General features: G+C 36.3%; 2 protein-coding genes and 1 long non-coding RNA gene across 3 annotated transcripts; 1 reads left to right on the top strand and 2 right to left on the bottom strand.

The window, feature by feature from the left end:
- Positions 1–16,565: 16,565 nt before the first annotated feature.
- Positions 16,566–18,724, bottom strand: LOC134848000 (uncharacterized). The gene is made up of 3 exons (XR_010162883.1): positions 17,760–18,724; positions 17,182–17,297; positions 16,566–16,865 (listed from the first exon to the last, which is right to left on the bottom strand). It is a non-coding gene; the product is annotated as an uncharacterized LOC134848000 (long non-coding RNA).
- A 15,911-nt stretch (positions 18,725–34,635) lies between these two features.
- On the top strand, positions 34,636–45,354 carry LOC134848788 (glycine receptor subunit alphaZ1-like). Its single transcript, XM_063866299.1, has 10 exons — positions 34,636–34,863; positions 39,117–39,298; positions 39,489–39,615; positions 39,789–39,908; positions 40,380–40,500; positions 41,224–41,390; positions 41,887–41,973; positions 44,015–44,241; positions 44,506–44,655; positions 45,028–45,354. Exons 1-10 carry the CDS (start codon positions 34,747–34,749, stop codon positions 45,293–45,295), a joined length of 1,566 nt encoding a protein of 521 aa, XP_063722369.1. The 5' UTR covers positions 34,636–34,746; the 3' UTR covers positions 45,296–45,354.
- Positions 45,355–49,189: 3,835 nt separating this feature from the next.
- LOC134848438 (uncharacterized) lies at positions 49,190–60,256 on the bottom strand. The gene is made up of 2 exons (XM_063865897.1): positions 60,068–60,256; positions 49,190–50,180 (listed from the first exon to the last, which is right to left on the bottom strand). The coding sequence occupies exons 1-2, from the start codon at positions 60,162–60,164 to the stop codon at positions 49,348–49,350; spliced, it is 930 nt and encodes a 309-aa protein (XP_063721967.1). The 5' UTR covers positions 60,165–60,256; the 3' UTR covers positions 49,190–49,347.
- Between the last annotated feature and the right edge of the window lie 11,833 nt (positions 60,257–72,089).

Here is a 72,089-nt window from a genome sequence, read left to right as displayed (position 1 = left end):
TTGAGAAGTTAAAAGCGGAAATCGTAAATATCACAGAAAACAGTCACTTTGATATAAAAGAGAAGACAAGACTGAAAACAGATGCTTCACATAACGGACTAGGTGCGACCCTAGAACAACTACAGAGCGACCAGTGGAAAACAATCGCGTTCGCATCTAGATTTTTGAGTAAGCATGAAATTAAGTATTCTACCAATGAATTAGAGTTGCTGGCAGTCGTATGGGCAACCGAACACTTTAGAAACTACCTGTATGGAACTGAATTTCAAATAGTAACAGACCATAAAGCATTACTATCAGCACACTGAGCAAACAATGGGAATAAATTTACCATTCAATTTTAAACTATCGCATTTACCGGGAAAGGATACAGATCTTTTATCTTGACTTCCTTCGGGTAAAGCCCTCCCAATTTCTCACTATGACGATGAATTTGTAGTCGCTTCAACCGACAAAATTCAGAAAATTCTATTGAATAAACAACATTCTAAAAATGTTACTGTAAATACTGTAGATAGACCAGCGGTCGCTGTAAATACTTATTTTCGAGTTATTACAATCCCGTCGGGAGACGACGTGATTGGTCAGAATCGGTTAAACAGTTCTTTAGTTTTATTTAATCTCAAAATTATTGCTGCTATCATATCTTGAATCGCTTGGTCGATAAAAATTTGTCATAACAATCATACTCGGACAGAAAAATGTACTTCAAACTGTCAACCTGTTGATAACTCGAAACTCAATTTTAAAAGTATTAACTTTTACGGACAAAGTCCTGTTACATTTTATATTAGAAAACAGACAATTTTTACCATTCTCCAAAAAACGGCAAAATTCCCAATGGATAAAGTTAATGAACCCCTACTGATCATCCCCGAAGAACATAACATCGCTCTCAAATTCAGAGATGATCGACTTTCATCCGACCACGCGGACCTCGTAAGAAGATCCGACTCGCCCTGCAAACCACTGTTCAAAGAAACTGCTGCTTATTATGACCAGGGAAGAAAAAGTGATGTGGGACTTGATCGAGACGATAAAGACGAATCGACCAATGGGCATACACGGAGCTTACATGAAAATCTACGCCAAAGATCTACACGTGAAGGACGATTTGCTTTTCCTCGATAACAAATTAGTCGTTCCAGCTACCATCAGGGGAACCTTCAATTCAATGCTCTATGAGACTCATCCAGGACAGTTTGGGATGAAGTCACTTGCCGAATACTTGTGGTGGCCGCACTTTTATCGAGAAATTTAGCACCACGGGAGAACGTGTAGTCAATGCTTAAAAGCTGGTAAGAACATAAAAATTTTACTAGGTAATCATTATATTTCGAAACTTCCGACGTTGACATTCGCGAATGAAGAAATCAATCTGGACTTTGCGGGACCGTTAGACACGTTCTGGGGTAACAATAAATACATCCTTCTTTGCATTGACCGCTATACAAAGTTCCCTTTGGCCAAAATCGTTAACAACACCTCTACGAAAAATGTAATTTCCTTCTTAAACGATTACTGTCATCTTGACAGGTTCCCAAGAAAAATCAGAGTCGACCATGGGTAATGCTTTTTATCACTTGATTTCAAAAACTTCTGCAAAAAATTCAACATTGAAATTTTTTACTGCACAGTCGGCAATCACAGATGCAATGGGCTAGTGGAAAGATTAGTTTACACGATTAAATCGAAATTACTAGCAATGTCTTTCGAATTACCCAAGCCTTCACTAAACGAGTCGATTAAAAAATTTGTTTGGATTTTGAGAATCTCGAAGCAATCCGCTATCGGCTTAGCTTCATTTGAAAAACATTTTAATAGAGCAGCGAACACTAGGTGGAAAAACCTTATGTCCGATATTGACCATTTAGATAAAGGGAAAGCGATCATGTCCAAAGATCGGGCTACTAACTGGGAACTCCACGACGGGGCAGAAGATGGATATCTGGACGAGGATAAGGACAGCTTCTCAGGCCCAGAAGACAACCTGCCACAAGCGAGGACGGTCACTACAAATACAAACCCGGACGACAACAAACAAGCTTCAGAACCTCTTGCAAAAAGAAAAGCAGTCATGGGAGGTAATTTATATAGAAAGGTCTCTAACAGGAAAAATAGGGATCCATATTTTAATCTAGTTAAGAAAGATATTATTGACTCTTCAGAACACACCATAACCCTTAACAACGGTCACGATTTACGCAAATCAGATCTGGCCATCAAAGGAAAAATACTTCCTAGGCCTAAAAAATAATAGTGAATCAGACACCCACCGGGCATAAACTTCATACTCATTCGAGTTTAGCTGGAAAAAGGAAACTCTTACAAGCGAAGAAAGCAGTATCGACACCCTCTGGGCATTCGGGACAAGGCACCTCGGGAGCAATCACTAACAGAGCATGGACTGGTGCACCGACTGTGAGCGTGGCCACTCAAGATTCCTCTCAAATTTCTTCAGGTTCTTCATCCTCATTAAACCTAAACTCGTGGGACGGGATAATTGATGATTACTTCGACGATGTAACCAATAATAATATACCTCAGAGCCATCATTCGGAATCTAACCAGGACTTAAGTGTTACAGGTACCGTCGACTCCCCACACTCGAGCTCAGAAAGGCCAGTTAACACCGACCTCCGGGAGATCGTTAACATCCCCGACCCAGCCGAAGCAGAAGGGTCTCAAGACAACCCTATACTGTCAGACAAAACTCCGGATTCTACGGTCAACCCGACGATACATTTACGACAATCTAGACCACGCAGGAATGTGGGACCTCCACAATTTTACGGAAATCGCCGCTTTATCGACGTGGACCTGGAAAAAGATGACACAGGGGCGTCACCCTCATTATTTACAACCTCCCCGGCATTCCTAGGGCAACTTTTACGGTCTCATCACCGTCTGATTTATTGACATCACTAGCGGATGCCCCTCCCTGACAAACGCTTATTGCGGAAACGACATTAACCTGGTCATCAAAGAATTCTCTCCCGCAAGTCAGACCAGCAATTTCATCAATGAAGACCTTCTTCAACGAAAATTCCTCGGGCTCACACTCAGCTTATCAGATCACGAAGGTAGACAACTGCAGCGAAATTTCCTCGGCTATCGATTCGGAAATGAGGGCTAACTGGATGATTTCGACAACCAATTTAACTAACTCACGTATTAAATAAACTGAGAAAAATACAAACTTTACCCATACTTTAGCTTCTGGTGTTAATATTTATCTGTAGATACAATTGTACATGTTAATGTACATGTTGTGGATTACCGTTAGCTTAGTTTTAATTTAGTTAGTTGCTGTATTTTGTAAATTTGTAATTCTGTATATTCACCCTGTACATTGTACATTCTCTCTCATTTGTGGATACTATTTTGCTTCTGTATGTTCACCTTCATGGCGCAGTTTGTAAAATCTTGTCCATTCTCGAAGGGGAGAAAAAGAGTGTATATAGAGTTATGTAGTTAGTATGCAGTTTTATTTTTTTTCCCAGTGGGAAATGTTGTGATTTGTTTTAGTGTCTTAAATGACCTTCGGTATTTAATTAATACCTGCTAACCAATTTAGTTACGACCATTGGTCGATATGATAAAAGTTCAGTTGTCCTTTTAACGTTCTTAATTCACATACTTCATTTTTAATAGTTTTAGTCTTTTAAGTTTATGTACAGTACTTTTAGATAGGTATACAGAATTCGATTAGTTTATTATGGACACCCGCTGGGACCCTTCCAGGAAATCCAGGAAATTCGAAATTTTCGTTAATTATTTAGCTGCCTCAGAGTCCTTTTTATGATTAAAAAACAGTTTCAGAAAAACTCTTTACAAGCAAAAATGTAATTTTTGGCGTATAACCTAGTCTAAAATTCAAATGTTCACTCAAGAACCAAAAATCAAAGTTATTGTCTTGTGTGGAGCCATAATTAGTTGTTTTGTTGCCTTCAAACAGTAACATAAGACTAACTATGACAGAAAAACGTGTAAAAATTTTAAAAAAATTACCTTTGTTACCAGGGGCGGATTCAGGGGGGTCTCCTTTTTGTACCATTTTGAAATATCCTTTTTCGGTGGCGGATCCTAGAAATTTTCTAAAGGAGCCTTTAGCGCCAATATACGCAGATTTTAAAAAATCGCGCAGAAATATTGGCCGAAACAGAGATTTTTTAGTGCTTTGGGAGAGCTCAAAAAATCAGTTTGGCCGAGAAAATTTGGCGCAGAAAATTTGGCCGAAACAGAGGTTTTTTGAGCTGATTTTTTGAAACAGCTCAAAAAATCAATTTGATTGACCTAAAAAAAGGCCGGCAATTTTTTCGAATAAAATATGAAAATCCCTCCCCCTGAAGAAAATCCTAAATCCGCCCCTGTTTGTCACAATAAAACTGTGAAAATTTCAAATCTTACTTTCAATGGTGAATCTATTAATGCAGTTTTTCTGCAAGGTTCTGCCAAATATTATATGGGCTTTCATATATAAGAATTGCATTTGGTTTGTTTAGTTTTCGGACAGGTTCTAAAGCACTTGCTATTTTAAGAAGTCAACAAAAAAGTAAGTCTAGGTCTAGACCTTTAGTTTGCTCCAGGAAATCCAGGACAATCCATGCAAGACTTTGACATAGTTTTCCCCCTAACCCGTAACCCGTGAATATTTACGCTGGAGCTCAGTGATTGATTCTAACTAACTGCGGAAACCAATTACACTTTTCGGAACCCACTAATAATTAGAAAGTTGCTGAAAAATTCTCTCGTCTTGGACAACTAATGAGCCGACAAAATTACGTCACAAGAAGTTGATTGTGCGTTTTCTTTTTTTCCAGGATCCTACTTGCACCAAAAGGTGTGTGTTTTATAGTTTGGTCTCCTAAAAACGTGTAACTCATTTCAGCAGATTTTTAGTGAGAGTAGATTTCTGAACAACTATATTTAATGAGAATAACTTTTTGAACAAGACTTACCAAAATTTGGTCACTTAAAAATTTAAGGAAAAAGAAAACGCAGGAAAAACTAGTTTCAGTGATTGAATCAAAATTGTCTTCATTGCAATATGGGTTCAGTGAATAGAAAAAGAACTTGCTTCTCAGGGTGAACAATAATGTTTTTGCAGGTTCCGTCCGAGTTGATCAGCGCTTCTCTGCAAGTAGCTTCTATTTCTGACAATTTTTCCTTTTTGAAACGGTTTAAAAACGTTTCGCAAATTCTCCGCCTCTAATCTTGGCCTGATTTGGTCAACAGTTCAAAGCTTTCTTCGCACCTTATAACATTCCTTGGGTCCCAGTGAAAACCTTCCCGACTGGTCGTAACATTCGGGCATTTTTGAAGTGCTAGTGAAAGCTGTCCATACTTTCTGCCCAAATCTTTGACCAAAGCTAGAGAGAAAGGCACTACTGTATCCATAGCTCTTCCTTCGATAAACTCAAATAAAGCTACGTAATGAACATGCTCGTCATTGATTTCGGAGTTTTTGCAGATCAATTTAGTTGTAATTACGTGTTTTCCATTTTTCGTCGGCAAAACTTTTTGTATCAAAGACGGAATTTCTTCATATAATTTTGCATCAGATTTATTTGCTCGTGAAATATTTCAGCGGCATACGGTGGGTTTGTGCATGGGGCAATTTTTAGAAGATAATTTTGGTTCTGGTTAAAAATTGATGTGGAAGTTTTAACGCAATATTTGATTGTATCAAATCCACTAAGACGTTTCAAAGATTCTACTTCGATTTTGTAATTTTTCTGCAAAATTTCAATCGCCTCATTCTCTTCGACAATACCAGGAAAAAATTTGGTAAGTTTTGTCATCTTCATGAATATTCTGTTTGGTTTTTTAAGAAAGCTACACGTTATGAATCAAAAGCGAATACAATAATCAAGCAATGAGCAGATTTTCATCAATAGAATAGTCAAACGAGTACTGCGACCAATGTATTATATTTTAACATACACATTATATTTTAAAAAAGTCATACGTGAAGTGATTTAATGTTTTTTTTAGGATTTATGTTTTGTAACTTGAGTTTTAAAATCCAATGTAAAATGATTAAACAATGGGTGGTCGTTTAGTTTGTCGTTTTTGTTCTTGGTCTACTTTAGGCAACCCGAATTGAGTTTGTTGATCGAAAAATGATATACTATTGCTCATTTCTCGGTAATGTTAGCCGGGTACTACCTGATGCTAAACTGCTCCGACTCTAAACTATTATGAGCCTAATTTCAGTACTTTCGGTTCATAATTATTTTAAATACTGATTATTATAAAACAATTTAAATGAATTCTTTAGTCTTGGTGTGTTAATTTTCATTTTTTCCGAAACTTCAAAAAAGTTAAACTTAACTCCAGACATTTTTTTCTGGTTTCAATTTGATACATTTTTTCTAATGCAGCTGCTCAATCAACACCAATGCAATCATCGGTTTTATATCAGAATTAAAAAGGAATGGTGTTTCTAAAACCATTGCCATCTATGATCAGCCCTCTTCCAATCGGCCATGATTCACTTCTAGTTTGGAATTGGCCGTTTTTATCGACTCACGGTTGGGCAATGTCTTACAATTGATCAAATTATGTTCCAAACTTTTCTAACTGTTCTGCCTTACAAGTTGGTGCGTTTCCTAAAACTCCGTTTTATACGTATACTTTTTCCCGATTCTAACTGACCACATTTTCCTGTGATACAAGTTAAAACTTGATAAAACAAAATTTTGGACAAAAGCGTTAGCAAAACGATTTGCAGTTTTATAAAAAAAAATATCCTAATTTGAGCTCGCAGCAGCTTTTAAACTTTCTAACAACAAATATAATCAAATTTTACCGGAAGAAATTTTGAATCTTTTGTAAAATGGCGCCAACAAATGTTTTCCAATCAAGCTTGCAAAAGGTCTGAAAAACAGCAATTGGGGAATTTCTCGAATCAATTGAAACTTTTTTGCCAAACAAGAAAAATAGTTTTTGGGAAATTTCTCGAATCAATTGAAAATTTTTTGCCAAACAAGAAAAATACTTTTTGCACCCTCCTTGGTATATCTAAAGCTTTAAAGCTTCTGATAATGTGAACCATGTAACCTTGTTTCAAAAAAGCTCAATTTAGGGATTGAGAGGTAAAACGTTTTCGATTCGTAAATCATATCTCGAGAACCGTTACCAATTTGTTCAAAATAAATGAAACAAAGAGTACTCAACATAAAATTCAATGCGGGGTCCCTCAGGGATCAGTTCTAAGTCCACTTCTATTTCTACTTTACATCACTGATCTCCCCGAGATTACAAAAAATTCCAAACTAGAATAGATTATCGGTTGAAAAACTGATGTGACTCTGTAAAAGCTACCTACAACCTATTTATCAATATGGAATATTGCTTGTTGGCTGCACCCCAGATACAATTCTAAATAAGCTACAGAAACAACAAAAACATTTATGAGTAATCACCAGGAAAAATAAGGTCGATGAAGTAAGATCGACGAGACGAAAATTCAAAAATTATTCATTCTATGAGCTACATATATACGAAGTCTTAAAAATACTAACAAAAGTTATATGAAAACAATATGCAAGTAAAAATGCAAAAAATTTCATAACATCAAAAGAAATAAGTAAGCATCTTTTAAGTGGCACACGGATTAGAACATTACAAACGCGATCTGTAATGAATAAATTGAACTTAAAAATAGTTGTGAGAGTTAGAATTCTTTCAATAAGATTGTCAAAATAGACTATAAAATGCTGTTAAAGATAAATCAATGCCCAGCAACTAAATTAGACAGTTTTGTTCATAAACTCAGAGACTTTTATCTAAATGATACTGATTTCTGTGCAAAAGTTTTTTGGTTAAAACTGGGTTGATTTTTTTGACGAGTTACTAGTTTGTTTTATATTAAGAAATTGTTAAAAAAATCCTTGGTCTATATGGCTAAGCTCTACATCAACAATAACGGTTTATATGAAATTTTAGGTTTCAAATGGATAAAAATTTGGATTCTGATTCTCCAAGTTGCTCTCAAATTGCACCTGCAAACACGCTTCACCCTTACGGTGACCCTTCGAATCGGCGCTAGCAAAGTTGTGCTTTCATAATAAAAAATTTTTGTAGTGTGCCTGATTCGTAAACGAATTTTTTATAAATATTATAATAGAAAAAACGGAAAAACCAAAAAAGCGGAAAAAATTGTAAAACATGGTAAAAGAGGATGAAATGTAGAAAACGAAAAACTCCACTGAATTTTTCCACTGAAATCATCAGAAAATGCGGCCATTGGAAAATTCTGCTTATGATACGAATAATTCTGAGCAGATTTTTGGATGGCATCTTTTTGTTGACAAAATTCTCAACAACCAAAAACAAAAAAAGCAAAAAAAAGCGAAAAAAGATTGCATAGATATTATAGTAAATTAGTCCAATCACACAAGCGAATTGCCTTAACAAATAATTTTTTGATTGTTTATAGCTAACGTCATGATCATAGAAAGTTATCAGTCTAAGTAAAAAAAACTCAATCAATCACTCTTATGACACTTCTTTCGTCTCAAGAAAAAATCTTGCATTATCCATCATACATTCACTCGGCAAAATGTTACCACAGTATCAGCTCATACATGTACGCATGGTAAAATCAATCATATGACAGTTAAGTGCATCACACTAATATGATACCTCAGTAGTGACTATGTATGAAATCGTAACTAACCTAACTCAAAAACATTAGTATGAAACACAAAATTCAAGGTCAATTTTCGATTACTTTGCCTGCAAATGAAATCTCTCCATCCCCGGGTCGACGTTTGCAATTTATGTTTCGACTGAGGCGGGTCGAACACATGTCAGAGTTGGATCAAAATTCCATACTCCAGAAGGCCCAAATGGAACTCAATGTCAATTTGGTCAAAATACAAGGTTGATCACTAAGTCGCCGAAGTCGAACAAACAAAAACTTACCAGGAATTTGATTTTTTTTTGGATTTTCTACTCGCAAATTTGTATACCAGCTGCAATTAGCAAACTAATCCAGTATATAAGTTAATATAATTGTGCAGCTAGCTGGAACAGCATGTTTGCAGATCAAATACAGGACCTATACATGTCAGTCAGAATTGTCCCAACACCAAATATCAGCATTCTTTTATCATTGAAAAAACCGCCACAAAAAATATCTTTTCCTGGGTTGTCGCTTTTGTTGTTCTTTTTCTCTTTGGTGTTTTATTTTGCGTTTGCATTAATGAATGTGACCGAAGTCAGAATCAAGACTCCGCCCTCTCTCAATATTTTCGAGAGGATCAAAAACTTCGCGCGGGGTATCCAGTGTTTTTATCTGCTTCCTTTCTCCTAAAAAAATCGAAGGACCCAATTATTTCTTAACTTCTCTTTAGGGCTCATGTTATTTAAGCATGTTTGTTTTTTTTTGGAAACAATCCTTTGCAATACTCCAGAGTTTTGGTTGGATTTCACTTGATAATCTCTGGGTTAATCTGATGGCTAATATCTTTTTGCAACGGTTTGAGGCAGCTTCAACAGGTAAAAGCGAGATTTGAAACGCTAAAGCAGTTTTTCATCGATGAAATAGGTTCTCCCTTTCAGTGAAGTTCTAAATTATTTGTTCCAGGTTTTAGCTCCAAAACTGATCAAAAGAAGACACTGTAATTTCTTGCATAATTTTGAGCTCAAGTATTGATTTACATTGACCATTTGTTTGATTTTTCTACATACGTTTGTCCAAAATTTGGGCTCTTTTCCAGTTTCCCCCCTTTCAAATTCAATTTTGAAAAGTCTAATTAGCGTTGTCATAATGCAATGAAATTTGGCGTGGTGAACAAATCGACAATTTTGAAATTTGAAATTTAAAATTTGAATTACTTTACCAGCTACATATACAACGCCAAAAGCAATATATCATGCCTGGAGGGAGATCCTAAATAGCAGTACTGCTCATCGAGTAGGATATCCTGGAGAGTAAAGAGAAGACAGCCAGCATCAACTCAACAAACAAATTAAATTAAGGGCTGAAATTAAAAAACAGTTTGTAGAGGTCCTGATTGTTTTTAGGTAAGTTTGAAAAAACTGTTTATAGAGTCTCAAACAACTTACTTCTGACATTTCATGTGTATTAACAGGTTTCAAGTCATTTTGTTTTAAATAGTTAAAAGCCTGCACAATTCTAACTGTAAGCGATCTCTGTTTAGCAGTAGTAGAAAATTTTGCCACTTTAATTACGCCTTTCGCTTTGCTCCTGGTACATGGTCCACTTTTTTTTGGAGTAAATCTGAGACAGAAACCCATTTTTTTTGTCCGATCGCAATTCCATAAACAAGTACTTAAACATCTCAAAAAAGTATAAATCAAAAACAGTAAGCAATTTGTTTTCGTCCATAACTTCCTTAATTGATTCATATCTACGTTTGAAAAAAATTGCTCTCAAGATTCTTTTTTGTAGTTTAATTATCTCGGTAAGGTGAGATTGGGATGTATTGCCGTATATTAAAATTCCATAAGTGATTGTAGGATTTACATATGCTTTGTAGAATTGAAGCATCTGCTGTTTAGAAAAAACATACCTAGCTTTCCAGACAATGCCACAAAATTTAGTTAATTTTTTGCACACATGTTCAATGGGAAATTTGAAAGTATTTCTTATCAACAAAAATGCCTAAATATTTACACACATTTGTAATTTGAACTGTAGTACCAAAAACAAAGTTATCTTTTGAAAAGTTATTTCCAAATTTCATTATTTGAGTTTTACCAGGATTGACACAAAGTCCATTCGTTTTGAACCATCTATCCATTTTACTTAACGAACTATCAAAACTATCGCAACAAATTTTTTCTGCATTGCATATTGTAGTATCATCAGCGATTAGAACAACCTCAGATCCTTCAGCAATTTTCGGAAGATCATTTATATATATTAAAAACAAAAACGGACCTAAAACTGACCCTTGCGGCACTCCACATGACATAGAGCGACTAGAAGATATTTTATTATCAGTTTGAACAAATTGAAATTGGTTTGTAAAGTAATTGCTTAGAAGACAAAGAATCCGGCCTCTAAATCCGTATTTTTCCAATTTTGCCAAAAGAAGATCATGATTTATGGTATCAAATGCTTTTTTGAGATCAACAAGGCATGATTGTCCCACCAATTTTTTGTCCCATCTCTCTCTGATAAATTCGGTGAATTCGATTAATGCGTCCACGCATGACTTTTTCTTTTGAAATCCAAATTGTTTTTCAAAAAGAATCTTCTGCTTATTAGCAAAGTTATACATTCTATTGTATATTATCCTTTCGAAAATTTTGCTGAGTGAACTGAGTAAAATAATAGGTCTATAATTTTCCAAAGAATATTTTAAACCTCCCTTAAATAGGGGAATAACTTTTGCAAGCCTTGAGGAAAATAACCACTCTTAACGCATTGGTTGAAAAGACTGCAAATTCTTACAGAAATTACAGGCAGCGATAATTTTATAATTTTGTTATTTATGCCATCATGACCATTTGAACCTTTGTTTTTCAACATATATATGGCATTTTCATTTTCCTTGCGGGTAATTTCATAAAACACTATTGATTTTTCGATGCGATCTACATAACCCAACGCTTCTTTGTAATCGAATTCAGGATTTCTCAGTTTCTCGCCAATTGAGGCAAAAAATTCATTGAAAACGTCAGCAGCCAAAAATTTCATGTTTTTGGAGTTTCCTTTGCAAAATTCATAAAAGGCTTGGAACAGCGTTTTCGAATTTCTACTATTTCCAACTTTTTTGTCGTAATAAAATCTTTTTTCATTTCTTATTAACTTGGTTGCTAAATTTCTAGCTTGAGAATATTTCAATTTAATCAATTCAGTAGGATTTTGTACCCACTTACTGAAAAGCCGATTGCGGTTTTTGAGGATTTTTTTGGTTGAATCGGTAACCCATGACTGTTTTTGTGATTTCGATTTTTCTAAGGGAGCAAAACGATAAATTGATGAAACTATGGATTCAACTAACAGACATAATTTCTTATTGGGATCACTAAGCTTATAAAATATTGACAATTTGTTTTCTAAGAGGAATAAATATTTATAAATTTTATCGTCACGGTAAAGATTTTTAAGATTTCTATAGCAGTAATCTTGATTTTCTTGCGGATCAACATTCACGTAACCAGATAAAATTATGGGAAAATGATCAGAAATAGTTGAATCCAGTGTTTTTACGTTGGCGTCAAAATTAGCAATTAAATGATCAATACATTTACTCGATGTTGGAGTAATGCGAGTTGGATCTCTATTCAAAATATGCGCACCACAGCTCTTAATTAGAGTAATATAAGAATTGGAAATTGGCTTGCAATCTAAAGTATCGATATTAAAATCTCCACAAACAAGAAAATTAGTTTTCAAAGCATTTAAGTACAGAAGGTAGTTCTCAAAGTGATTCAAAAAAACCTCATTTTTGCTCTGTGGGGGTTTATAGACAACGGAAATATTAGTTTTGACTGATTTATATACGATAGATATGTTGATGCATTCGAAATTAACCTCTATATTGTTTAATTGAAAGTTCACATCATCGCGCACATAAAACGCACATTCCCCGCCTCTCTGATATTTCCGGTGTTTAGAAATTAAGGGATGGTAGCCATCAAGATGATAGAGATTCAGATAATCATTATCACACAGCCAGGTTTCGCATAGCGCAATAATCAAAGGTTTTTGTTCTAACTGATTAATATCTATAACGAGTTGGTCATGATGGCATCTGAGGGACCTTATATTCAAAAAATACAAAAAACTGTCTTTTAAGTCGCCCATATGACGTTCTACTACATTTCTCTCCATTTCAATAAAAAATAGAACTTCAGTCAAGTTGATTGATTTTATTTGCTAACGTCCTCTGTTACAGTTTTTCTATATTGAGCGCTTCTGATTCTTTTTCAATATTTAATTTCTTCGAGGTCTGATTATCAATATTCAATATTTCTGGCGATAAATTCCTCTCTGACTATCTCCTCGAAATACCAGGAGTTGAATTGGTATTTAGTTGAGCACTAGTATGGTGCCCAGTAATGAAGGTTTTATGAACTGCTTGAGGATAGTTGTGAGGTCTTGGCCGGTTTTGACTGATCTGTTTTTTGGCTGCAATTTTAGCTAGTTGTTCCACTCCAGCAAGACTATTTACACTTTGGGAATAAAATGAGCTATTTGGTCGTTGGCAAAAAACTTTCACTTGGCAGTTATGAGTCGTTGTAATAAGGTTCATGTTATCGCATTTTCTTTTAATTTCCATGTCTGATTTCGGCAAACGTTCATTTATGAACAAACTTTTTCCCTGTACACCCTTCTGCCCAGATAACATACGCCTCCTTCCCAAAATCTCATCTTTGTCCGAAAAATAGACAAATTTCAAAATGATTGGAACCTTCTTACTAGAATCCTTGCGCGTCGGAAGAGGATGACATGCCTTGATAGCTCCCGGTGATAACACAAAGCCACCAAAGTAATGGTAAACTAGGTTGCACATGATGTCGGAAATCAGGTTGGGGGAGTATGGGTTGATATCATAATTCGAAAAAACTAAGCAATCTTTACTAGAATATCTTTCCTGAAAATTTACTCGCTTTTCGAGATCAAAAACATTGTTTTTTAAGTCAATTATTTCCTGGGTTCTTTCATTTAATACATTTTTAAGAGAATCAACCCTTGCCAAAAGGCTAGTGATAATAGGAATCATTAATTTAGGGTCAATATTGGAATCTGGGGGAAGATTTTTCAATACATCAACGTAATTTTTTGAATTATTTTCGGCCATTTTGAGGTGAAGGTCAAATATTTCAAGCAATAAATCCGAATCAAAAAGCGCAACAATAAGAGCAAATTTGTTCTTCATACTTTGCAGCGTAACATCACGCATTTAGCCGTGATAACTCGTAAAACAAACAAAAAACTCGGTATTTTGAAAGGGGGGAAACTGGAAAAGGGCCAAAATTTGATTTACAATGATGATTAGTTATGTTTTTGTTGCAATTTTTTGAGCTCAAAATCTGATTTATGAGGGCCAATTTTTTGAATTCTATGACATCTGGCACGTGTGTTTTTATCTAAAAATTGAGAATACATTTTCCGCTTATTTTTTTGATTTTCATGTTTTTAGAAAAAAAAGTTGATTCAAATCAATTTGAAATGGATTTCTCAGACAAAAAAATCAATCTGCTCAAGGGTCTGTTAAAATGGATTTAAATAGATTTTAGTGAGATTTTGAGGTTTAAGTGAGTCGGTAATACCATCCAAATCGAATTAAAACGATTTTTTAGATACTTAAATCGATCCAAAAATTTCAAGAAAGATCAATTAAAATCATTTTAAAATCCAGTACAGTTTCTAAAATGTTCATTGTTAATCATTTTGGATCAATTTAAAATTGGGTGTAAAATCAATTGAAACAATTTTTGTCAGTGCAGGTAGTTCAAATTGAATTAATTGGATAAATGATATTGCTTGTAATTTGTCCCAAAATTTGCCAATATAGCAACCTTTAAACCCCATAATTTTACAAAAAAGACTACTGGTATCAGGCAAAGACTTGAAAGTTTCAACTGCCCTATAATTGGTCTCAAATAGTTTTTGGTAAATTAACTATTGACAAAACTATGAATTGTAGGCTTGTAATATCAAATTTTAAGTGTGAAGTTTTGAATCGCGCATGAAACTTACATCAAAACCAATTAGCCTCAATTTGCCTCAATTATTTTCGGAAGGATTTGTAGTGCGGGAAAACTCGCCACATGTAAGTTATAAAACGGTCAGTTTAGACAGACTCGTGGTTGGATACTATAGAGGTGAGCACAATCGGCTAGACCCATGCAGATCAAAGGATCGAGCCCACGAGGGAGCAAACAGTTAGGTGCAATTGGTCTGAATAAAAAAGGACCGCGAGAATGTATAACAATCATTTTCCTCGAAAGTTGGAAGACATATGATCACAGGGAAAAAATCTTTTCAAATTTGTGCTCAGGACAAAACCTTTTGAATGATTTAAAAATTGCTAGATAAAAAGTCCAAACCTGTCTGGAAAGAACCCACTCCGAGCTCAAACGTTTGCCATATATTTCAAAAGTAGTCAGATTAACAATAGTGATTTTAGTTTTTTGTCCGCCTGTTCCTTGGTTGCGCTGTTACAATCTATTGTTGATCACTGTCTTTTTTCATCTTCTTCACTTTTTATTACGTTTTGATAAAATAATTTTGAGCTATAAAATTTAAAAGTTATAGGACCCGTCCGTAATGAAACACAGAAAAGCATAAGAATATGTTTTTACCTCAAAAATAAGCAAAGTGAATTGGAACGCCAATTTAACATCAGCAGAAACTGTTCAATTAAAGAAAAAAGAAACAAAAATCAAAATCAGACTTGTTAAGTGTACAGAACTTTCAAACTTAGTTGAAAAAAAAACTGTTTAAATCGAAACTAATTCATTTTTTTTTGTAAAATAAGCTAATCAAATCCCAGTCAAAATATTCAATTTTTTTAAGAAATTTTGATAGAAACAAAAATTACATCCTAAACCAATGACACCTAAATACTACGTAACCTTAAAAATGGTAGTTTTATTAACATTTTCAAGAAATTACGCATGTTTACCATTCCTCCTGAATCGACTAATCTGTGAAAATTGTTAATTACGGGAAAAAAATCTAGAAGCCGGTTGCAACGCCCTTGCTGATCGCAAATATAAACACTTCAGTCCTTGCTTAACAGCTATCGAAATTTCACTTAAATTTTTGTGCTATTCTCCAAACTGATTTTGGGCATGTTCTAGAAGAAATAGTTCAAGAGAAATGAGTTTATATGAAACGCGATATACTACTAGAGGACAAGATTGACTTTAAAATTAAAAGCCAAAGCCCTGAACAATCCCTTGATAGGCAAAGCCTTGAACAATCCCTCTACCACTTTTTGTCTGTTAATTAGTTTTTTCAGCGCACTATGAAACTTTTCGGGGAAAAAAATTCATTTTTTAGCATTATCCCCCACACTACACCCCTGATGTTTGTTCATGGTCAAAAACAAATATACAAATTTGCTTCAAACGTCGTTGTCGCAACAATATCTCCATGGTGATATAGTAGTATTTGGTGATATATTACAATAGGTGGTAATTTTGAGTATAGTGCATATATTAAACTTGAGAACTATAATGCATAATACAGTCATTTCCTTTTCAATCACTTGTACTAAGACTAAGATAGTTTTTCTGAAAACATTACTGTGCCAAATGAAATGCTATTCATAATTTCACATTTTACGCATCTTTTGCCTAAAACTTTGACTTTAAAATAATTTTTAAATAATGTGCAAAGTATAACAAAAAGCGATGCAACTATTGATATTGAACCTACCACTTGTTGTAATATATCACCAAGTATTTTTAATCGTACAAAATAAGGTACAGATGTTCAGTTTTAGAAAAAAAAAGAAATTTATACAATTTCCGTAGTTTTTACCAGTTTGTGTCTTTAATTAGATCAAACAAATAATGCCAATTGATTCTAGTCTGATAGCTTTTTCTCTTTGATAATTTTCATTACAATATATTTTAAAATTGAAACGTATCTGTGATCTATGCAAAAATTCAACTTCAAGTTCTCCAGATTTTGAGAAGCTCCGTCGAATCTTCTGAAAACAGCCTGTCAAAAACGCGCCATCCAACTTCATAAGTGGCTAAAACGTAGCTGGAGTTTTCTGGATTCTTTACTGATGCGACTAAGGTTGATATCTGGTGTTGCAACAAGCGAGACAAGGTAGATTCTAGGAGGAGATCCCATTCCGAGTCCGAAAGGGGGCGAAATTTGGTGAACCCTTTCATCAGTGCTCGACCATACTCACCTAGAATTTTCCACTTTTATCATCGAACTCAAATTCAAGTTTGTACAAGCAGCTGAGAACGTTTTTGAGCATTTGTTCAATCTTTACTTTCGTGTCAGCTTCTGTTTTTTTTTCAGAAAAGTTTCTCTCACTTTGCTGTTACAAGCGTGAAAACATCAGAAGAATTAAAAGTAGTTATGGTGGCCTCTCAAACATCGGTTCTTCGGCTATTCAACTTGTATAAAAAAAATAATTTTCGATTGAGCCTCCTTAAGTTATTTTGTATTTGACTGTGTTGACAGTATGGAATGTTTTTAAAAACGTTGAGTAGTATCACCTAATGCGTTTTCTGGCACAAATGTGAGTATGGATCTAAGAAGGGTGCCACACTCGAAGACCAAATAAGAGTGACAGGCATCCTCGAAGTCCAGAATAGCTCTCACACAGTCAGGGCTGAAACAAACCAGCTCAATCTGGTCAAAACAGGACTTATATCTCCCCGTCAATTTTGTCCAAAAATATTTTCCCCAAAGCTCTCCGCCATCAGAAACCTTGATTTTTGGTTTCATTTGCATTTAAAAAAAGTTTTTCACGTCCCGAAAAATTTTTAGTCGGGGAACTGGTCGAGTTTTGGCCTCTTTCTGTTGCTGCAGGGGGGAGGTCTTCTGACTAGATCCATGTAAATCCGGATTACGTTTCCCACGTTTCGAAATATACGCCAAAGTAAAAAAAAATAGGCAACGTTTGCAGGGAAACGCAGCCAATTTTTTGGAAAAAACTATGGGATAAATTTTGTAAATTTTAATTATTTTTTGAACTGAGAATTTCCAACTTTTGACTAGATATCGCTTAAAAGGTCATTTAAACATTCGAGAGTTTATCATAAACTGCTGATTGAAAACTGAAACTACTGACTTGTCTGGGTGGACGAGAATGTTTTTGCAGGTTCCGTCCGCATGGATAAGAGCCTCCCTACACGTTGCCTCAATCTTTGGAAGACTATCTGTTTTGAATCCACATAAAAAGTTTTCACAAACTCTCCTTCTTTCCTCTTGGCCTGTTTTGGATAAAATTCCAAAGTTTTGTTCGCAGACCAACACATTTTTTGGATCCCAGTGAAAATTTTTACGGCTAGTCGTTACTTCTGGACAATTTTGAAGCGCCAGAGAAAGTTGTCCATACTTTTCGCCTAAATCTTCGGTCAGGGTAAGAGAAAAAGGAAGCACTGTATTCATAGGGTTTCCCTCAATATATTCAAGCAAGGCTATGTTATGCAGATGACAATCATTAACTTCTGAACTTTTGCATCTAACCGCAGATTTGATCACAGATTTCCCATTATTTGATGTGAAAACACGTTGTAGTAAACTTGGAATTTCATTATATAGTTGTTCCATCAAACTGATCTGTTCGTGAAATATTTGGGCGGCATGGGGAGGGTTTGTACATGGGGCTATTTTTAGCAGGTAATTTTGACCCCCGTTGAAATGTGACGTGGAAGTTTTCACGTGGTAATTTATGGTGTCAAATCCGTTCAGGCGTTTCAAGGATTCGACCTCAATTGAGTAATTTTTCTTCAGGATTTGTTTTAAATCACCATCTTCAACGACTGCTGGAAAAAACTGGGTTAAGTTTATCATCGCCAGAAGTTTCTATTTTCTATTGCCAGAAGTTACCACAGAAGTTTCTAATTAATAATATCTGTATTTAATGAAACGAATAAACTAAGCGAGCAATGAACAAAAGGTAAGAAAATTTGTCAGGACAGGCACTTCATATTAACAGTGCGATGACTTTTTCGCTCAACCATGAGCTCGATAAAAACGAACTTTCTAAGCGTTATAGCATACATATAACTCGTTTTTCTTCTGGTTGGTGGTCCCTATGATAGCTTTGTCAGTGTGACAGTCCAACAAGTTATTGGTTCTTAGCTATGTATTGTAGAAAAAAAACATAATGAACTTACCATTCTCACTTAATTTGCACATTAAATTGACGTGGCAATATCTTCAATTTAAGGAATAAGAAATTGTAAAACAAAAATAATCGTTTAAAAATCACGGCAAAGAGATGAGTTACGGAGTAGCTGCTGAAAGTGGGCTTTCAAACAACACTGAAGCTTGAATATTGCTTAAAATTTTGAACTATAAATTTTGAACTATGAGTTTGATGTCTATAAATTTTTGGCAATTTTGCGCAAATCATTTGTTGTTTTAAATTATTTGATTACTTTTTTCTCTTTCAAAACAAACATTTTGAAAAAAAAATTTGGTTAAATTCAACATTTTGTTTTGTTCTCGGAACTGTTGTGCTCTGGCGATTTTGTGCTGGCTCTGTTCTTTAATTAAAAGAGTATTTTCAATCAAAATATCGATTAAATCGAAAAATTGGAATGAAATTTTTGTGACCTGCTAAATAATAATAGTTTGGTACGTGTCTCAGCTTAAGAGGAACTGAATTCAAGCTGTATTTTTTGGGTAATAAATGTTTTTATTGATAGATGGCCATCGCGGTTTGATAATGATTATTCAAGTTGGTTAAATCGATTACATACCAATCAATTTTTGCGCTGGCCCAACAAATGCGAAGAAGATAAGCAGACATGAACTCAAAGTCGTATTTAATTCAAATTCATTAAAGTAGAGTAAAACTCAGGGGCCCGTTTAGGAGAGGCGAGGGGGGAGACGCTTTCATCTCAGGTATTCGACCAAAGGAATTCGACCATCACCAACCAAAGGGTCCGCTTTTGGTATTTTAATGGCATTGATTTTTGGCGACCAACCCCAAAAAATTTTATCACTTAACCTCATAATTATCACTTATAACTGGGCATTTGTTTGATCAAATTTTTCCTGTATACTTTCATCTATTTTAAGAAACTATTTGCTTTGATTTTTTGTGGCAAATATTTTATGGTAAAGGGCAATTTTCAGTAAAACTGCAATTAGGAGCGGCGTTCAAAGCGATAGTCTGTGGTAGAGTTACCAAAAGAAGAAAACTTGCAATAGCACCACCAACTAGTGAAAATAATTATACGGACAAATTCAGCTCCGTCTACTAAAGCTTTAAACGGTTTGTAAAACGCATAAAAGAGTCTACGCCGTTTTCAATCATTCAAAGCGCACAGTCCGATGTAATGATTCACGTTTGAGCATTTCAGTTGTAAAAAAAATAGAAGGAAAATCATCACAACAAAAAATGTATATATTTAAAAGCTGCAGTTAGAAAACAGCGAGTTATTCCAACCAGATGCTATGTGTATTCTTCTTGAGGTCAATATAATTTTCCATAAAGAGGAACGAAAAAGAGTGCCAAAGATTCTTTATTCATAGACCAGTGTGTCCATGTAACAAAAACTACGAAGCAGGGATCATCAACATTATTATAAAAACCATTCATGTCCTCCCGATTTATTTTTTAATTAGCAGATTATCAGAAGCGGCGGATTCAAGAGAACGGGCGGACAACCTCGGACCCCTTGGGGGGTCTGTTCTGTTATACGGCCCAAAATTTATAGTTTTGCTATTCATAAAAGTAAGATCAAATGCTTGATTCTGATTAGAACAAAATAGAGGCTTATAGTTTCAAAATATATAAGCTCATTTGACGTTTTGGTAATTTCGACCATCATAACAGAAAAGCCAAAGCCCTCCCCCCCCCCCCCCCCCCCGGGATTTCATGACCCCTGACCAGCCCAAGCTGACTAAAAAAACTCAATGATCATAAAACTGCCCAAAAACGGAACTCGTACATTCAGTTTGATCGATATTGCAAAAGGTTGAAAAAAATCGAACATTTTAGAAAAGGTCTCTCGTTCGAGTAAACCTAGATCCCCTTGTTTATATATATATAGCATGTTAGATGTTAGTCTATGAATTATTTTATCTTGAGTCACGATATATTAACTTGCATGAAAAAATTAATTTCGTAATTTTTATAAGATGGCAGAAACTGATGTTTCTGCGAGAGCGAGATGAAGATCTTGGTCTTCCATGATGAGTAAAGCGAAATTTTCAAATAAATTTTGGAAGAATTCACAATCTTTTTATAGAAAAAAGAGTTTTAACCCTCTAAGAAAACACTTAAAAGGCCACATAATGCTTAAAATTTCCGAGCCGCAAGCAACGCGTCTCTGGAAACGAGCCAGAAACACCGTTTAAAGGCTCCGATGAGCCATATCAAATATTTGCAAATTTCTTTAAAAAATTTGAAGTGGGGCGTTTTTTCGAGGTTTTTTATTTTCTGAAATATTTTTTTGTAAATTTTCAAGTATGTTTTGGGCAACAAGAAAAATTGAAAATCAGTTTCAAAATCATGTATACAAAATGTAGATATGTCTTTTTCCGTCGAAAAAAATACAAATTGAGGTATCCCAGTTTTGATTATCCCAGTTTTAATTCTCTTAACTTTAGCAACACAATTGTCAAGTAACGAAACTCTTGTCATTTTTTTTTTAAATACCTGTCTGCCAGTTAAGTTTTCTATTTCTTTTTGCGTTGATTCAGGCGACCTATCGTTAAGGCTAGATTCGAGAGCACTTTTGAACGTTTCTGTAAAAAGTTGTCATTTCTTTCTCACTACTGTGTATGAAAGTATGAGTTTTGTTGGGTTTCTAGATTTCGCAAGTTCTATTTGTTCTGGGTTTTGTAGTCGTTCAGCGAGTCTGTTCTTGATTTTTAACTTTGTGATATCAAGTCAATCCGTTTATATCTGAGCTGTGCCAATTTTATTATTGACTATCAAGAGTAAGTTGTGAAGGTGTTTTTTTGCTGCATCTCGGTTTAGTTTTGGACTTTTGAAAGGTTTAGGAGTAATGTTATTAACTGAAAAGGTCCGTTGAAAAAGTTTTTAGTTTTTGTTTTTGTTTCTTTTTAAAACAACTTTGGTTGTTTGGCTTGTCCTTAAATCTCGTTACTACTTCCTACATTATTTATTTTTCACATTCGTAGCCGTTTAAAATTTTCTGATTCAACAACTGAAACCTTGGCAATCCGAAATCATCAGTATCAAAATTCATTGACGGTATAAATTTGTTGTAACTTTATCAATTGGAGATTAGTTTTACAACCTTATGGAGGCATAATCGAAAAAAGTTTTGACTTGCTTAAAACTAGGTTATCGTTGAGCGTAGCAGAAAAGTTTTTATAAAAAGTAGAAGCAAAAAATGTTCCAGTTAATTTGAAACTTCTTTATGTGTGAACTTATGATTGTTAGTGCTAACTAAGCCGGCAGAAATTGAGAAAAAAAAAGACAAAAAATTTTATACAAGTCCAAAATAACAGCATACCAGAAGAATGAGTATTCTAAAAAGATCTATTAGAGTACGACAAAACTTCAAAAGGAGGCCAAATTGTGCACTGAATAGGTGTGTTTGTGTCTCTGGAATCGAGAGACAAGTCGTAAAACGTGTTAAAATTTATTTCGTCAGAACAATCACAGAGCATGGAAGAATAAAAGAAGAACAAATAGAGCATCCTTGTTGCGAAATCCAGTTACAATTTACAAAATACCCATTTTGGTCTCCTGGAACGTTTTTCTTGGAAGGCTTCAAAAAATGTATCTGGAACATTTGTTGCTGCAAAAAACTTTTAGAAACAAAAACAAAACAAAACAAACGGGCAAGATTACGAATGAGAACGTTTTCTCCTTTTTATGCCCAGTTTTTCCTACTTCTATTCGACCCATGATTCAACTCTGTTGAACTCATGATTCAACCCTGCTCGATTCATGATTTGATTCTGTTCAACCATGAGTTGACCGTTTTCGACCCATGATTTGACCCTGCTCGACTCATGATTTGACCCTGATTGGCCCATAATTCGACCGTGCTACACTCATGAGTTGACTTTGTTGAACCACGAGTTGACCGTTTTGGACCCATAATTAGACCCTGCTTGACTCATGATTTGACCATGATTGGCCCATGATTCGACTTCGTTCGACGTTAGCCTTCGTTCGACTGTCTTAATTGAAATGGACATTGTTACACCGTTTTGGTCAAAACCTGGAAGTCCAAACACTTCAGCCTGGGCAGCCAAAAAAAATCAAAACTACATTATCTGTCACACTAAGACATAAACAGAAAATAGTCAAAAACTTGAGAAAGTTTTTTTGAACTAATTAGCCAAAAGTTGAATCCAGTTGACTGAAAAGATAAATTACAGGAAAAACTGAAAAAGGTGGTGTATCAAACAAATCTGTTACTGTTAGTGAAAATATTTTCAGAAGAAAAGACGTTTTTTTTCTGTCATACAGCCCAAAGTTATGAAAATGTAATACATGAGCTGATGTTTTCACTAAGAATCCAGATTTTCTTTCACCGGAAGTAATTTGAACCATTCAAAACAGTGCGCATTGATCCACTTTTCAAAATAAGAAAAACGTTACTTTTGGGCCTTAAAACAGAGAAGTCCCGAAATGGCTTTGTAACTAGTAACTAATTTGAGGCAATTAGGAGCAGTGGCGATCATTTTTAACACTTGCATTTTGTTTAGTGTTCACTCATAAATAGCATTACTTTAAAAATGTGAATCGCATCGAGGAAACACTTCTAAAGTTTTCAACGTGAACTGTCTTTGGAGAAATAAGGATTTAAAACTGTCTAGCACATTTTAGTTAAAATTTAAAAAAAGTGGACACCATTTTCTAGAAAAATATATCGATCATAATCATTTAATTATAACTAAGAGCTCCAAAGAAAAATATTATATCAATAAAGGACTTAGGGAAAGCGGGCCAAAATAAAGTTTTTGTGTTCGTTAATGAAGCTATCAGTTCTTGATCCATGGACCCTAATCTCTGAGAAATACCGAAAAAAAAAGTTTTTTTTTAAAAAAATGAGCGATTTTGATTTCTATAGTTAGCTTAAGCCCCAAATAACAAAAAAGATTTCAATGGTCAAAGATATCCTATACGTTTTCCATTGGCGTGAACAGTATCGGATTTGTGGAAGGAGAGCTTGAGCATACATTGGTACCTATTGAGTACACATCGGTACTCCAATGAGTTGGAAGCAAGCGAGATTTTTACTTTGTTTTGAGATAGTGGTAGAATGTAAAACTTTAAAAGACTACATTTCAAATAGTGCTTTTATACAAAATCATAATGAATTTTGTAAAAAAAACTAAAAAAATTAGAAAAAAATGGTTAAACAGATATTCTTTGACTAAGAAGGAACTATTGAAAAGAAGAAAGGACTATTGGAGAAGGAAAATTATTTATGTCAAAATTTTAACCCATTAGCTTAAACAATCTTTTGAACATTGAATTCATCTCGAGAAATTTTTTGTGAAGAGAGCTTTATAAAACATATAGATAATTGAACAAGGATAGCCGATTGCTGTGTAAGTAGCACAGAATGTTCCGACCATATTCTTGAAATGAAAACATGAAAAATTGAATGATGAAAAGATCTGAAGAAATTGTGAAATGTACGTGTATCTGTTAGTCACTGTAAATTAAGCAAACAGAGCAGTGGTTTTTTCAAAAACTGACCATAAAAAAAGCAAAAATTAACAAAAAAAGTTAATACATTTTTCAATATGTTTTTCCAGAAACTTTTTGGCTTATTTTTGATAATAAGCCTGCACGCTTGCTTTAATTATGGAAATTAGAGTTAAATTCAAATGTTTTGAATCGGTTTTTCTCAACACTGGGACAATAATTGAAAAAGAATTGAGTCGTTCGAATCAAGATTGAAAGGGTTGATGCCATCTATTCCTATGATTATCTGCGGCAATTTTCTTGATTGAAAAACCAAATAAGCCTACTCGCTCACCGAACAAGCTTATTTGGTCAAAGTTAGACTGAAAATCAAAAATTTCTAACGGTTTTCCAAATGCTGAAAAAAATTTTCAAATAAAAAATTTTAATTATATTTTGAAACACATCTGAAGAGCTTTAATATGATACATCACTCAACCCAATTTGATGATTGTTTACCTAATTTTGCGTGGAAAACAAAAAACACCAAAACACGCCCTATACAAAATTTAGTAGTGGGAACAATTAGCAAAAAATTTCCCAAAGATGGATAAAATTGACTCCTCATTAGAAACAATGGCTGAATTGTGCCAAATTTCTCTATAAAAATTGTTCCCGACTTCGCTAGACCAAACCCAGATATCGATGCCGTCGAATAATGTGGGCATATTTGAATTTTAATAAAAAGCAAAATCTGATTATAGATTGGTGTGTTCGAACATAGGTTTAAGGTATATTTCAATCATGCTCGTGGTATGTTCCGACCATGCTCAAGGAATTTTTTGAGCTACTCGACCCCGATTGGCCATTTTTCGACGTTCAATTAATACAAATTTACAGATAAAAACATTACAGCGCAACTTTCTTGAGCATAAACTTTGTTTCTCATTATCTCAACATTAAAAAAACTCTTGGAAAACTAAAAATTTTCAGTTATGTTTGTATGAATTCAGGTATGTTTCCTCATTCCTCTTAATAATACATACTTCAAAACTCCGTGTATAAACTGGTCTTAATTGGGCACTGTTTTAATCATGCAAGGAATTGGACCCCTCAGCACCCAAAAATTCCACCTGATAGACCTCGTGAAAACATTTTTTTGGAATCAAATACGTTTTCAACATCCTCGAACTTATTTGGCGTCAACCAGTCGTAAGTCCGACAAAAAGACAAAAGAACTCGCTAGGCAGCTAACTGTAGGCATTTCCCACTCGCTAGCTGGCCTTTTTGCTGTCCTTCCAAGCAGGGGCGGCTTTAGAGAGAGGGGGGGTGGAGATAGTAGCGGATGCAGAAGTGCAGAAGAGTCTTTTTAGTGCTTTGGGAGAGCTCGGAAAATCAATTTGGTTCATCTATAAAAAAAGGATTGAGAAAATTTCCAAGATTAGTTTTTTGAATCAGGTCTGTAAATTAAAAGTTGTTTTCTTTATTGAAGACATTTTTATTATAACTAATGATAGAGTTCTGGTAGAGATTTTGATTTATAAAATTGGAACTATTTAAGAATCCGCTTTACCGCCCTTCTACGGCATAAATCCTAGATCCACCCATGGACTTAGCTCGATGCAAATTCATCTACCACAACAGAAAAATCATTTAATTCAGCTGTAAATTAGTCTGCAGTGATTGTAAACTGAAAAGGTGAGCATAGTTTTGGCAGGTAATTGGTAATAAAAACCATCGCAAATAAAAGCTGAACTGCCTTACTGGTAAAATTGATATTATGCTGAGCTAAACAGCCAAATATTATATCAATTTATTCTCGATTTGTTTGCTTTGCTTTATTTACAAAATGCAATTTTATTTTTTATGGGCGTTTTTTATTGGAAATGCTTGGTTGTGTTTCGGGCAAACGAGAAATGAGTCAACTGAGAAAGAGAAAAGCGAAGTGTCAGAGACTAATCGTCAGGTAAACAGAATCGGAGAAAATTTCATTTTTTAAATTTAATTAGACTAACCCCAATAATTGACTAATTTTAAAATTCCGTCCCCATTTCTGACACTAGTTCTATAGTGTTTGTACTGAACCTGAATCAAGTGTAATCCATCAATAATTAAGTCTTATCTAGTCTACATTTTTAAAAAGCACTTCAATTTGGGGTTCCATAAAAGCTCTCTGTGTCGAGAAATGTGGGTTGAGTATTTCTGTTTCTCGCAGACTGATTTTCAAGCAATCCACATAAAAAGTTTTCACAAACTCTCCTTCTTTCCTCTTGGCCTGTTTTGGATAAAATTCCAAAGTTTTGTTCGCAGACCAACACATTTTTTGGATCCCAGTGAAAATTTTTACGGCTAGTCGTTACTTCTGGACAATTTTGAAGCGCCAGAGAAAGTTGTCCATACTTTTCGCCTAAATCTTCGGTCAGGGTAAGAGAAAAAGGAAGCACTGTATTCATAGGGTTTCCCTCAATATATTCAAGCAAGGCTATGTTATGCAGATGACAATCATTAACTTCTGAACTTTTGCATCTAACCGCAGATTTGATCACAGATTTCCCATTATTTGATGTGAAAACACGTTGTAGTAAACTTGGAATTTCATTATATAGTTGTTCCATCAAACTGATCTGTTCGTGAAATATTTGGGCGGCATGGGGAGGGTTTGTACATGGGGCTATTTTTAGCAGGTAATTTTGACCCCCGTTGAAATGTGACGTGGAAGTTTTCACGTGGTAATTTATGGTGTCAAATCCGTTCAGGCGTTTCAAGGATTCGACCTCAATTGAGTAATTTTTCTTCAGGATTTGTTTTAAATCACCATCTTCAACGACTGCTGGAAAAAACTGGGTTAAGTTTATCATCGCCAGAAGTTTCTATTTTCTATTGCCAGAAGTTACCACAGAAGTTTCTAATTAATAATATCTGTATTTAATGAAACGAATAAACTAAGCGAGCAATGAACAAAAGGTAAGAAAATTTGTCAGGACAGGCACTTCATATTAACAGTGCGATGACTTTTTCGCTCAACCATGAGCTCGATAAAAACGAACTTTCTAAGCGTTATAGCATACATATAACTCGTTTTTCTTCTGGTTGGTGGTCCCTATGATAGCTTTGTCAGTGTGACAGTCCAACAAGTTATTGGTTCTTAGCTATGTATTGTAGAAAAAAAACATAATGAACTTACCATTCTCACTTAATTTGCACATTAAATTGACGTGGCAATATCTTCAATTTAAGGAATAAGAAATTGTAAAACAAAAATAATCGTTTAAAAATCACGGCAAAGAGATGAGTTACGGAGTAGCTGCTGAAAGTGGGCTTTCAAACAACACTGAAGCTTGAATATTGCTTAAAATTTTGAACTATAAATTTTGAACTATAAGTTTGATGTCTATAAATTTTTGGCAATTTTGCGCAAATCATTTGTTGTTTTAAATTATTTGATTACTTTTTTCTCTTTCAAAACAAACATTTTGAAAAAAAAATTTGGTTAAATTCAACATTTTGTTTTGTTCTCGGAACTGTTGTGCTCTGGCGATTTTGTGCTGGCTCTGTTCTTTAATTAAAAGAGTATTTTCAATCAAAATATCGATTAAATCGAAAAATTGGAATGAAATTTTTGTGACCTGCTAAATAATAATAGTTTGGTACGTGTCTCAGCTTAAGAGGAACTGAATTCAAGCTGTATTTTTTGGGTAATAAATGTTTTTATTGATAGATGGCCATCGCGGTTTGATAATGATTATTCAAGTTGGTTAAATCGATTACATACCAATCAATTTTTGCGCTGGCCCAACAAATGCGAAGAAGATAAGCAGACATGAACTCAAAGTCGTATTTAATTCAAATTCATTAAAGTAGAGTAAAACTCAGGGGCCCGTTTAGGAGAGGCGAGGGGGGAGACGCTTTCATCTCAGGTATTCGACCAAAGGAATTCGACCATCACCAACCAAAGGGTCCGCTTTTGGTATTTTAATGGCATTGATTTTTGGCGACCAACCCCAAAAAATTTTATCACTTAACCTCATAATTATCACTTATAACTGGGCATTTGTTTGATCAAATTTTTCCTGTATACTTTCATCTATTTTAAGAAACTATTTGCTTTGATTTTTTGTGGCAAATATTTTATGGTAAAGGGCAATTTTCAGTAAAACTGCAATTAGGAGCGGCGTTCAAAGCGATAGTCTGTGGTAGAGTTACCAAAAGAAGAAAACTTGCAATAGCACCACCAACTAGTGAAAATAATTATACGGACAAATTCAGCTCCGTCTACTAAAGCTTTAAACGGTTTGTAAAACGCATAAAAGAGTCTACGCCGTTTTCAATCATTCAAAGCGCACAGTCCGATGTAATGATTCACGTTTGAGCATTTCAGTTGTAAAAAAAATAGAAGGGAAATCATCACAACAAAAAATGTATATATTTAAAAGCTGCAGTTAGAAAACAGCGAGTTATTCCAACCAGATGCTATGTGTATTCTTCTTGAGGTCAATATAATTTTCCATAAAGAGGAACGAAAAAGAGTGCCAAAGATTCTTTATTCATAGACCAGTGTGTCCATGTAACAAAAACTACGAAGCAGGGATCATCAACATTATTATAAAAACCATTCATGTCCTCCCGATTTATTTTTTAATTAGCAGATTATCAGAAGCGGCGGATTCAAGAGAACGGGCGGACAACCTCGGACCCCTTGGGGGGTCTGTTCTGTTATACGGCCCAAAATTTATAGTTTTGCTATTCATAAAAGTAAGATCAAATGCTTGATTCTGATTAGAACAAAATAGAGGCTTATAGTTTCAAAATATATAAGCTCATTTGACGTTTTGGTAATTTCGACCATCATAACAGAAAAGCCAAAGCCCTCCCCCCCCCGGGATTTCATGACCCCTGACCAGCCCAAGCTGACTAAAAAAACTCAATGATCATAAAACTGCCCAAAAACGGAACTCGTACATTCAGTTTGATCGATATTGCAAAAGGTTGAAAAAAATCGAACATTTTAGAAAAGGTCTCTCGTTCGAGTAAACCTAGATCCCCTTGTTTATATATATATAGCATGTTAGATGTTAGTCTATGAATTATTTTATCTTGAGTCACGATATATTAACTTGCATGAAAAAATTAATTTCGTAATTTTTATAAGATGGCAGAAACTGATGTTTCTGCGAGAGCGAGATGAAGATCTTGGTCTTCCATGATGAGTAAAGCGAAATTTTCAAATAAATTTTGGAAGAATTCACAATCTTTTTATAGAAAAAAGAGTTTTAACCCTCTAAGAAAACACTTAAAAGGCCACATAATGCTTAAAATTTCCGAGCCGCAAGCAACGCGTCTCTGGAAACGAGCCAGAAACACCGTTTAAAGGCTCCGATGAGCCATATCAAATATTTGCAAATTTCTTTAAAAAATTTGAAGTGGGGCGTTTTTTCGAGGTTTTTTATTTTCTGAAATATTTTTTTGTAAATTTTCAAGTATGTTTTGGGCAACAAGAAAAATTGAAAATCAGTTTCAAAATCATGTATACAAAATGTAGATATGTCTTTTTCCGTCGAAAAAAATACAAATTGAGGTATCCCAGTTTTGATTATCCCAGTTTTAATTCTCTTAACTTTAGCAACACAATTGTCAAGTAACGAAACTCTTGTCATTTTTTTTTTAAATACCTGTCTGCCAGTTAAGTTTTCTATTTCTTTTTGCGTTGATTCAGGCGACCTATCGTTAAGGCTAGATTCGAGAGCACTTTTGAACGTTTCTGTAAAAAGTTGTCATTTCTTTCTCACTACTGTGTATGAAAGTATGAGTTTTGTTGGGTTTCTAGATTTCGCAAGTTCTATTTGTTCTGGGTTTTGTAGTCGTTCAGCGAGTCTGTTCTTGATTTTTAACTTTGTGATATCAAGTCAATCCGTTTATATCTGAGCTGTGCCAATTTTATTATTGACTATCAAGAGTAAGTTGTGAAGGTGTTTTTTTGCTGCATCTCGGTTTAGTTTTGGACTTTTGAAAGGTTTAGGAGTAATGTTATTAACTGAAAAGGTCCGTTGAAAAAGTTTTTAGTTTTTGTTTTTGTTTCTTTTTAAAACAACTTTGGTTGTTTGGCTTGTCCTTAAATCTCGTTACTACTTCCTACATTATTTATTTTTCACATTCGTAGCCGTTTAAAATTTTCTGATTCAACAACTGAAACCTTGGCAATCCGAAATCATCAGTATCAAAATTCATTGACGGTATAAATTTGTTGTAACTTTATCAATTGGAGATTAGTTTTACAACCTTATGGAGGCATAATCGAAAAAAGTTTTGACTTGCTTAAAACTAGGTTATCGTTGAGCGTAGCAGAAAAGTTTTTATAAAAAGTAGAAGCAAAAAATGTTCCAGTTAATTTGAAACTTCTTTATGTGTGAACTTATGATTGTTAGTGCTAACTAAGCCGGCAGAAATTGAGAAAAAAAAAGACAAAAAATTTTATACAAGTCCAAAATAACAGCATACCAGAAGAATGAGTATTCTAAAAAGATCTATTAGAGTACGACAAAACTTCAAAAGGAGGCCAAATTGTGCACTGAATAGGTGTGTTTGTGTCTCTGGAATCGAGAGACAAGTCGTAAAACGTGTTAAAATTTATTTCGTCAGAACAATCACAGAGCATGGAAGAATAAAAGAAGAACAAATAGAGCATCCTTGTTGCGAAATCCAGTTACAATTTACAAAATACCCATTTTGGTCTCCTGGAACGTTTTTCTTGGAAGGCTTCAAAAAATGTATCTGGAACATTTGTTGCTGCAAAAAACTTTTAGAAACAAAAACAAAACAAAACAAACGGGCAAGATTACGAATGAGAACGTTTTCTCCTTTTTATGCCCAGTTTTTCCTACTTCTATTCGACCCATGATTCAACTCTGTTGAACTCATGATTCAACCCTGCTCGATTCATGATTTGATTCTGTTCAACCATGAGTTGACCGTTTTCGACCCATGATTTGACCCTGCTCGACTCATGATTTGACCCTGATTGGCCCATAATTCGACCGTGCTACACTCATGAGTTGACTTTGTTGAACCACGAGTTGACCGTTTTGGACCCATAATTAGACCCTGCTTGACTCATGATTTGACCATGATTGGCCCATGATTCGACTTCGTTCGACGTTAGCCTTCGTTCGACTGTCTTAATTGAAATGGACATTGTTACACCGTTTTGGTCAAAACCTGGAAGTCCAAACACTTCAGCCTGGGCAGCCAAAAAAAATCAAAACTACATTATCTGTCACACTAAGACATAAACAGAAAATAGTCAAAAACTTGAGAAAGTTTTTTTGAACTAATTAGCCAAAAGTTGAATCCAGTTGACTGAAAAGATAAATTACAGGAAAAACTGAAAAAGGTGGTGTATCAAACAAATCTGTTACTGTTAGTGAAAATATTTTCAGAAGAAAAGACGTTTTTTTTCTGTCATACAGCCCAAAGTTATGAAAATGTAATACATGAGCTGATGTTTTCACTAAGAATCCAGATTTTCTTTCACCGGAAGTAATTTGAACCATTCAAAACAGTGCGCATTGATCCACTTTTCAAAATAAGAAAAACGTTACTTTTGGGCCTTAAAACAGAGAAGTCCCGAAATGGCTTTGTAACTAGTAACTAATTTGAGGCAATTAGGAGCAGTGGCGATCATTTTTAACACTTGCATTTTGTTTAGTGTTCACTCATAAATAGCATTACTTTAAAAATGTGAATCGCATCGAGGAAACACTTCTAAAGTTTTCAACGTGAACTGTCTTTGGAGAAATAAGGATTTAAAACTGTCTAGCACATTTTAGTTAAAATTTAAAAAAAGTGGACACCATTTTCTAGAAAAATATATCGATCATAATCATTTAATTATAACTAAGAGCTCCAAAGAAAAATATTATATCAATAAAGGACTTAGGGAAAGCGGGCCAAAATAAATTTTTTGTGTTCGTTAATGAAGCTATCAGTTCTTGATCCATGGACCCTAATCTCTGAGAAATACCGAAAAAAAAAGTTTTTTTTTTAAAAAATGAGCGATTTTGATTTCTATAGTTAGCTTAAGCCCCAAATAACAAAAAAGATTTCAATGGTCAAAGATATCCTATACGTTTTCCATTGGCGTGAACAGTATCGGATTTGTGGAAGGAGAGCTTGAGCATACATTGGTACCTATTGAGTACACATCGGTACTCCAATGAGTTGGAAGCAAGCGAGATTTTTACTTTGTTTTGAGATAGTGGTAGAATGTAAAACTTTAAAAGACTACATTTCAAATAGTGCTTTTATACAAAATCATAATGAATTTTGTAAAAAAAAACTAAAAAAATTAGAAAAAAATGGTTAAACAGATATTCTTTGACTAAGAAGGAACTATTGAAAAGAAGAAAGGACTATTGGAGAAGGAAAATTATTTATGTCAAAATTTTAACCCATTAGCTTAAACAATCTTTTGAACATTGAATTCATCTCGAGAAATTTTTTGTGAAGAGAGCTTTATAAAACATATAGATAATTGAACAAGGATAGCCGATTGCTGTGTAAGTAGCACAGAATGTTCCGACCATATTCTTGAAATGAAAACATGAAAAATTGAATGATGAAAAGATCTGAAGAAATTGTGAAATGTACGTGTATCTGTTAGTCACTGTACATTAAGCAAACAGAGCAGTGGTTTTTTCAAAAACTGACCATAAAAAAAGCAAAAATTAACAAAAAAAGTTAATACATTTTTCAATATGTTTTTCCAGAAACTTTTTGGCTTATTTTTGATAATAAGCCTGCACGCTTGCTTTAATTATGGAAATTAGAGTTAAATTCAAATGTTTTGAATCGGTTTTTCTCAACACTGGGACAATAATTGAAAAAGAATTGAGTCGTTCGAATCAAGATTGAAAGGGTTGATGCCATCTATTCCTATGATTATCTGCGGCAATTTTCTTGATTGAAAAACCAAATAAGCCTACTCGCTCACCGAACAAGCTTATTTGGTCAAAGTTAGACTGAAAATCAAAAATTTCTAACGGTTTTCCAAATGCTGAAAAAAATTTTCAAATAAAAAATTTTAATTATATTTTGAAACACATCTGAAGAGCTTTAATATGATACATCACTCAACCCAATTTGATGATTGTTTACCTAATTTTGCGTGGAAAACAAAAAACACCAAAACACGCCCTATACAAAATTTAGTAGTGGGAACAATTAGCAAAAAATTTCCCAAAGATGGATAAAATTGACTCCTCATTAGAAACAATGGCTGAATTGTGCCAAATTTCTCTATAAAAATTGTTCCCGACTTCGCTAGACCAAACCCAGATATCGATGCCGTCGAATAATGTGGGCATATTTGAATTTTAATAAAAAGCAAAATCTGATTATAGATTGGTGTGTTCGAACATAGGTTTAAGGTATATTTCAATCATGCTCGTGGTATGTTCCGACCATGCTCAAGGAATTTTTTGAGCTACTCGACCCCGATTGGCCATTTTTCGACGTTCAATTAATACAAATTTACAGATAAAAACATTACAGCGCAACTTTCTTGAGCATAAACTTTGTTTCTCATTATCTCAACATTAAAAAAACTCTTGGAAAACTAAAAATTTTCAGTTATGTTTGTATGAATTCAGGTATGTTTCCTCATTCCTCTTAATAATACATACTTCAAAACTCCGTGTATAAACTGGTCTTAATTGGGCACTGTTTTAATCATGCAAGGAATTGGACCCCTCAGCACCCAAAAATTCCACCTGATAGACCTCGTGAAAACATTTTTTTGGAATCAAATACGTTTTCAACATCCTCGAACTTATTTGGCGTCAACCAGTCGTAAGTCCGACAAAAAGACAAAAGAACTCGCTAGGCAGCTAACTGTAGGCATTTCCCACTCGCTAGCTGGCCTTTTTGCTGTCCTTCCAAGCAGGGGCGGCTTTAGAGAGAGGGGGGGTGGAGATAGTAGCGGATGCAGAAGTGCAGAAGAGTCTTTTTAGTGCTTTGGGAGAGCTCGGAAAATCAATTTGGTTCATCTATAAAAAAAGGATTGAGAAAATTTCCAAGATTAGTTTTTTGAATCAGGTCTGTAAATTAAAAGTTGTTTTCTTTATTGAAGACATTTTTATTATAACTAATGATAGAGTTCTGGTAGAGATTTTGATTTATAAAATTGGAACTATTTAAGAATCCGCTTTACCGCCCTTCTACGGCATAAATCCTAGATCCACCCATGGACTTAGCTCGATGCAAATTCATCTACCACAACAGAAAAATCATTTAATTCAGCTGTAAATTAGTCTGCAGTGATTGTAAACTGAAAAGGTGAGCATAGTTTTGGCAGGTAATTGGTAATAAAAACCATCGCAAATAAAAGCTGAACTGCCTTACTGGTAAAATTGATATTATGCTGAGCTAAACAGCCAAATATTATATCAATTTATTCTCGATTTGTTTGCTTTGCTTTATTTACAAAATGCAATTTTATTTTTTATGGGCGTTTTTTATTGGAAATGCTTGGTTGTGTTTCGGGCAAACGAGAAATGAGTCAACTGAGAAAGAGAAAAGCGAAGTGTCAGAGACTAATCGTCAGGTAAACAGAATCGGAGAAAATTTCATTTTTTAAATTTAATTAGACTAACCCCAATAATTGACTAATTTTAAAATTCCGTCCCCATTTCTGACACTAGTTCTATAGTGTTTGTACTGAACCTGAATCAAGTGTAATCCATCAATAATTAAGTCTTATCTAGTCTACATTTTTAAAAAGCACTTCAATTTGGGGTTCCATAAAAGCTCTCTGTGTCGAGAAATGTGGGTTGAGTATTTCTGTTTCTCGCAGACTGATTTTCAAGCTGAGCATTTTAAATCATTCACAATCAGTCAGTTTTTTCACCCACTCTGTTTAATTCTCTTCCTAAAACCCTTCATATTGCAACCATTTATCATTTATAAGCCATGTATAGTATGAGGCATAAAAGAAAGTGACGGAATATTTGTGCTCAAATGGTCATTTTAACCAGACAATTTTAACTTTTAATCGAGTCATTTTTGACAAAGTTTCTTATACTTTCTGAAAATATTCATGTACAAAGCTGAAAATTAAAGAAAAGTTTCACTTGCGAACTTTTTTCTGAAGTTATGGGTGATTTTATTTGCGAATACTTTGACAACTAATTCAAATACGCATTATTGATGCGCGATAAACTGGGCAATAGGCTGCGCGATAAACTTTTCCAAGTTGAAATCAGACAAACAATTTTCTCTAAATAAAACATTAAAAGACATAAAATATATCTTTTATACATTTCATAGAATGTGATGCAGAAAAAAATTACGAAATAAAATATTTTAAAAAGAAAAAACTTTCATTTTTTGAAAACATCAAAAAAAAAGTTTTGAAAGTATAAAAAAGCCGTTTGAAGACAGCAAGATTATACGGGGCTTCAACATGGTACGGGCAATCTTGGTGAATACTTTAATACAGAGTGAATCATCAAAAATATGGAAAGACGGTGAAAAATGAACGACTGTAGAACGACCACCCAGAGTTATCCATTGCTGAATCAGCAAAAACTCGAAGAAACACATCGATGACTCATCGATTTAAATTGGCCAATTCATTCATGATTTTTGATCATCTTGCATTACGAGGCCAAACTGTGCACTGGATAGGAGCACAATTTTGTGTCTGTATGTTCCTGGATTCCAGAGACAAGTCTTAGAATAGGTTCCAAAATGTAAATGGATTCCACAAACAAAATTATAGTGGATTCCGCATACATATACCTGTAACGTAAATTTTGTCGGCACATTTGTTTTGTTTCGGATTCCGCAACAACCAAAATATAGCTAGTTGTTCTGGATTCCGCAAACTGTAAGTGGATTCGATTTTTGTTCAATACTCAACTTGCATTTGAACAATTAAAAGCTGAGCTGAAATTCTTATCTCTAGCATTGCGGAATTTAAAAGCAAAACTTAACCATTGTCAGCGGAATCCACGAACAAGTCTTAAAACATTTGTTACCTAAATCGGTGGATGTCATCTTCTAGTATTTTGGAAACACAACACCAAACATTTTTATTATTTGGAGTCATTGAGTTGAGAGTGTATGGAACACACAGCATATCGACAAATTAGGTCAGTATTTGGGATTGCGTCAATCCCAAATACTGGTTTTGGAAGCATAACGCCGAACAAATGCAGTAATTGTAGTCATTGGGTTGAGAGTGTATGGAAGCAAAACACACAGCATATAATAATAATCATAATAATAACAAAGGATTTAGGAATATAATCCAAGGGTTCGCATAAAACCCAGTCATTGCATTGTTCAAAGTTTAGTTTTCAGTTATAAATGTAAATTTCCTCAGGTCTCTACAGTAGATGAAATCCCAAAAACTTGAGTAATGTTACATAAATATGGAATATATCCATTATTTGGAGTCATTAGGTTGAGAGTGATTAGAAACCCAACGCATAGAAAATCGTCAAATTAGTTCAGTATTTGGAATTCCATCGATCCCAAATACTGGTCAGTATTTGTGATTGATGGAATCCCAAAAACAGATAAAATGTGGAATAAATATGGAATATAACCATTATTTGGAGTCATTAGGTTGAGAGTGCTTAGAAACCCAACGCATTGCAAACCGTCGAATTATTTCAGTATTTGGGATTTCATCGATCCCAAATTTTGGTCAGTAATTGGGATTCCAGTAATCCCAAACACTGATCTATTCTAGTAAATTTCTATTCTAGTGACTTCAAATCATGTATTTAGAAGATATAACTTTAAAGGCTACTACACATATAAAAATATGAAAAGGGAATCCACAAACAAAAGGCGGATTCCACTTACTAATTGCGGATTCCACTTACAATTTGTGGATTCCACTTACAGTTGCGGATTTCGCAACAGCTCAATTTAATGATACAAATGTTTTATCATTTGTTTGTGGATTCCACAAACTGTTCTGGATTCCGCAAATACAGTTGCGGATTCCGCAAATTTGCCTATTTTTCGAGCGATTTTGAGCTATACAATGATTCAGGTATTTGTTTGTGGAATCCAAAACAGCATAGAAGGTCAAAGAAAAGTAGCAATGTTGCGGATTCCGCGACAAATCTGATTTTGGCCTGTTGCGAATTCCGCTTACAGTTTGGCCTCCTTATGTGATTTGATTAATTTACACTACTTTTCGAAGTATTTAGAACAGTGCAAAAATTAAAAGAACCCAACGTGAACGACTGTAAACGTAACGACTGTTTTGAGATCAAAACCACAATCTATCAATAGATTTTTAGTCACAAAGACGTCCTTTGTGACAACGTCGCTTAACCTTTTTCGAAAAACCTACAACGAGTACTGAATGCACGTGATAGTAGCTAAGTTATGTTTTACGACAATCTGTGCTCTAGTCAAAATTCATTGCTAACTTTCCTCGGATTCATCAAAGAAAATTGGGATCTACTGAACAATTTCCTCCCTTTCAAGAAAAGGGGGAGATTATCAATCAGATAACTTGCAGCGAATTTTCGACCAATAAAAATGCAGCAAAATTCGAATTTACACGCTTTATAGATGTCGTGAACTTGGGCTTCAAAGGGCGAGCCAGTGTGAATTTATTGTTTTTATTTACGGGGCGGAGATTCTTTAGTAGATACAATAGGGGGGGGGATTGTAAAGTCGGTAGATCCGAAAATTGTACAACTCAGCGTGGATTCGCAGAAGAAACATCGCTATCTCATTGCGGAGTAAAATTTATATTTAGGCTTTCTCTATGTATCGATCAATGTGCTACCAACGTCAATCTGTGGAAAATGATCATAAAATTGGGTTTTCAACTACTCAGCGATGATAACGTTTAAAAGTTCAAACCATAGAGGAAACTACATTGACCTACAGAAAACAAGTGAATTTTTTGTGCGTCTTTGTGAGAGTTTATAACCGCATTTAACGCTTTGAACTTAAGTATCATATATATGCAATTTGATTACCTCAAAAACTTAGTCATTTCAAAAAATTGTGAGAAGCACTTAAAAGAAAGGTAAGGCGTTTGCCTCAAATCGTTTATTAGATTCCGAGTCTTAACAAACATATTTTTCCCCAGAGTTGAGCCGACAGAAAAAAGATTTTGAAAATAAATTTTGAGTTGCAAACTCTAAAGTTACACTGAATATTAGTAAAACTTGCTACAAGCGCAAAAACATAGTCCTTGATTCGACATCAGTTGAGCCGACAGAAAAAAGATTTTGAAAATAAATTTTGAATTTCAAATTCTAAAATTACACTGAATATTAATACAAATTGCTAACAGCGCAAAAAAAAATCCGTGAGGCGGCAACTAAGCCTTCAAAACTTGAGAAGACACCATTCGATTTCATACATACTCAAAAAAAAAACAACCGGTCGTAACTCGAACCTCAGACCTTAGGGTGCAAAGGCCGCCAATTTACCTCTAGATCAAGTGGGAACGAACCTGTAACTTCGTAAGTTTTATAATTAAGCAAATGCAATTTCTAGCCGATTTGTAAGAAAAGTTGCTGTCGGGAAAAAATCTAGTTCACAATTACAAGACACTTGCTCTCGCAAGTCTTAACAAAAATGGTTACTTAAACAGCAACCAATTTACTCTTATTCTACTTCATTTCTTTTTAACAGATGCAAACTAAAAAATTTTTTTAAAACTTACCACAAATAATCAAAAATTATTGAAACAGTTTTGCTCAATCTGTAGAAAATTTTATGAATTTGCACAGCCTAGAAAACAGGAGAAAAAATCAGATGAAACAATTTGAATGACAATTACACCAACTTGTGAGCTCATATTAATCGATTTAGAAGAAGATGAGTGAGACGACCAAAGTGTTGATTGGCCTCCTCAAGGACTACGACAGCCGTCTGAGGCCTGGATTCGGAGGGGAGGCGGTGGGGGTGAATGTGACCATGAATGTGGACTCCCTTGGACCCATCAGTGAGACTGAAATGAGCTTCAGAGTCGACATCTCATTTAGACAGATGTGGTAGTAACCAACTTTTGTTTGAATTTTCGTATTTTCTCTAATGAGAATAATTTACAATTTTTGGGATTACATGAGAAAAAAGAACTTGATCAAGAAAAACCTCACATCTCCGTGTGAAGAACTCATTGTTCACGCCACTGATCCGCTTTATTTCTTTCCAATGATTGGTTTAAATTTCTTGCTTGGTAAGGTATGACGAGCGACTTCGCTTCATCACTGAAGATAACGTGGACATCACTCTGTCGCATGAGTTCCTGCAGAAGATCTGGGTACCAGACACTTACTTCCCAGAATCACTCTCTGCCTCCAAACAGCAGGTGTGAACAATATTCAGCCCACTTTCAGTCAAACGAGAACACGTCGATATACAGCAAATATGTAGTAATTCACGGAACACTTTTAGTTTGGTTTTCACAGAATACCCTGGCACTTTATATCAATAACCTAAACTTAAATCTTTTTTCTTAATAACTTTAAGAATTGGTGCTAGGTGATGGTTCCGAACATCCTGCTGCGTCTCTCCCACACCGGCCATGTACTGTACAGCAGCAGAGTGACTGTCATCACCAAGTGTCCCATGGAGCTGGAAATGTTCCCCCTCGACACACAGGTCAAAATCACCACCCCTAAACTGTCAAAATCACTATCTGCACATTGACAAAAGAGTTCCGCCATTTATTTAGAGAATCGAGTAACAAACTGCACGATTTTGTGACACGACTCCTTCGGCATCCATTGCGTTTCGTTTCTTTGAATTTTCTGATTTTGGGATTCAAGAACAAACACATCAAACCGTCGCTCTGTCTCCAGCTTTTTGAGAGATATAAGGTTTTTCTAAGAGAAAAATAGATAGAAGGAGAGATAAATTTTTTTCTACTAAATTGAAAGGCAGTGATACTGGAACAAGAAAAATATATATAACACGCTTTTTTGTGAAATTTGAGCAGAAATTTGTACAATCATTTAAAAAACGGTCGGAACATTCTGTGCTAATCATCAAGAAAGGGTCGGAACATTCTGTGCTACGTACACGACAAACCAGCAGTCATAAACAAACTTATCGATATCTTTTGTGGTTTAGGTGTGTAAGTTGAATGTGGAGGCGTTTGGGTACACGTACAGTGATCTGCGGCTGAACTGGAAGGACAATGACTCAGTCAGTTTCTCCTGTCCCAGAAATCTTCCACAGTTTAGATTCATCAGTGAGAAGAATAGAATTCATTTAAAAAAGTAGAATGAAACACCGCAAGTGTTTTAACGGGGTTGCTTTCATCAGATTCGCAAAAAGCATTTGATTTGATGCGGTTGTTACCAGCCACTTCTTCGACTAAGACACAAAATTTCCTGAGGCGAGACCCTTTTTCCCCAGAATCGATAATATAAGTCAACATAAACTTAACTCACTAAAAGTAATCAACATATCTTGGAGCCATTAATTTGACCTTTTCTCACTCAGTTGTGAAGTCACAGAGATCTTCTCTAGCTTATTTTGTGGAAGCTATATATCAAAAATCCAAGTGAAAACAAACAGGGAAAACAAACAGGGTTCCTATGATTATCTATGACTTGGCCAAGTGGGCCTCAGATCTCAAGACATTTGAATTTATTATCAATCAAGCTATCAAATAAATTTGTTTAAAAAGTTGTTAACCCGAAAAAAGTCCATATTATAATTTGATGACGCTGAAAAATCGCAAGCCTAAATATGGATTTACAATACCCGCTGCCCAGCATTACGGGGAATAAATACCTTTTTAAGGATTCCACAAATGTTGATACTAGAAACTATTGTATTGTTTATTCCAAATCACGCCAAAACATCATTTTTAAACTCCATTATTGTTTTTGAGAATTTAAATTTGGGAAACAAACGTTTTTTGAACAGATAAAAGATCTGGTGAAAACGAGCCAATTTTGGTTTTCAGACCACAAGACAGCGAAATACGACCTCATCTTTCCCACTGGCAGATTCAGTGGCCTTGAACTCTACTTCTACCTGGAGAGGACACTGCTCTATTACGTGTTGCAGACATATGCTCCCGCCATACTCATTGTGGGACTGTCTTGGGTGGGGTTCTGGGTGGACCCAAAGGTACCTTACACCCAAGTTACCTTCGTTATCCCCCTTCCCCTATAAGACCTGTCAAACTACACCCAAAAACGCCTATCTATTTTCAGTTTAGAAGTCTTTTTTTGGTTTTATTATTAGATAATAGTAGACATTGAAAAACTATCAATTGCGGCACCACAAACTTGAGTTAACTCTTTATATTTCCGCGAATTGTTGTCTTTGAATCAGTAGCGAGCCAAGGTGGCGGCGGGCGTGGGGGGGGGGATGAAAACTCCTGACTTAACTCTGGTTGCTAAATTTTTCCAAAGGGTCCTCCTTTGGTATAACTTTACGACATACATTTTTGGCTGTTGTTTGAAAAGCGCCTTTTTGGCCTGTTTTTTGAAAAATTTGCCTGCGGCGCAGAACATTGCGCAGGATAATTCGGAAAATCTAATTTACCCACCTAAAAAAGTCCGCAAAACTTCAAAAAAACTTCTGCGCACGCCACTGCTTTGTAAATATACTTTTTGTGTAGTGTATTCCTGCGCGTGCTTCTCTCTCCATCACCACTGTATTGACCATCATCACCCTCATGGGCACTGTGAACAGTCGACTGCCCAAGGTCAAGTACACTTTACAAATCAAATTAGCTTTCTTTCAACGTTTCTTCCCACTCCACCTTAGTTTTTGTTTGAAACATGCTATAATACGATTGATTTTTTCAAAAAGTTTGAAGATTGAATGCATGAAGTATCGGCGTAAAGGTCTCGCAAGGAAACCCTAAAACATTTTTGTTGGCTTGATGGTATGGGTTGCCGTGTATGAAGAAGATTAAACTCAAATTTTTCAAACAAATCTTTACGATATTAAAATACAATTAGAATACAACAATAAGAACACAGAGGCTAAGCGGAACAATGCAATACTTGTGATGCAACGCACGCATATGATTGCAAGCTTATGAATTGAAAATCAGACCGAAATCAGCAGTCAATGAAAAAACTTTAAAAAATATACAGCCACAAAAATCTCATACATCTTTCTCGATTGATGTTCAAACTTTGGGTAGACAACCATTCAGATGAACACAAAGAAAATTCATCAAAGAAATTTTTGAGCTATCATTTTTTGCTATGTTTAGTTAATCAAATATTACTCTAAACCTAATTTTTAATTTACTGAAAAAAAAAACAAATCACCTTAGCCTCTTATGTAGCCCAACAAAATTAAAGAAGGGTGTAATCTCCAAAAATGGGCGCAAAAGGTTTTAAAAAAGTTTTATCTAACAACATTGGTGTTTGATATGGTAACAATGATTATTTTGGCTATCAAACGAAATTAAATATGTTTATACAAAGCTGAAAAAATTAAACCCTTCTTAAATTTTGTTTGGCTTTATAAGAGGCTTACAGTGATACAACTTTGTCAGTAATTGAACAATTAGGTTTGGAGTAATTTTTGATAGACATAACAAAGCCAAAAACGGTCGAACTTTGCAAAACAAATTGCCCTGTAATATTTCTGTAACAGTTTCAAGCAAGATTGATTGTGTTCATTTTTTGTCTAAAATCAACCCAATTTGAGAAAAGCGCGTTTTAAATTTCAAGTTTTACTCTTTTTTTCCGGATAATTTAATTCAGCACTGTATATTATATGGTGATCGATACAAAATCTGGGCAAACGGGCAACTAACAACGTATATAAAAATTGGACAACTAGCAACAACAACAACAACAACAACGTGTTCTAATTAACCATTCAAACTTTTTTGTATCCATAGTCTACTATAAATTGATCGTGATTCTAATTGCATTTTGATTACGCATTTGCTGCGAAAATTTAGCATTTCTACCAATTCTTGAATTTTCTTCTAGTTTAAGGGTGTTTGTAATTTCTGTATTGCGTTGATCAGTGATTGTTTATGTAATCGTTTGCAATCGTTTGTCAATAACATTAACATTTTGTTTGAACGGTGAAATAATCCGGAGGCTGCTTTCATAGTTTCATGTCTGTGAATTTGATGAATTTTCTCTTATTCAGAAAAAAACATGTGCTCTGTCTTCTGCCTGAAGAGAAAAATCGTCGATATATGTATGATATAACGTTTTTACTGCATATTAGTAGTCAATAAATTTGGCTCAATAAGGCTGAAAAAATTGCGGGTCTCGTAGAGACTCCATAAAATAGTCTGTCAATTTCGTATTAAAGAATTCCCATTAAAAATTGTGTTAAGCGAATGGATTGTTCGTCAAGTGACATTGAGTTGGATGCACTTTTCATGTCTGCAGACGTTAAAATACGTAAGAAATCATAAGAGTTCGTAAGATTACAAGACAAACAGAACGGTTACAATTATAAGAAAAAATTGTTTCAATCAAAAGAAAAATCCATACAATTAAAATTTAGCCGGCAAAAGTTAAACGGATAAACGCAAGTCCGATCAAAGTAAATCGAACCGAAAAAAAAATCCGGCCGCGGTTCTTGCATCAGATCTGAGGATCTCAAAGCAAGCGCGCTACTACAAGACCACGTGAGAATGGACCTCGAAGGTGTTTTTGGAGTGGATTTAAAACGAATAAAGGTTGATCGGTGAAAATCTACTTACGATCGCAAATCACTTGCTCTCGCAAAAAAATATTATAGCCGTTTTACATTCTGTTTAGGTGAGCAAAGTGAAGGCGCTGGATGTGTACTTCGGCCTCTGTTTCATCTATGTCTTCGGGGCACTGATCGAGTTCGCATGTGTGTGCTACCTGGACAAACACTTCAAAACCAAAATTAGCCAGAAGGCAGCACAGGAGAAGGAGAAGAGTATGGCTGATGAGAAGGCGAGCCAGAACAGACATCTCATTCGCACCATCGACAGTTTCGGAACTCCCAGAGATCCTAGGTACTGTAAAAAAAAACCAGTAAACTCCTTTTTTATGCTAAAATGTTCGACTTCAGGCTATTTATCAAGAATTACTTTAAACAGCAAGCATATCCCAACAGTAAAAATCAGATAACTCCCAAAATGCCATAAATTTGGCGAAAAATGAGAGGGGATTTTGCGTCAAACTTCATCTATTGAAAGGACATTAGATACTAGTTAAAAATAACTTAAATATACAATAATCGATTATTCCAATAGAATTATACAAAGCAATGATGTCAGCCTTTATAAGAAACATCTAGTTTACAAAAAACCCAAACTGAACAGCAAACAAGATAAGGAGAAGGAGAAGAGTATGGCTGATGAGAAGGCGAGCCAGAACAGACATCTCATTCGCACCATCGACAGTTTCGGAACTCCCAGAGATCCTAGGTACTGTAAAAAAAAACCAGTAAACTCCTTTTTTATGCTAAAATGTTCGACTTCAGGCTATTTATCAAGAATTACTTTAAACAGCAAGCATATCCCAACAGTAAAAATCAGATAACTCCCAAAATGCCATAAATTTGGCGAAAAATGAGAGGGGATTTTGCGTCAAACTTCATCTATTGAAAGGACATTAGATACTAGTTAAAAATAACTTAAATATACAATAATCGATTATTCCAATAGAATTATACAAAGCAATGATGTCAGCCTTTATAAGAAACATCTAGTTTACAAAAAACCCAAACTGAACAGCAAACAAGATAAGATGCCATTCAACCTTTACATTTCATTTAGTCGTTTTGTATACCCATTCAGATACGGCTTCGATGATCCGGAAAGTCGACAGTCATTTATCCAGACAAATCCCGAGAACCCACCTAAGCCGAAACGGACGCTGACCAGATCCATTTCGAGACAACTGGACAACAACAGAGTAGCCGCTTTCTTCAGAGGGGAACACAACGTGAACATTCTCCACGTGGACAATTATTCACGTGTTCTGTTTCCAGCTACTTTCATGATATTTAACATATTTTATTGGGGCTACTATCTCAAAAACAGTGCAAAATCGGCCCCAACTTAAATACTCATAATACATTTTTAAAAATTCAATACGACTCATCATAACAAACTTAATTGAAATATAGATTAAAGAACTTTTAAAAGAATTTTTCATGCGCTTTGCTTATTATAGAGGTTGGTAACAAGATCTTCAATTCAATTCAAAAACAAAATCTCACCTTGCGTATTCATCATTCATCAATTCAATTTCTGATTTTTCAATTAATATTATGAGTAATAGTTTTAAACGGCAAGTTCAGACAATTTCGCTACGCAGAACGTATACAGCACAAGGTCATATGTGGTTAAAAAACTAAAAAGGAAGACTTCAAAAAATCTCGTTGAATTTAAGAGGGAGAAAATAGCATTTTAGCGGTCGCGCTTCCATACATCTACGGTAGAAACTGTAAATTACTCTAAAAACTTAGAGTGAATAGTTCGAATTATTAATCTTAAATTTTTTAATACAAAATGCTCCAATAAAGATGTTGCTTGGGGTTTGTTTAAGATGTCAACGTAGGTGCTCTATAGACATTTGTTTCTTAAAAATAAAAAATTATTTCCAAAAACAGATCAAGGATAACCGGTTGCTGAGCAAGTAGCGCAGAATCTTCCGAACCCATTCATTAAAAAATTGCTTAAGAAAATTTGTTTTCTTCTTCTAATTCGCTTCTAACATGTCGTTTTTAGTGGGTGTTGTGACGCGAATAAAGTACAAACGCGTAGAAAAATAGTGAATCAGACATGATTGGAAATATTGTTTTCAAAAAAAGAATGACAAACAAAAAAAGCAAAAAAATTTCACAATATTTTTTTTAGAAAACTTTTATTGCCAATGAAGCTTCCTAAGGTAGTTTGTAATAAATAATATCAACCTTTTTTGGCCTGAATTTCATATAATTAATGTCACTCGAGCGCTCTAGTCGCTAGAATTTAGATTACAACTCAAAAATTGCAAACTGGTATTTCTCAAGGCTGGGACAACTTTTTTAATTTTTTTTTTAGTTAGAATCACGACTGAAAGGGCTCTTTTAAGAAAAATCTCTCGAGTTATTCCAATGATTAATTGTCGCACTCGATTTTGAGTGAAAAATAAACGAAAAATAATCACAGAGGCGAAGCTAAGCTTCGCACCACTTGCGATACAAAACAAGAAAACACGAGTAAAAAAATCGAAAATGTTCAAAAAACACATCTATCAAAAAAAAGCTAGTTTTGAAACAAAAAGATACCACAACTATAAAATATGAATTAATTTTGGAAACAATTATAACAAAAAGAAACGAAGTCGAAAATACCAAACAGAAACAAAATTCACTAAGACTAAAAATTTATAAAAAGTTATTAGATCGCCCTCACCCTTCAAACACGCACGCGCACACAAAAAATTTTCTCGCTTATCGAATGACGCAAAATGAGGCCCCTAAGCCGATTCTTAATAAGCCGGAAAAAAAGGAAAAGCAAAACCAAACAAAATCAAAAATAATTAAGAACAATAAAAAGTTATGAAGTCCCTCCAACCTGAAAACACACAATCATGCAAAGCAAAAGTTTGTTCAATCGTCGAATGAAACAATATGAGGTCGCTAAGCCGATATAAAGTTAGGGAAATAAATTAAGCCGAAAAAAACTTAAGGCAATTGAAAGTTGTTAAGTCCCCCTCACCCTCAACAAAAATTTCATGAAAAGTATAATTCCCAATAACTTTTCTTTGATGAACTTTCCTTTGATTATTCTATATTACTTTAAGGGTACCGGAATTAAAATTTCAACCTGCAGCCAATAGAAAGTTAACGAGCCTAAGAAAAGCTATTGATTCAGCCACGTTTTTCGTAGCATTTGCACTTTCCTTTTGGAGAGCTTAATTTACACTTTTTTCGCAAAAGAATTTTATTTGAACTGAGGAAGGCATAACTCAAACCCCAATTCAAAACATAGCTAACAGACAGCTGGAAAAGTGTCTATGAACTCATGGAGACTCAATTAACTAATTTTTGGAGAAAAAAAATTGAATTTCAAAAAAAATTACATGGCCTTGAAGATGAATTTCAAGCATCAATTAAGATTCACACTTTTTCAAATTCATTATGTCAAATTGAGAAAGCTGGATCAATATACAATTTTTCAATCTACTGGAAAACTGTTATGGTTTACGTTTTTCTCAACATTTGCGCTTTGATTACCCCAGAGTAAAAATTACCTTTTTGTTACGGATAAAGCGAGCGAAGAGGCTTACATTAGCTTATTTTATTGGCTAAAAATTGTAGAGTAGCTTGATTTAAATCAAAACAATTCAGTTTAGTCCAGTAAATTTAGTTATTTTTAATTATTTTTTAGCGCCTTTTCGGCATCAAAACATGTTTTTCTAGTCATTTTTCTACAAAAATTGTTCTCAATTTGCGTAGTTTTTCAGACTGTCAAATATGCCTAATCTCTAGCTTTTTCTTCAGATCATTTTATCACACCACAACAAAAAAAAATTTGTTGGAAATTTTTTAAGACTATGGTCAGAACATTATATGCTACTTGCACAGTAACCGCCTATGCATACCCAGTGCTGATTCAAATTATGCTGACAAAACGAATTCAACTTGAAACTTTAAACTCGTTCTTCCCAAACTGGGCTGACTTTACACAACAAATGTCACAACAAAACTTGCTTCTAATTTCAGCACAACTAATAGGGTGCTATTTATTGAGCAAATTTTGGGTCCAAAATTTTAACCAAAATAAAACATTTTCGGCTTTTTTAACAAACCGAGCGTATAAAGCCCAGCAAAATTTGATAAGGACATAATCGTGTTTTTTATAGTTAAATTTATTTCCGTTTGATAGCTAAAAATGTTAATTTTAATGGATAAAGAACCAGTTTTTCTTAATTAAAAACAATTTTCAGGCGTTTTGCGCCATTTTTCGAGATTGCACCCGTCTTAAGTTTTGTTGGGCTACAAAAGAGGCTCTCTTCGATATATTTTTGTAGCAATTGAACCAATAGTTTTGGCGAAATTTTTGATTGACTAAAAAACAGCCAGAAATACTCGTTTTGGGGGTTAACTTGGAACACGGACTTTGCAAAAAAAATAGCACCATGTTGATTTTGCTGACATTCCAAGCAAAATTTGTCTTCATCATTTTTTGTCTAAAATCTAACCAATTTGAGAAAAACCCACTTGAGAAATTTGAGAAACCTAATTTCACGATTTATTTGTTTTGTCCGGATAAATTAAATCAGCACTGCATACATAAAAAATAATCATATGCATAACTGCACTTGTGTCTTTATTAGAACACTTTTAGAATATTCAATAGAAAAAACTACACGACTCCGTTCATTGACACTTAATCAACCGAACGTTTACACCGAATAATTTTATTTTCATGTTTCAGCAGGGCGGATCTAAGATATTCTCTTCATGGAGGATTTTTTGAATCTTTTTTGGCTGACCAAATATAATTTCCGAGGTCCCAAAACCTTATATACACTTTTATGCAACCAAAACCGCAGGGAAGTTTAAGACTTTTTAAAAAAGTTATTGCGCGTTCACCTTCACAAACTTAGTATAAATTGGCGCCAAAAGTGCTTTTAGACAAGTTCTAATGTTGGTGGGACAAAAACAGACGTCGTAAAATATCATAAAAGGGAGGACGCTTTAGACGCTCAGGGGGTCGCAACCATGATGGGGGTTCCATGACAGGGATGAATCGAATGCCTTAGGTAGATAGGGTGTTAAATTCGGTATCGTTAGGAGCAGTGTTGAATTGGCTGATATCTTCCTCTAGTAGTCAAAAGTTAGTTTTTGGAAAATACTGAAAAGTTGCTCGTTTCCTAATAGTTGTGAGGCATATTTTCCTTTCTTAAAAAGAGATGACAGAAATAATTTAATTCTACAATAAATAAACTGACAATTTTACATGGTTTAACAATTGAAATTGAAACTCTAAATTGCATATTTATAATTTACAATTGACTAACTAATTCTATCCTTTTTTAATATATTGTGACTTTAAAAAACAAAGCAATGTAAATGAAAAATAAGTGCTATCAGACCAATTTTAGTTTGTTTCAGATTTTTTTCAGTCCAAAAATTTGACCAACTGCTGAGGTGTTATATACTCTGGCGAACAATCGCACTTACAATTATGTATTTTCCAGTGATCTCCTATCCACGAAAGACTGTTATGCTTCGGGTAGTAGCATACATAGTCCGCGTAAACTTCTCTTAGTTTATGAGTACCGTACAACTTTGCAACTGTTTTATACCACGAGCACCCATTTACTCTTTGAACAACATGCGATCGTGTATAGCCAAAATGAAAGATAGCCAAACTTTTCCAAACGTTTTCCTGCGTACAAGCTACTCTTATATCTGAACATGTTTCTGAAAGGCTGCATATATCTCGTGGATTTGTTAAGCTTCGTACAATTGTCTCCAACACATTGAACGGCAGTGAACTTAATTTGTCTTCTCTTGAGGGCGCATACTTGACTTCTGTCGGAACATCTTGGTACTGTTGCAGCATAGCTTGAATTCCACTGATATTCATCACTCGTTTCGTATGCAAAGCTTCATTGCTCATTCTATGAAATCTATTCTCGATTGAGAACTTTACGCTGGCAATGGCTCTGGATAGTTCTCGCTCCCCCGCGTGATAAGTTCGGACAAATTCGCAGAGAAGAATTAAAAGTCTGAAGATGAGTTTTTGTGACGACACATAGCCCGAGTCATTTCCTTTGCACTTGAACCATGCCCTGACAAACTCACATAAATAACGGAAACGACATATGAGATTGGCAGATCGATAGAAATGAAGGCCTCTTGTTAGTTCCTCCAACGAAGAGCAATATGGCAGTCCTGGTGATGATCTGCGTCGCAGGAACAACTCCGATGACTCAATAGCACCAGTTTCTAAAATCACCATGAAGTTGTGAAACCAGTTTCTTAAATCACCATGAAGCTGTACAATGAACTTTACTTGTTAGCTCTCTAGAAAATTCGGTGACCTCGAAACAATAGTATAGTAGCAAAACTAGTAATAATACAACGACACTGATACTAATAAAGATACTAATAAAGAAGATCAACTTTTAATGATCATTAAACTTCGAACATATCTTCTTACTGACACTTTTTCCATAAAACTTATCCAATCTGGGAAAATTTGATCAATATGTATTTTTTTATTCAGTTGGAAAAACTAACAATTCAAACCAAACTTGAAAACTAAAACCAGTCACGTTTTTTTTTCACGTCACTTGCACTTTCATTAATGGAGGGATTATATGAACTTTGTTTCAACTTTACTAATGACATTCAACTCGGTATTATAAAAATTTCTTTGTAAACCATATGATTGATTTGTTGCTGTACTTTTCCAACTTTCGAGAAATTTTGATATTATTTTCATTATTGTAGAGCATAATTTGACTTCACGAAGAAAAAACATGACCCTAATAATGCCTTCATTTCGCTCATTGATACTAAACCAACCTTCAGATGTTTTACTGACCCCCGTTGCACTTAACAAGCAATGTCAATAATAAACAGAGGAAAAAAACAGTCGCGATGGAAAAAAATTGTGTCTAGAAAAATTTTTATGAAAACCAGATCGGAAACATGATAGAAAACATTTTTGAAAATTAAATAGGCAGCAAATCAGTTTGACTCTAACTAACGTTGGAAACCTGCCAGCTATGAGAGTACACGCGATGAAGCTATTTGTTAACATCACACTGATGAAAAAAACTATTTTTTTTTTTCAGAAAAGACAATATACAAATACCGAACAATTTTATATCAATTTGCAAGAATCAAAACAAGGAACAAAACAAACAACACACCTCGCCTGAAAAAACTTGAAACGTTTCTAAAAACATCAAACTATTAAAAAAAAGATAAACTTCACAAACAATTTTGAAAATATCAGGCAACTCCTTCTCATTGGACTGCCGAGTTGTGTCTGACATTTCGCTGTGTCCAGGTAAACAATATCACTTTCAAAATTGACTTCTGTTCCGGACACTTCTTGCGCATTATGTTTCTTGAATTACCAGGAACCGAAAACTTTACTTGATGTAGCATATTGGAATGAACTCTAATGACTTGTCACCTGTGACGTAGAAGGTGCATTAGGCCATCTAGGCCATTTTTTTTAGCTGGACCTATCCATGTATTCTCTTCGCGCTTGTAGAAAGCGTCAACCCCCAAGAGCAAGGGACCCACATCTTTTCCTAAATTACTCAAAAGATCAACGTATCTTGCTTGAGTATTCCGACTTCAAGTAAACACATCTTCCAAACTGACAGTGTAGCTTGAAATTTTGCTTAGAATCCATATGATCAAAACTTCTTGATAAGAAAACGTGATCATCTTCTGAAAAAGTTAGGAAAACAACAGCAAGATGACCGCGAGAAAACTTTTTCATAGCGACAATTTTACCGTGAAAAAAAACATTCGGATAATAAGCCGACGAAATTAAAGTCGACATCTTCCACCGACAAACTTTCGGCACAGAAAAAAAAATACTTTTGAAAAATTCTTAACAGGAACCCAAAGCCTATGCCAAAAGTCTAGCACCCGATTGCAATACCCTTGCTTATCGAAAGGGCAATAAGTCTATTAGAAGGGACCAATCGTATCAACTTTTGAACCAAAATGTACTCTAGTACATGCTTATCCTACATGCTCTAGTACTCTAGTACATGCTTATCTTACATGCTTATCCTGCAAGAAACAAGACTAGAAATCAGTCGGCTTTTTTTGCTCTTTTTTTCATTATTTTCGCCTTTGATCTTTCTGACCTTTAAATACTAAATGAAAATTCTCTAAAAACAAAAATACAGTCGTTTAGATAGATGTTAGTCTGAACAAGAAAACTTATTCGAATTAAAACAAAACATCCGTACATTATATTATCAAACCATAAATTTGGAAAATTCCATACATGCTTTATTCGAAAATCTGTATTAAAAAAAACCGAACTTGGCAAAAGAAAAAGACAGTTACAGAAAAACAATTGGGAAGAAAAAGAAAATTTTAGCCATTCAACAGAAAAAGAAAACTGTTTTGCAGAAAAATTATTCAGCAGATAAAGAAAATTATTTTGCAGAAAAAAATTATTTTAGCAGAACATATTTATCAGCAGAAAAACAGGAAGTCATTGCTTGATCGAATCAGAGGAGCGAACAGAAATACAGTATCTGAAGTCCCTATCAAACACTGTCATTCCAGTTACCAGTCATTTCCATCCATTTTAAACATGTCAAGCAAAAAACTTAGCCAAGAAGAATTTAATGGACTTCAAAAGTCAGCATTATACAAAATTTACTCCGATTTGTACGACCAAAAGGAAGATTATCGTAAAATAATGGAGTTTATTGAGAGAACATCGGAAGCAGACAAGGATGGCAAACTACAGTCAACATCGACGAAAGCAAATGAAGTATCAAAAACTGAGAAACTATTCGCCTTTTCCTATACCAGAGGAGTGTGTAAACTTAATTTTGGGTTCAAGTATAATTGCTAGGGTAAAAACTGAAACTTTCCCTAATGATACGGTTTTTCATGCATACAGGGGTAGCTCCAATGAGGAGAAAATAAAAGTCCTTGGCCAATATAGTGAAAAAAAAACAGTGATAATACAAGATGGGACAAACTCCATCTTAAAAAAAATTTACTCAACGGTTGATGAATTTAGCACCAAATATGAAGAACTTATCGCTTTAATAACTGCAAAACTTTCACCAGATTTGATTGTTTTTTGCAAAATACCGCAAATACTTAACAATGATAATGCTAATGACAAAATTGATCATTATACTCGTTTTCTGAATGAAATGTATGGTTCGACGACGGGATTTCAGGTGCTAAACCTAAATTCAAAAATCAAAAGCTTAGAGAGCTATCAGAGTTTATATTTTGACACTATACACCTGAACGATGAATTAGGTATACCATTTTTGCGCAATTGCCTCGGCTCATACGTGTTCAAACATTCAAGCCCGAGGGTAAAACCAGCCCCTGATTATACTGGAAAAGCAAATTTCAACCAATATTCGCTTTCCAATTATCAGCATAATAATGTTTATAGGTCTACCAATCGACCCTATAGTAACGATCGCATGCACCCATATGGCCGACAAACTGGTCATGGCCGACAAACTGGTCAAAATAATTTCAACAACAACTCATGGGGCTGTGATAGTAATTATAACCATAATCTGAATCGTAACCAGCAGTCATATAACTACTCGCAACGTTTTCATGATTAAGTAATGCTAGTTGAGACTATCTTTTTGATAAACGACTGTTATTTGTAATTTTAACTAAAAGTTTTCTACAAAACGATATGCTGTTACTTCTTGTCTTAACTAGCATATCTGTCATAAGCTTCTGCGAAAGCGATCAATTTGTAGCTTATAAGGTACTGAATAAAAAGAAAGTAAATTATCTTTTTCCATGGGTTGCCACTTGAACAAATATTAAAGCACTATACTTAATAATATAAGCGATTACTATTACAATTATTATATAAAAAACACAAGCAAGACTTGCAAAAAACAAGAAAGGTCCCTTCAAAAAACTCTCCTAACATCAGGGGATACCCACCCAAATCCAGGACCCTTCATGGAATTCAGTCAAATAAAGAAAAAACTGGAAAACTACAACAACAACTTAAAAGTAATACACCTTAATTGTAGAAGTTTAGCTAGAAAGCGTTCAGATCTCAAACAACTTAATAAAACTTTTAATGATAAAACAATTTTCGGATTTTCCGAGACATGGTTCAATGATACAAATGACGATAAACTATGGGTCATAGACAATAACAAGACAAACATAGGTTGTTCCGATGTGATAGAACTTATAAATCAAGTAAAAAATTGAAGGGTGGAGGGGTCATGTTACTGGTTCCTAAAAAGTTAAACCCTAAGGTCAGACATGACTTAAACAACATGCACAAAAAGTATGATAGCATCTGGATAGAAATTAACCGGACTCAACAAAAATGATAGAACCACTCTATTAATCCTAGCCTACAATCCTAATAGAAACAACAAAACAGACTTCTTAGAAGATTTATCCAAATCAATTGACCATGCAGAGTCCTTTAATTCAAACCTAATTTTACAAGGAGATTACAATCTCAAGTATCTCAACGAAGACGACAAACAGTCTTTAGATACAATCTTAATACTATATAATCTGGACGTCACTAACAAATTAACACCTACTCACTCAAAAAGCACTAATTGACTATATATCACCGACCTAAGCATAAAAGATCTAACAAATAATTCAATGATATTCATACCACCAATTAAGATCGACCACCAAGCAACAGCATTCATAACAGAACTTAAGCTGCACAACAACGTAAGACCAATCAAACGTAAAATATATGACAAATCCAATTAATCCGATTACAAATTCAAACAAAAACTATCAGCTATAAATTGGAGAAGTTTCTATAGCAATAATAGTCCCGAAGTAATGTTCGACATCTTCACATCTAACATTGCTGACACCCTTAAAAAATGTGCCCCACAGAAGACTTTTTTCATTCGCAACGACAAACCAAAGGTTAACTACGAAGATGATAAATTTCTATCCCAATGTTTAACTCGAAAAAAAGCGAACGCGAAAAAAGGAGTATAATAAACGATACAAGAAACTCAAAAAAAAAACTTCCAACCTCATTCCATTACTCAGAAACTCTTTCGGCGACTTCATAACCAATAATTTACAGATGGCGAACCTGCTAAATTACAAGTTCTCAACTCTTGGATGCTTTTATGAGAAAAATTCAAAAATCAGGCAAAGTCCACCGACTTGTACATGCAACATTCAAAATAATAATAAGTTTTCATTCCGATTCATCACATCAGCTGAATGTAAAAAAGAAATACATAGTTCAAACTGTCAAAAGACACAAGGTCCATCCAAAATTCCAGCCTGGGCAATGAAGGATGGCTGCAATGAAATATACACACATCTGACATTTCTATACAATGAGTTTTTGAAAAAAAGACACATCCTTGCAAGCTCAAAAAAGCAATTGTCACACCAATATACAAAAAAGAGGATCCAGAACTACCAGAAAATTATAGGCCTATGTCTATAACTGTGGCTCTCTCAAAAGTTTTTGAAAAATTGTTATATAAACAAATCAACGAATATCTGACATCCCAAAAATTACTAAGTACAAAGTAATACCCAATTTGGGTTCAGAACATCATATTCAACCACCGACGCTATTCTTTATTGCACTGAAGCATTCAGAAAAGCAATAGACAACAACAAAACTGTAGCATGTTCCTTACTGGATCTCTCTAAAGCATTTGATTCTATTGATCATACTTATCTTACACAGAAACTAAAAGGGTTAAACTTTTCCGAAGAAGCTATAGAAATGATCAATTCCTTTATCACCAACCGAAGCCAGAAAACAATTGTTAACAACACCGAATCCGATTGGATTGCATTTGAGCAGGGTGTCCCACAGGGCACTGTCCTTGGCCCTCTAATATTCAATCTCTACATTAACGATCTCAACAAACAAATTGACAAAACATGTAAAATAGTTCAATATGCGGATGATACATTACTATTCTGTGAAATTAACCATTCACAAAAAGCTCTTAAAGCACTCAAAGCCAAATGCAGTCTGTTGTCAAATTATTTTTTAGAACACTCACTTCAGTTGAATGGGGGAAAAGGTTTTGAATTAACCATCGGTATAAAGTATAGAGAAATACTGAAAGTGTACCATTTATGCTGGAACGATATTCGATGAGGAATGTTTATTGATTGTGGCACAAAATGTTTATGTCGGTGTCTCGGGTACTACAGGACGTGTATTGCTGTTTCTTCCGGTGTCCTCTCAAGGCAGTTTTCAGGATGGTGAAGGAGAGCTTCTTCCGGTTATAGTTCATAGTGTCCGCATACGTACAGTTCAGCTTCTCACTTATTTTTTTCCGCCAGTATAGCATGTTATCGCTCTGCCTCCTCAACCATGGCGCCGTTGGTCGCAAAAATCAAGGGGGTAAAAGAGGCATGCTCTACCTGCAGAACGCGGTCGTTGTATTCGACTTTTTTCCGATTCTCATGAGTCTTTAGGAGTGGCTTCAGTTTTCGGTTCCTATTACATGGAGCGTTCGAGTGTGTGAAACGGACGTCACGAAACATTTTCTGCAGCGGCGCCCAAAAAGCTTGACAAGAAATATCCAGTCTTGCATTGTCTTCCAGATTGCTTCCACTTGCAAGTTCTTCATTTCCCGTCAATTGGATCAGACCGGGCTCAACGCTCACATCTTTGCACACGTTACGTAAAAAGTCGGCTTCGACGTCGCGGACAGCGTTGTGACGCATTATGACGAAACCACCCAACTTACAAATCAAGGCATGGTCAATATCATTTGCTGCGCCATACTCACAAGTTTGAGCCATTCCTTTCAGGTGCCATCCATATCGGAGACATAGCGCATCACGGAACTCGTCTCTGTTCATGTAAAAATTCTGCTCGCTAGATGGCAGACAAGTCAGCCTTGCGGATGTTCCTTTTGGCTGTAGCAGGTCTAGCGTGCGCTTCATTTCATTCTCACTTCGGGAATACACAATTTCGAGGGCTTCTTTAGCATGTTTACGGTTCGATCCTGAAATTTCTGCTCATCCAGTTCTATTCGCGTAGTCAATAAGATCTTGTTTAGCAATAATTGCGTTTTTCAGTTTATTTGTCAGCTTGACCGAGTTTTCAGTGAATGGAAAATGGCATGCGGAATAAAAACACTTCAATCAATCAAAAAGCCATTGCCACTAAAAACAAGATTCTTGATGATGAATGCACTGGTAATTAGTCATTTACATTACCCAGCAATTCTTTTAAAAGGAATATCCGCTAACTTAATGATATCTCTGGAAAAACAGAATATATTGCCAGTAACAATGTTCCTGGAGTATAAAATACTATGTCACTTTTGGAAAAAACAACATCAATTATTGCCAGCCTATAATAACATTAAGTATGATAACCACCAAATAGATATTAACACAACAAACAAAAAATTATATTTCGGCGACAGATACAATCAAGCGAAGGGTTTTGAGTTAACCATCGGTATAAAGAACAGAGAAATACTGAAAGTGTACAATCTATGCTGGAATGATATTCTATGAGGAATGTTTATTGATTGTGGCACAAAATGTTTATGTCGGTGTCTCGGGTACTACAGGACGTGTATTGTTGTTTCTTCCGGTGTCCTCTCAGATAAAATGGGCAATACATAGAAAATTCTTTCTTTAAAAAGTCCGTGGTAATCTGGAACAAACTAACAGATGACAAAGTCAACTTTAAAGACATACTAACATACAGAAATGCAAGGATAAAAATTCAAGAATTATTATTTATTATTATTTAGAGAAGACCCCTCTGTGGCAACTCATGGTAGAGTTTCATGGAAAAACTTCAAGTTTATATAATAACATTTATATATAAACCACCTTGAAGCTCTCAGGTGAAAAGTAATCATCAATAATTGTAATAGATTTTGTTTTGTTTATTGTAACTATGCGTATCTAATGATGTTAGAATCTTTTTATGAATTGATAGAAAACATTTGACATACACTTGTGTATTGAAATTAATTTCGATGTGCAAATAAAGTGTTTTTTTTCTCGTATTCCTTCCCACCTAAGAATATTTTTCTTAATTTTACCAGATTTATAGCATGAAATTAAGTTATATTGAAGTCTACAAAGACATGTGATTCATGAAAGGTTTGTTTTCCAGTCCCTTCGACATTCGCAGATTGAGTCTTTAGGAGTGGCTTCAGTTTTCGGTTCCTATTACTTGGAGCGTTCGGGTGTGTGAAACGGACGTCAAGAAACATTTTCTGCAGCGGCGCCCAAAAACCTCGACAAGAAATATCCAGTCTTGCATTGTCTTCCAGATTGCTTCCACTTGCAAGTTCTTCATTTCCCGTCAAATGGATCAGACCGGGCTCAACGCTCACATCCTTGCACACGTTACGTAAAAAGTCGGTTTCGACGTCGCGGACAGCGTTGTGACGCATTATGACGAAACCACCCAACTTACAAATCAAGGCATGGTCGATATCATTTGCTGCGCCATACTCACAAGTTTGAGCCATTCCTTTCAGGTGCCATCCATATCGGAGACATAGCGCATCCCGGAACTCGTCTCTGTTCATGTAAAAATTCTGCTCCCTAGATGGCAGACAAGTCAGCCATGCGGATGTTCCTTTTGGCTGTAGCAGGTCTAGCGTGCGCTTCATTTCATTCTCACTTCGGGAATACACAATTTCGAGGGCTTCTTTAGCATGTTTACGGTTCGATCCTGAAATTTCTGCTCGTCCAGTTCTATTCGTGTAGTCAATAAGATCTTGTTTAGCAATAATTGCGTTTTTCAGTTTGTTTGTCAGCTTGACCGAGTTTTCATAGAAACGAGACGCACATTCTGTTGGATTTATCAGACCTAAACCACCAGCTGAGCATGGCAATGCTATGATGTCCCGTTCTAGATCACTGAATGCAAAAAAAAAACAGAACTCAACGTTTTCAGCAAAAAACATTCAAGGAAAAAGGATGAAAAGTATACTATAACTCTAGGTGATAAAAATAATTGAGGAAAAAACCAATGTTAAATACCTAGGAGTAGTTCGAGATCAGTTTCTAACATTCCAAGATGAAATCAAAAAAATTCTCAGGAAAATGGCATGCGGAATAAAAACACTTCAATCAATCAAAAAGCCATTGCCACTAAAAACAAGATTCTTGATAATGAATGCACTGGTAATTAGTCATTTACATTACCCTACAATATCCGCTAACTTAACGATATCTTTGGAAAAACAGAATATATTGCCAGTAACAATGTTCCAGGACTATAAAATACTATGTCACTTTTGGAAAATACAACATCAATTATTGCCAGCCTATAATAACATTAAGTATGATAACCACCAAATAGATATTAACACAAGAAACAAAAAATTCTATTTCGGCGACAGATACAATCAAGCGAAGGGTTTTGAGTTAACCATCGGTATAAAGAACAGAAATACTGAAAGTGTACAATCTATGCTGGAATGATATTGTATGAGGAATGTTTATTGATTGTGGCACAAAATGTTTATGTCGGTGTCTCGGGTACTACAGGACGTGTATTGTTGTTTCTTCCGGTGTCCTCTCAGATAAAATGGGCAATACATAGAAAATTCCTTCTTTAAAAAGTCCGTGGTAATCTGGAACAAACTAACAGATGACAAAGTCAACTTTAAAGACATACTAACATACAGAAAAGCAAGGATAAAAATTCAAGAATTATTATTTGTTATTATTTAAAGAAGACCCCTCTGTGGCAACTCATGGTAGAGTTTCATGGAAAAGCTTCAAGTTTATATAAGAACATTTATATATAAACCACCTTGAAGCTCTCAGGTGAAAATTAATCATCAATAATTGTAATACATTTTGTTTTGTTTATTGTAACTATGCGTATCTAATGATGTTAGAATCTTTTTATGAATTGATAGAAAACATTTGACATACACTTGTGTATTGAAATTAATTTCGATGTGCAAATAAAGTGTTTTTTTTCTCGTATTCCTTCCCACCTAAGAATATTTTTCTTAATTTTACCAGATTTATAGCATGAAATTAGGTTATATTGAAGTCTACAAAGACATGTGATTCATGAAAGGTTTGTTTTCCAGGCCCTTCGACATGCGCAGATTGACATTTCTTTCACTGCAAAAAACTGAGTAAATTAAGTGTACCTCTAAGTAAAACTGGTCTCGATGAAGCTGCTTCCCAACCTTGATCAATCTTTAGATACACTGATCCTGGTGAGAGATCAGAGTAAACAACGGGCATGCTCTGAAAAATTCAGTTGAATGATTACAAGGAAAACAAACATTAACTTTAGAAACGTTATCTGAGAGCATGAAAAAAAAACCCAAACCGTATAATAAAGGTAACCGGAAAGTGAAAGAAGTGTTCCCAATCTGCTACATTGAATAAACATGCACAACCGAAGAGCATGTGCAAGTCTCATGAATAGGCTAATGAGCTAATACGCTTATGAATACGCGAATACGCTTATAAATAGCATACTAGCATCTAACGCACCTTCGGTGCTTGGAAATTTTTTGACAACTCATGAAAAACCGCATATATTGGAAACAACATCTGCAAACTTTTAGTGTACTCTGACTGCACCCAATTACAGGGTTGGTATTTTTTAATTCCCATTTCAAAAGCGTCATCTTGAAAACTTAATGGTCCTCTGGAGAAATTTGGAGGCCAGATTTGCAACCACTGAGAGTCCCTGAGAGCACCCTACTATAGGGTTAGGAATCCAAACCTAAGTTTCCCGAAAAAAAAAATTGAAAAAAACAAACGTCTTAACTCGGAAACTAAACGTATTTGAGCATTCATATTAGGAGGCAAGATTTGAGACGCCTGGGTGTACGCTGACAATAAGGTTGTATCTTCACCAAGTTAGTGGTTCCAAATTTTTTGAATTTCTTTGTAGATAAGTTCTTTGAGAAGTTTTGAAAAAATCAAAAAAGGTCACATCTCAGAAACTAAAAGCATTTGAGCAGTCGCGTTTAGCAGTCGCATGTGGCAAGATTTGCAACTCTTTATCAGCGAACTATAGCGTTTGGATATTCAAATTTTGAAAAATAATTAATTTAAACTTTCTGAAAATTTTGAAAAAATCACAAAAAATCTCACATCTCGAAAACTACAAAGAATTGAGCAGTCATACTTGGAGGCAAGATTTGCAACCTTTGATAGTACTCTGACAGGACCTAACTACAGGGTTGGGAATTTCAGATTTATAAAAACTAACAATAATTTAAGTTTTCTGAAAATTTTTTTGAAAAAAATCACAAAAAACGTCATATCTCAAAAACTACAAAGAATTGAGCAGTCATACTTGAAGGCAAGATTCGCAATCCTTGAGAGTACTCTGACAGTACCTAACTATAGGGTTGGGAATTTCAGATTTTTAAAAAATAATCATCATTTAAGTTTTCTGAAAATTTTTGAAAAAATCACAAAAAACGTCATATCTCGAAAACTAAAAAGAGTCATATCTCGAAAACTACAAAAAATTGAGCAGTCATACTTGAAGGCAAGATTAGCAATCTTTGATAGTACTCTGACAGGCTTGGGAATTTCAGATTTTTAAAAACTAATAATAATTTAAGTTTTCTGAAATTAAAAAAAAAAAATCACAAAAAAGGTCATATCTCGAAAACTACAAAGAATTAAGCAGTCATATTTGGAGGCAAGATTCGCAATCATTGAGAGTAATCTGACAGGACCTAACTACAGGGCTTTGAATTTCACATTTTTAAATCACAAAAATTTAAGTTTTCTGAAAATTTTTGAAAAATCACAAAAAACGTCATATCTCGAAAATTACAATGATTTGAGCAGTCATATTTGGAAGCAAGATTCCCAATCCTTGATAGTACTCTGACAGTACCCAACTTCAGGACTGGGATTTTCAGATTTTTAAATAATAATAATTTAAGTTTTCTGAAAATTTTTGAAAAATCACAAAAAACGTCATATCTCGAAAACTACAAAGAATTGAGCAGTCATATTTGGACGCAAGATTCGCAATCTTTGAGATTACTCTGACAGGACCCAAGTAAAGGGTTGGGAATTTCAGATTTTTTGAAAAAGAATAATATCCGTTTTCTGAAATTTTTTTGAAAAAATCACAAAAAAACGTCATATCTCGAAAACTACAAGGATTTGAACAGTCATATTTGGAGGCAAGATTTGTTACTCCTTAGAGTACTCTGCAAGCACCCAACCACCGGGTTGGGAACTTATAGTTTTGTAAATTATGTATTATTCGCCCGGAAGATACATATCAACGGAAAACAAAACTAAGTCTTAAGACGACTGGCTAGCGTCTAAACAGAGCTTTGCATGCTTTTCACCGTCTCTACCAAGCCAGTACTTTTCGTTGGTGTTTTCTAACATCGGGTCGACAAAAACGTTACTGCCTTCGGCTTCGGTCAAAACACTCAAATTAACTAGATTACATGCAGAAATAGTGAGCTCATGGCTGGGTCTCAGTATCCCCAGACCACGAGGTCACTCCTAAAAACAGGGCTACTACTTATTATATTACTATTGTTTTTGTTCAGTAGATAAAAATCATCATCTCCATCGAAGATGGATCAACCCTTTCCCCCAACTCCTAGCTTCTCATCCTTATCAAAATGAATCTAGATGTTAATTAAATTCAAGTCAGGACATGACAGGAAGCTAAAAGTTTATGTAACAGGATAAAAGTTTCAGTTCCTTTACCCCTCCGGATTGACAAATCCGCTGAATCAAGCTTGTTAATCTTGACTTCCTCTTAATCCGGAAGGCTGTCCTCCACCCTTCACCGTTGTCTGCAACGGCCCTGCAACTATTGTAGCGACACAATAGTTGCAACTCGGAGTGTTCTCTGTTACTCTGTAACTCGTTGTAGTTTTCCAATCTCTATTTCGTAGTTGTTGTTAGCGCAGCTAATGTTGTTCTCTCTTTCTTTCTCGTTTTAGTCAAAATGGCCGTTTCTGACGTTTCTCAGAAATATGACGTCATAATTCAAATTTTTGAAATTTTAAAATACCAGAATATTCTAGCCCTCACCGTTTGGCCAATCGTTCCAATAACGTTCTTAATTCTTAATAATCATCAATCCGGAAGGCTTACTGCTAAAAATTCGAAGTCTGCATAAATTGCATTTTGTACATTCTGGTCGACATTCATACTCCCCGGACAGTCCCGTCAATGTCCTCATTGAATCGCACAATGTTCGTAAAATGGTTACAGTGTCATCGAACAGAATTTATAAAATGCACGAAATTACTTTTATCCACGTCACATCGACTCACTGCAGAACATAAATGGCATCATACTACATCACTATGGCCTTCAAATTCTTTCATTAATCTGCACATTGAGGATATAACCTAAGATAAAACATATTTTCTGACTCCCAGTGTCAATGTCCCGATTAAAACTTTTTCTCTTTGATTTAAAAGGTGTTGGCTTGCAGGACAGTCCTGCCAACCAACAAGCTAAAATTATCCTACTACGCTTTTCCCTTCGGAAATCTTGCTTGTTATTGTCCTGAATATTAAAACTAAGAAACTTTGTGGTTAGAAAGAACTATGAAACAATCTCCCTCTTCGAGAGATTACTCAAGCCTTCCATGTCACCACAAAGTGATCAGTCTTCCTAAGTGATTAAAAACGATCATGCAGGCTGGAATATTTAAATATACTCTCCTCTTAAGCCTTTCTAAATAAATAATAAGTGTCTCTAAAGCCACTTCAACTAAAATCAAAATGCAAATTTATAAATGCAACAATTTCAAAACTCAACTAAATGTTTCAGTTTTCAATTACAACTTGGTTGCTTGGTTTCTCACTTGAGTTTTTCACACACATAAAACAATTCTGAATTTTAACTTTTCTTCATCACTCCTTTGTTCTCTTCTTTTTTCGTCGTTTAGAAGTTCTAAAACTTCTAAATTCTTCTAATTTTCTTTCTTGTTGCCTCTTGTTTTCTCGACCATTCATCAATGTTCCATTTCTTCCTCCTGTGATACTGACTCCACACTTTCGGTTTCCGTGTCTTGTAGCACGTCGTTGGCTATCCTGACGCTGTTGGAAGCCGTCCTCCAACACTTCTGCTCTTCTACCCTCTGTTTACAGCAAGGTAGGGGATCCACGTTGGATTCTCTGTTTCTGCAGAAGCTGTTGTGGAGACACAACGTCACGTTTCTCTCCAAATCTTCTTTCAGCATCTCTCCCTTCTCATTTCCACTACGCTCACTCGTCCTGGAAATTCTTTTCACAGCGGTGGTCACTGCATTCCGATGAGTCACGAAAGCTCGCTTGAAAGCTCCTGCCCCAATGTCCAGCTGATATTCACTGTACACTCTGCCATGCTTCGACATATGCTTTTTCGCATACTCGTACAACCATGCAGTCATGTTAGCTCTGAACCATGGCATCAATCGTTTTCTTGCCCATATCTTCTTCACTTCCATCGGAATGTTTTGAACTTTGCACATTGTCTCAAAAAGATCTAAATCTTTTAGACAATCTAATTTCCGCAATTGTTCTCTCGTTGGTGCCTCCTGTCTATTATTTTCTCTCACATGAGCTTCCAGCCATCGTATCGCCATCATAACTCCCACTATCACTATTGTTACGGGCTGTGATGAATCTGGTAAACCCATGGAAAGCAGCTCTCCAGAGTCCCAGATCAACATCAGATTACTACGCTTGGGATACCACCAGGTCTGCAGCAAGCAGTGGCAAGGAAACTCGTCATGTGTCAACATGATGCTCCTCCAATTACGTCTTCCCGAAGCTTCCAGCAATGGTTCCACTTCCATCATCACTCGGTGGACTTCATCATTCTCATCTACTGCATTGTAATCTGTGCCAGTTGATCCTCTCTGTTTCTGTCTCTCAAAGTCACTGAAGTTCCCACTCACATATCCCATGAACTTCTTTCATAGTATTGACTCCAATTCTTCTTTGGTTCTCTCTGGAACTGCTGAGAACATCTTACATAGTAACTCGTAAGACTTTTCAGACATTCTCGCCAATCTCACACACTTCGGCACTGAGAAGGCTTGATCCACGATCGTTCTTTTACTCTTCACGTCCACAGCCACGAAATGTACAGGATATCTGCTCTTGCACATTGGAGCCAACGTTGAACCCACCAAATATCGTGCTCCTGATGGTCTACAATAAGTCTCGCTGTGTCTAATGTTCATTTCCGTCTCGATTGCTTCCCTCCATTTTCCTATGTATTTCTGCTCAGTCTGCAGAACTCCTGGGAATACTTCTACACTGATGGCTGTGACCACCTCATGTTTCTGTTCCAGATTCAATAGTGACTCTAAAGAACCAAACATGCTGTAGAATCCTAGTGCAGTCACTAGATTCACATCGGTTCCTCCATGGCAATCTGCTATCAGTTCCGTTTCAGTTCTTGCTTTCATCACTACGTTCCCAAACAATACTGTCAATTGCTTGTGTTGTTTCTCCAGTGTTTTCACACAGTCTAGACCTCCACAAAACGTGACCCTCCAGTCCACAGACTTCCGCCAGACAGCTACCAGGTTTGATTCAGTCTTCTGGTCCCCAGCCAGGCAACTCTACTTTATCTTCTCCGTTGCTCTTAGAGGCTGCTATCATCACATTATCATGATGTTGAGGTCACGCAGGTTACAGTCTGCATTCAGTTCCCTCTGTATGTCCTGCGTCGCCCGTAATATTGAGTCAGCGTTGGGACTAGGACACCATGATGGCCTCATCAATTCCCACACTGCCATCAAGCTCGTTCTCAGTAATTCATCTGAGAATCCCAACCCAAACTCCACTCTCTTGTCGGATTTTGGTACTGAAGGTGCAGTCACCTCTTCTTCCAAGACCAGTCCTAATTTGGCCTGTGTATTGTTAACGCTCTTAATCGTTACAATTCTGGACGTCCAGAATCTTAACAACACCGCCTGCTCGTAATCAAAGAAGCAATCGCGTATGTCTTCACTCAGGAAAGGATTTTACGCTATCCCTATGATCCCGGATACGTAGCTATATGACTTCTTCTTGATCGGTCCACAGTATTCACTGGATTTCGGCAATGCTCCTATAGATTCTTTAGTGAGTCTCAGCTCCTTGTTTGAGAATCTCCTGATCTCGTCTATCTTTTTCATGGGTTCCAATTCCTCAGGTTCTTTCACGTTTACCCTCATCGGTTTACTTTGCTGCATATCCAGCAGTGCTAGCAAGAATAAGGCTTTCGTTCGTTCATCGCCTTCATTCAACATTTTAACACAAGTGTTTAACGCAGGTACTGAAATCTGCTCTATCAGGAATCGAATGAAACAGAGAGCGTCTCTCCGCTTCGCACACGCTACTGCTGCTCCCTCCTGGACTATCAGATCCCTCAGATTCGTCATAAGGAAAACCTTTTCTTCTTTTGATCTCTTTCTTTCTTCTGAATCATATTCTTCGCGAGTCAGTCCCATCATGCACCAGGCGAACCTGTGTTGCAACTCTGTTCTTACGTAAGGTACTGCCACGAGAGCATGTATTCTTGGCATAGTCCTCATTTCTTCTTCGAAATACCTCAACACTACTGCTTTCCATGGAAGGCTCACTAAATGCTCGATCGTTTCCGCCTGTATGTCAGACGACGCCAAAGTCCCGTACGCCTTCTGCTTGAGGGTGGTGCCTTGCAACATCGTTTCCAGATAACCCTCCATGGCTTTTTCGTCTTCCAGGGCCATTACATACCCTCTAGCCGAGTTTCGGTATTCCAACATCTCCATGTATCCACCGGTGGGTTCATCTATCGACACAGTCTCCGACACTGTCAGTCGGTTGTATTCCACTGGTGTTAGTTGTCCTGCGACACCTCCCTTTCCATGATTCATGGGAGATGGCTTGAAGTCCCTCATTTTGCTCTCTCCACATTGGCTGAGTATTTCCATTTCCAAGGTTGCTCCAGTCAGAGTGCGGTCACTCCTTTTGGATTTATAACCGGTTGACTTCATCCCCGCCATGAGAATGGGTGGCACCATCGCTATATCAGTTAATATTCTATCTGTGCCAGACAATTGATAATCACCTTGCCCCAAATCCATGACCTCCTCGACTCGTTTTCTTTTCGCTGAGTTACCAGCTTTCATCGATATTTCTGAATCCACTTTCGTCTTCCCAATTCTCCTCGGCATCACTCTGCTGCCTAACTTCATTTTCATCGCATTGATTTTATCAATCACCATTTTCGATTGCATCGTCCCTCTCCTGGTCCTTGACAGGTACACCACCTCTCCTTCATCGTCCTGCGGTGTCATCTTGATGGGAGAATTCGCTTCACTCTCATCAGTGGCTGAGTCGATCAATAACTCACTCAGTCTCCCTTCACACTCATCAAGCTTGTCAAGTACTTCTCTCATCAAGGGTTGATTAAGACCTGTTTTGAGGATGGACTGGGTCCCATAGCTCTGAATCACGGTCCAGACTTCTTCCATAAACGCCACTCTGTCCAGCTTACATCCCGTCCTACTCTCATGGTCTCGGTGATGTACTTCCCATTCTTCTTCGGGCAGCGTTCCCAAGAAAGGTACTCTGGCTGAGGCCTCTATTCTTCTCCTCCGAGGTGATTCCATGAGGATTCTCTGGTCGTTATTTCTTGAATTGGCAGGAGAGCTGCTCTCCGGCAAATTCCGTTTCATTTCCTCAAAGGCTGACGGAGGCTCCAGTGTCGAGATGCCTTCATCCGCTGGCTCAGTCGTTTCCAACGTGTCTGCATTATTCTCAAGATCACTGAAGATATTGAAATCCAGGCTGGATGTTCCTCCTGTTGATGCCCTGTCGTCTTCCCCACCAGCTTGATCTTGTTGCATGGGTTCTTCAGTCTGACGGCTTCCACCCTGTCCGTCATCTCCTTCTGACTTATCCTTGTTCGCGCTCGATGGTCCTCGTTCGTCATTGTCGGCTTCTTCCTGGAATCTCGGTATGAGCAATGTACCTGCCAATTTATCTTTCTCTTCTCCATGGACCACTTTGATTTCTTCGCAGCCGAAGGGTGCTAGGAAAGTTCTTGTCTGCAGTACTCCTCCCACTTTCATTTCCTGTCTTACGCTAGTCAGGATCAATGAGGCTTCAGGCAATTTTGTCCTGCCTCTCATTCTCATCGGAGCTAAGCCTAGTCCCTTCCATTCCTCATCAAATCTTCCAGGCTTGGGAGTAGCGGCGTTGCTTATTCGCCTTCTCGTCGCTTGGTCCGTGTATGCAAATCGTGTGTACTGTAACACGGCGGCATTTCTCCCCACGAAGTATGGATCCATCGTTCCCGAGAAATTCCCTACTCTCCTTTCATTGGTTTCGAATGCTCTCAACCTAGGAGTTTGTACCACGGAGACTGCTCCGAGCAACATCCTTCTTATTAGAGGGAATTCAGGGATTGCCTCCAGTAGCTTCTTGTAATCGCCCAGTCCTTCGTCTCTTCTCTCACCTTGTGATATGCTGCAGTGAGACGAGGCACTCTGGTTATTTCACCATTCGTTTTGTCATAGGGTCTCAGATTCCAAAGCTTTGGAAACACCTCGATGTGTCCTCTTTCTACTTCTCCCATGCGGTCACGGAAGTGATCGTCAAAATTGATGACTGTAATCTGGCTCCGATATTTTCGCAAATAACAGATCTTCACTCATGAGCTCCCGCAATGTGTTCTGCTCACATCAGTTCAGTGTACTACCGTCCACTGCCGATATGAGGTTCAGGTGCAGCACCGACCTCCTATATGCTTCCACTTTAACGTCAGGGAACGCAAACGTGACTGCTGGTCCATAGATCACTGTCACGAACTCCGTGACTCCTCTGATCAGCGCCAAGGGATCGGTCCTCATAGCCAAGCTCAGATCCGTTAATAGCGGCATGCCTCCAACATGTCGTCTAACATCTTCCTCTCTTTCAATTGTCTCGTCTTCTCCGGTTCCAAAGCGATTTTGCTGCAAGAGATATTGGATAAGAGTGTGTCTCAGATCTCTTATTTTGTTCCACGAGTCCGTGGATTTCTTCATATCCAGGTTCCTCACTCTCTCTTTCATCTGCTCTGGACAACGTGCCAGTTTCATTAGTCCTCCCAAGTTTCCGTGGGTTATTGCTATCAATGTCAGAAGTCCATCTAGTCGCAGGTTCTGTATTCCATCCGTGAGCAGTATCGCCGGTCCTTTCACGAAACTCTCCGCTCCGAATGTCACGAACAAGGCTATTAATTCCACTATCGATACTCTCACTACTGCTTGGAGGAATTCCTTTATCAAATAGTGCGAGACTTTCGGGTAAACTTTTGCCAAGAAGGACGCGGTCCATCCGGCTCCCAACCCTTCTAGCATGCTGTCTGTCCTTTCAAATCCCTCCTGTCCCTTCACTTCCTGGGTCCAGAAGGTTTCCAGAGTAATCTGACACATTCTGTTCACAAACTCAGCGGTCTTTTCTCCGGCATTTTCCGCCAGGTTCACCTCCTTCAACAAGTAGACATGTATCTTCGTGATCATTACGGGGCCTTGCTGAAAAGCATCTGCACCCAATGCCGCTACTCTAGAATTCAGGTGTAGCCACTGGTTGGCTTCCGGCTTGGTTCTCAGAACCATCGCCTCCAGATGAGCTCTCGTCTCTAGTGAGTTTTTTCTTCTTGTGTCTTCACTTGCCACCTCTATTGCTCGGAACCATAAGTCGTTGGACATTGCCGTGATCACTCAATGGTCGTCGTCTATTCCCGGTTTCAGTTTGAGTTGCCGACTGAAGTTGGACAGTTCCAACCCCAGCACTTCGTCCAACACTAACATGTGTAGCGCGTGGTCCTTGAATCCTCTCATCGCGTTTGAGATATCTGACCATACTGCAGGCAGTTCAGCCTTAAGTGGCCTCAGGTTCTCCATTTCTATCATGCGATTCGGGGCCGATATGATTACATCATATTTTTCTTCCGAAAGTAAGGCTACCATTGCATACACAAACTTCAGTCCATCCGGCAGATGTGCATATCCCGGAGACAACGCGAATACTACTCTCAACGCCACTTTATTGAATGACCCCTCCTTCGTCGCATCCACCACTTCACCCATCGACTCCAGGATGTCTTTTATTGCTGGCCATACTGCGTTTTCTGCTGTTGCAGGATCTCTGAGCCTGCTCAGAAAACCTCTACTGTGTAGATGGTCATTGATGCCAGCAAACACAATCGTTATTGGGTTCATGTCTGTCTGCCTTTGTACCCCTATAGCCAAAGACACTGATTGCAATAGGTCTAGGTCAACCGCGGCCAACATTATGACGTCCGGCCAAAACAAAGACTTGGAGGTGTACACGAACTCTGAATTCGCTACTACCATGATTTTGGCCTTCCTCATCTCTGCTTTGTCATAGGCGGCGAAGATGGTCTCATCTTTCTTTATCGCTGTCAATCCGCCATATCTCTGGGCATCACCATCTTGGTTCACTAGTTTTGGGTACACTCTCTCCTTCACATGACCAGGTGGTGTCGTCAGCTGCCTGAATATCTTCACATGTTGTCCAATCGGCGCTCTCGCCGTCAGGAATCTTCCTGGTTTTTCTTCACGATTCCCCTCATCATGGTTCAATCTCACATCTTGCAACGGTCTCGCATTCACTGGTCCCATCGTGTTGTTAGAGGGCAGTCCCTCCAAATCAGCAAATCTCAAGGCCGTCGTGGAGCTGAAATTTATGCTAGCGGCTATCAACCAGTCTACGCCGGTTATTGAGTATAATCTGCTGACGGATAGCATCGCTCCATTCAGCATCCTCCTTGCATCCTCGATGAAGCTTACTCTCTGGAGATCCAGCTTCATTAGTTCGTCTTTGTATATATGCCAAGGAGACGGTATGGATCTCGACCACAACAATGAGCCTCTGCTCGGTCTTTCCTCTCGACTGGTACTCGTCGTCTCCGATCTAGTGTCCGATCTAGATGTGCCTGCTACTTCTTCGATTTGTTGGTTGATAGGTCCTATCCTTCTCCTAGGATGAATTGTTCTCCTCATCGGTGCTTCTCCCAACCGATCCTGCACGTCTGTTCTTCGACCTGGTTCGCTGGAGCTTTGTTGCCGGTAATTCGTGACGGCTGGGACCGTACCCAGGCGTGTTTCCAGGCTAGGAGGCACAAAGGTGGTAATCACCGCATCACTCACCGTTCCCTCTTCCTTCAGCACTCCTGTGTCAAAGAGTTCTGCTTCCAGCTCATCCAACCGTTCTTGGAAGACTCGATTCAACCAAGCTTGTCCTTCGATACTGTCGAAGTGGATGCCATCCGTGGTCAGTCTGGCCTGATCCATGGCTCTCAACTCATGTTCAATGTCCATGAGGATCATCCTTCCGGCATTTCGATTTGCTAGGTTCCTCAAGATGTTGTTCCATCTTATGACTCCCTTGTTGTGCCTTCTTCCTGATGCTGTCAGGCTTCTCGCGTTCATTGGCACCGTGCAAACGGTCAGTACCGCGCAACTGAACTTCTGCCAGAGAGTAGTGAACAAACACACCATCATTGACTCCCACAGTGCTTCCTGCTCGTCTGATCCTCTGGAGATATCATTCGTCCCAACTAAGATCATCACATTGGGAATCTTCCCTGGATTCATCAGTTCCACCATCCGATATAATTGGGCTATCGTCGCGCCTCCAAAGGCCATCACCGTGGTGACCCATGAGGTCCTCAAATTCGACAGCACTCTGACTAAGCTGTCTCCCAATATCAGGTGAGATGTCCCGAGTGGTGGTTTCTGCAGGTTCACAGGCGGGCTCCAGGTAGCTCGATTGAAGCAGGCCCTCGGATCTGTCTCCGGAACTCCCGTGAAATTATACTTCAATTGATTATTCTTCTGCACGTCTATTATACGAGACACTTTCTTCGCTGGCATCTTCCGTACTTTCCTCTCTGGGATTCTCGAGCTACCCATGAGTGGTGTCACGTCACTTATCCCTTGTCTGATCACGGTCTGGGAGAGTCGTACTTTGCCCGTATCGTCAATCGTTCCATAGGGTGCAGTCACCCCGGAACCTGGCGCATTCTTGTTAGCGACCAGTCGTCCAGCTGTCTCTATCAGCCTCCTCACTGTATGTTCTACGACGGGATCACCCAAGGTGTCACTAGGATCCGGGATTGTTACTCGATTTGTCTCTGCTGGAAGCCGTGTCTCCGTTGTTTGACTCATTTCTCGAGGCGTCA

Source organism: Symsagittifera roscoffensis, chromosome 6 (assembly GCF_963678635.1).
Source record: "Symsagittifera roscoffensis chromosome 6, txSymRosc1.1, whole genome shotgun sequence".
NCBI lineage: Eukaryota > Metazoa > Xenacoelomorpha > Acoela > Convolutidae > Symsagittifera > Symsagittifera roscoffensis.
The sequence above is the reverse complement of the archived record's forward strand: the minus strand, read 5'-3'. Positions and strand labels throughout refer to the sequence as shown.

What these genes read in the sequence shown, in the direction of transcription:
- LOC134848788 (XM_063866299.1), top strand. Translation starts at nt 34,747, where the DNA reads ATGCAATTTTATTTTTTATGGGCGTTTTTTATTGGAAATGCTTGGTTG. An exon ending in ATCTCATTTAGACAGATGTG is followed by an intron (nt 39,299 to 39,488) that starts GTAGTAACCAAC and finishes TTGCTTGGTAAG; the next exon opens with GTATGACGAGCGACTTCGCT. An exon ending in TGAACAGTCGACTGCCCAAG is followed by an intron (nt 41,974 to 44,014) that starts GTCAAGTACACT and finishes CATTCTGTTTAG; the next exon opens with GTGAGCAAAGTGAAGGCGCT.
- LOC134848438 (XM_063865897.1), bottom strand. Translation starts at nt 60,164, where the DNA reads ATGCCCGTTGTTTACTCTGATCTCTCACCAGGATCAGTGTATCTAAAG. An exon ending in GAGACCAGTTTTACTTAGAG is followed by an intron (nt 50,181 to 60,067) that starts GTACACTTAATT and finishes TGGTGATTTTAG; the next exon opens with AAACTGGTGCTATTGAGTCA.